General features: G+C 45.6%; 1 protein-coding gene across 1 annotated transcript; it reads right to left on the bottom strand.

Annotated features, from left to right (window-relative positions):
* Window positions 1-23,372: 23,372 nt before the first annotated feature.
* NOX5 (NADPH oxidase 5) lies at window positions 23,373-63,634 on the bottom strand. The gene is made up of 16 exons (XM_057723312.1): window positions 63,572-63,634; window positions 55,082-55,205; window positions 52,756-52,906; window positions 48,086-48,296; window positions 46,823-47,051; window positions 45,156-45,309; window positions 44,775-44,953; window positions 43,498-43,680; window positions 41,735-41,867; window positions 38,200-38,360; window positions 33,159-33,203; window positions 32,640-32,764; window positions 32,276-32,360; window positions 31,525-31,624; window positions 24,502-24,668; window positions 23,373-23,504 (listed from the first exon to the last, which is right to left on the bottom strand). The coding sequence occupies exons 1-16, from the start codon at window positions 63,619-63,621 to the stop codon at window positions 23,373-23,375; spliced, it is 2,229 nt and encodes a 742-aa protein (XP_057579295.1). The 5' UTR covers window positions 63,622-63,634.
* Window positions 63,635-72,089: the final 8,455 nt, after the last annotated feature.

Raw genomic sequence — 72,089 nt, 5'->3', positions numbered from 1 at the left:
TAAACTTTAAACACTTTGCAGATCTAATCCTGCTGGCATTGCCTGCTAGTGATATTTCTATGGCTATGATGAACATGCTGAGTTCAATCAGACTCCCAGGGAGACGGCAGGATAATTGGTTTCCTTTAGGGTTCCAGCAAAGTTAGGTGGACACCACTTCCATTTTATCATGAAGGAAACTAATATATATTGAGCATTATCTGCCTAGTACATGGGAGGAGTTCAATAAACACTGACAAGCTGAATACTGTGAAGGAATAAATGAATTAATTGCACAGACCAGAATGAACTATGCATTTTCACTTTGTACTGATTGTTTTGCTGGCTACGAATGGCCAGTTTCAAATGTTTATGTATTTATTTGGGCACGGTGGCATGTCAGGCCCTGTGCTAGGTTCTGGGGACATAACTATAAGCAAAACCAAGTCTCTCTGCCTCCTGAGACTTCTCAGTGCAAAGGGGGTGACAGAGAAGAAATGGGGAGTATTACGTACATTAGTCTTCTGGGGCTGCCATAACAAAATACCATAGACTGGGCAACTTAAACAACAGACATTTATTTTCCCACAGTTATGGAAGCTGGAAGTCCAAGATCAAGATTCAGCCAATTTGATTTCTAGTGAGCACTCTTCCTGGATTGCAGATGGCTGCCTTGTCACTATGTCCTCATATAATCTTTCCTCAGTGTGTGCAAGAGTGAGTTCTCTGATGTCTCAGCATCAATCTTCAAACGCTTACGAAAAATTGAAGAGAAGGGGATGCTTCCAAACTCACTTTATGAGGCCAGCATTACCCTGAAACCAAAGCCAGACAAGGACACCACGAGAAATGAAAACGATAGATCAATATCCCTGATGAACATAGGTACAAAAAGTCTCAACAAAGTATCAGCAAACTGAGTTCAAGAACACTTAAGAAGGATTGTACACTATGACCAAGTGGGATTTATGCCTTGTATGCAAGGATGGTTCAACACATACAAATCAATAAATGTAATACATATTCATAAAATGAAAGATAAAAATCACATGATCATCTCAATAGATGCAGAAAAATCATTTGATGAAATACATCTTTTCATGATAAAAACCCTTAGCAGACTGGGTATAGAAGGAACATACCTAAACATGATAAAGTTCACATATAACAAATGCACACCTAACATTATACTCAATGGAGAAAGACTGAAAGCTTTTCTTCTAAGATCAGGAATAAGACAAGGATGTCCACTCTCACCATTCTTATAGTATTGGGAGCCCTAGCTAGAGTAATTAGGCAAGACAAAGAAATAAAAGACATCCAAGTTGGGGAAGAATAAGTAAAACTTATTTTTCCTGTATATAGAAATGCAGGTGATATGATCCTATATATAGAATATCCCAAAAACTCTTTCAAAAAACTGTTAGAACTAATCAATGATGTCAGTAAAGTTGCAGGATATGCCATCAGCATACAGAAATTAGTTGTGTTTTGATACACTAAGAAGAAAACATATGAAAAAGAAATAAAACTATCCCATTCAAAACAGCATCAAAACAATAAAATACTTAGGAAAAAAATTTAACCAAGGAAATGAAAGATCTGTACAACAAAAACTATAATACTGCTGAAAGAAATCAAAGAAGACACAACAAATGGAAAAATATCTGTGCTCACAAATCAGAAGAATTAATATAGCTAAAATGTCTATAATACTCAAAACCATCTATAGAGTCAATATAATTCCTATCAAAATATCAATAGTATTCTTCACAGAAAAGAAAAAAAATCCTAAAATTTATATGGAACCACAAAGGGCCCCAGTAGCCAAAGTAATCCTGAGGAAAAAGAACAAAGCTGGAGGTACCACACACTTCCTGATTTCAAACTGTACTGCAAAGCTACAATAATAAAAACAGTACAGTCCTGGAAGAAAAATAGACACATAGACCAAGAACAGAGTAAAGAGCCCGGAAATAAGCCCAGCCTATACAGTCAACTAATGTTCAACAAGGGAGCCAAGGACACCCAAAGTGGAAAAGATAGTTTCTTCAACAAATGATGTTGGGAAACTGGATAAACACATGTAGAGCAATGAAATTAAACCCCCATCTTACACCACTCACAAAAAATTAACTCAAAATGGATTAAAGACCTAAATATAAGACCTGATACTATAAAACTCTTAGAGGAAAACATAGACAACACTCTGCATAAATCCCAGCAATACCTTTTTCCATCCCTCTCCTAGAGCAGTGGAAGTAACAATAAACAAATGAGACCTAATTAAACTGAAAAGCTTCTGCATATCAAAGAAAACCATAAACAAAATGAAAAGACAACCCACAGAATGGGAGAAAATACTTGCAAATGATGCAACCGACAAGGGATTAATCTCCAAAATTTACAAACAGCTCATGTAGCTCAATATGAAAAGAACAAATAATCCAATCAAAAAACGGGCAGAAGACATAAATAGACATTTCTCCAAAGAAGATATACAGATGACCAAGAGGCACATGAAAAGATGCTCAACATCGCTAGTTATTAGAGAAATGTAAATCGAAAGTACAATGAAGTATCACCTCACGCCAGTCAGAAAGGCCATCATCAAACAGTCTACGAACAATAAATGCTGGAGAGGGTGTGGAGAAAAGGGAACCCTCCTACACTGTTGGTGGTAATGTAAATTGGTACAGCCACTATGGAGAACATTATGGAGGTTCCTTAAAAAACTAAAAATAGAGCTACCATAGGATGCAGCAATCCCAAGCCTGAGCATGTATCTGGAGAAAACCATGGTTCAAAAGGATACACGCACCCAATGTTCATTGCAGCCCTATTTACAATAGCCAGGACATGGAAGCAACCTAAATGTTCATCAGCAGGTGAATGGATAAAGAAGATGTGGCATATATATACATATAATGGAATATTACTCAGCCATTGAAAAGAATGGAATAATACCATTTGCAGCAACATGGATGGACATGGAAATTAGCATGTTGCAGAAATCGATCCCATGAGAAACCAAGCACCACACTCTGGAGGGTTGGAGAACTCAGGTTTATTGAGCCAGTGGATCCAGATGAGCTAACGCTCCAAAATTCTGGGCCCTGTTCCAGGTGAGTTCTCTCCTTATACAGGTTAGGACACATAGCTACAGTTGGCATTAATTGATTGGCTACAGTTGGCATTAATTGATTGGCTACAGTTGGCATTAATTGATTGGATTAATTGATTAGCTACTCAGTTTCAATAGGTTACAGGTGATTACAGAGCGCAGGCGTTGCTAGGGGTTACGCGCAAAGGGTTTTCAAACAAAGGGGAGAACATTCCATACTTATCTGATCATCTTTTAGGTTCCAGTTGATTGTTAAAGTATTTTATCCTCACTCTAGTGCAGCAAGCAGGTTTTACAGAAGCAGAGCAGGCGTAAAGCTATGAACTCCAGATTCTTCCTCATCAAGCATACTAAGTGAAGTAAGTCAGACAGAGACAGACAAATATCATATTATACCACTTACACGGGGAATCTTAAAAAAATGATAGAAATGAACCTATTTACAAAACAGAAACAGACTCACAGACTTAGAAAACATACTCATGGTTACTAAAGGGTAACCAAAGGGGAAAGATAAATTGAGAGTTTGGGATTGACGCATACATACTACAATATTTAAAATAGATAACCAACAAGGACCTACTGTACAGCACAGGGAACACTGCTCAATATTCTGTAATAACCTAAATGGGAAAAGAATTTGAAAAAGAATAGATACATGTATATGTATCACTGAATCATTTTGCTGTGCACCTGCAACTAACACCGCATTGTGAATCAACTCTACTCCACCCAGGCACCCCCGACGGGGGGACAGCAGCCTGAGGGCTGTGCCCCTCCCCACAGGGAACCCAAGCACATACCCCACCCTCCCACGGAGAGCACCCCTCCTGGGCTGATTTAAGGGGCCCGATGGAATCAAAGGCAATCACGTGATGTAAGGGGGCTTATTGTTTTAAGGGTGGTCAGGAGATTAAGAAGGCAGAACAATTTAATGGGTTTCTGGAGAGTTAAAAAGGGCAGAGTTGGGGCCTTCCCTGATGGTCCAGTGGTTAAGATTCCGTGCTTCCATTGAAGGGGATACAGGTTCAATCCCTGCTTGGGGAACTAAGATCCCACATGCTGTGCCGTGCGGCCAAAAACAGAAACAAATAAAAAAAAGACGGCAAATTGATTTAATGGGGGGGGGGTCAGGACACCTAAGGGGTTTGATTGGTATAATGGGCGTCAGGAGATTTAAGAAGGATGATTGATTTAATGGAGGTCAGGATATTTAATGAGGGCCGATTTAATCAACGGGAGTTACGTGATTTAGGGGGCTGGTTCCGTATATTGGTGTCATGTGATACAAGCATGATGATTGAATCAATGGGAGTCACCTGATTTATGGGGACTGATTTAACAACAGGAGTCACGTGATCCAAGGGGCTGACGGACTCAGCCCAAGCACCCCACAATGGGGATAGCACCTATGTACACAACTGTGTATATAATATGTGTCCACAAAGGAACTTTGGATACACAATGCATACACGCAACTGTGTACCACAGCACCCTCCCTGACCTCTCATCTTTGACATTTCTGGTATTTCTAACTTTTTTTTTGCTATTACAAGCAAGGAAGAAATGACTATTGTATTGAATATTAGTTATTTATTACTGCCCAACACATTACCCCAAAATTTTGTGGCTTATTAAATATAATAAATATTTAATATAGCTCAGTTTCTGCCAGACAGGAATTTGGGACCTGCTTAGCTGTATGGCTTCTGATTCAGTGTTTTTCATTCGGTTGTAGTCACAATGTTGGCTGGGGCTACAGTCACTGAGGTCTGACTAGGCTGGAGGGTGGGCTCACTCCAGGGCCGATGTATGGGTGATGACAGGTGGTGGGAAGCCCTAGTTCTTCCTCACGTGCCCCTCTCCACGAGACTGATTGAGTGTCCTCACAACATGGTGGCAGGTTTCCCCCAGAGTGAGTTATTCAAGAGAAAGCAAGCAGAAGCAGCAATGCATTTTAGGACCTAGAGTCAGACGTCACACACTGTCACCTCTGCCACGTTCTGTTCGTTAGAAGTCACCAAGTCCAGCCCTTTCGAAGGGAGGAATGTCAGAGTTTGCAAACATTTGAAAGCCATCAGTACGACACTTACATATAATCTTTGTGTGTTCATGTGAATATTTCCTTAGATTTTTCAAACTAGAATTGCTAGATCAAGTGATATGAACCCGTTTCATTTTGATAATTCCTGTATGTGTCAAAAACTGCTAATTCTCCCCCAATAAATACTTTCTCTCTTCTTCTTTTTAGCAAAGAATCTCCTGAGTTTTAGCTGGGCCCAGCTTGAGAATGTATTTCCCAGGCTCCCTTGCTGTATGGGGACAGGTAACTAAGTTCTTGGCCAATGGGAAGTATTGTGTGAAATTTCTGGGTCATGCTCTTCAGGGAAGCTGTTGGCCTATTTCCTCTTTCCCCATGGAGAATGACCTCTAGAGAACAGATGTGGTGGTAGGAACCGGCTTCCACCAAGTGATGAAGACAGTACATTTGGGGATGGTGGAGTGATGTATAGAAAGAACCTGGGTCTCCGGATAACCTCATGGAGCCAAGCCACCCTTCTTTGCAGCAGTTCCTAACAGCTTAGATTTTTAAAAAAATGAATATTTATTTATTTGGCTGTGTTGGGTCTTGGTTGCGGCATGCAGGATCTAGTTCCCTGACCAGGAATCCAACCCAGGCCTCCTGCATTGGGAGCATGCAGTCTTAGTCACTGGACCACTGGAGAAGTCCGCCAGCTTAGATTTTTGTAGGAGAGAAAAATAAAACTTTGGTCTTGTTTAAGCCACTGTTGTTTACTGATGATTTGCCTTCTAAAAAGGCCTCGCCAACAGTGAATGAGTATCCATTCCCCCATCCTTGCCCACCTACATTACCGATCTTTAAAAATTTACCAGCCTGATGGACTCCCCCTTCACTTATGACTTTATCATCTCCCTCCTTTGCTGCTGGACCAAATGCTAAGAACAAGAGAAGGGATATTGATCAGAAAGCCCACCACAATCTGGGTTAATAGAAAACACAAAGATACAATATGGCTGTCAAAAAAGATCCTCCGACAACTCTAAAAGTACATATCCATCACCAAAAAGGCTCTGCGGAGGTGCTGTGCCTGCCCTCAAAGGCATTACAGCCAAACTGGGGAGAGGAAGCATCTGGAAAGAGACAACTAGCAGGGCAAAGTGGAAGGGTCTGGCTGTGCAATTATCGGGGCTGACCTAGGGACCTCGGTGAGGGAGCTCTGATGGAGGACGTTGGCCTCCCCAAGGCAGTGGTTCACGAATTTCTTATGCTACTCTGGCCAGAAGTGGGAGGAGGGAATGGATTACCTGGGAGAAGGTTATGGCAGGTGCAGAAGAGCACGGGCTCTGGAGTTAGAGCGCCTGCACTACGTCCCATCTCCACCACTTCGCTCTGTGGACGCGGCCACACTGAGTGCCTCCCGAGAACCAGGCGCTGTTGGCAGTGCTGAGGGTCCCACGAGAAATTCTGCTGGATCCAGAGCTCACCTTTAGAGCTCTGAGGTGGACAAGCCAGGCTGGGCCGCGGTTCCCTCACCTGCAGAGTGGGAGGGCTGCTGGGAAGACTGAATGAAGTAACACGTGTATGGGATTGTGCCCACGGTACCTGCGTAGCAAAGGCACCGTACAGGCAGCTGCTATAATTAAGAAAAGCCATGAAATGTCATATGATATCACTTATACGTGGAATCTAAAAAATGATACAAATGAACTTATTTGCAAAACAGAAATAGACTCACAGACATAGAAAACAAACTCATGATTACCAAAGGGGAGAGCAGGGGGAGGGATAAATTAGGAGGTTGGGATTAATATATACATACTACTATATATAAAATAGAACACCAACAAGAACCTACTGGATAGCACAGGGAACGATACTCAATATTTTGTAATAATCTATAAGGGAAAGGAATCTGGAAAAGAATATATACACATATACATACATATAACACAACATTGTAAATCAACTATACTTCAATGTTTTAAAAAACAGCCACGAAGGAAAGAAAATCTCCAGAACCCCCAGATTTCCTCCCTGTGCCCTTTGTTCCCTCTCTGGTGACTCCCACTAACTTTGCATTAATGCCCATCCCTGCCTAGGGAAAAATGAAAACAAACACAAAAACCTGCTTTCTTAAAACATCTTTCTCGCTGAGAAATAGTTGGTGTAGTTTTACGTGCTGATCCTGTTACATTTACACTTTAGTGGGGGACAAATTGTGTTTGATTAAACCAGAGAAATGAAAGTCTAATTGCAAAATTTTAGGCATCAGTCAAGCTAAATGGGGACACCTGGCCCAATTGGAGCTGCTTCGCTGACGCTGTTGAAATTCTAACTTTCAGGACTTGGCCCCAACCTCTTCTCCTCCTCTCCTCTCCCCTCCTCTCTCTTCTGCTCCCCTCTCTCCTTCTCTCCTCTGTCTCCTGTCTTCTTGCCTAAACGGCCATCCAAGTCCCTGATGATTCAGTGTGATTGCGTTTCCATAGGCAGGTGTATGTCTTGTTTAGTCACATTAAAAATAAATCACTTGGCCACACACAGTCAATGCATCAATCTGTTACTTTTCTGTGCTTTCCAGGAACAGACTGCTCAAAAGCACAGGACCGTTGGGTGAAATGCGAGCTGGGAAAGGAGTGATGTGGAGCGGGCAGAGCCCTTCCAAGCTGGCCATCCGACTTCACATCTAATCAGAGAGTGAATCAGTTACACCTGCAGTTATGCCAACAACTCAGCGTGGTGGTTGCTCCTGGGGACCCATGGTGGCAAGCTGTGGAAGAAATAGGTTTGGGGTGGAGAGGTGGTGCTCATGTTTACTGAAAACCTACCAAGTGCCAGGCCCTGTGTTTACTGAACACCTACTATGTGCCAGGCCCTGTGCTTGCTTTTGTATCTGTTCTCTTCCAATGAGGGATCGGGATCCTGGTTGAAGGACCCTGGCCAATTTCACCTTTCAGGGTCTTGTTTCTGCAGACTAGAAATGTTACATTACTCCCTAATGATTCTGTTTGGTATGATGGAAGGGTCTTGGGGTTATACAGACCTAGCTCCACTGCTGTGGGGCAGATGACCTAATACCTCTGAGTTTCAGGTTCACCATCTGTAAAATGGGCATGAAGACCAGGATCAAATGAAATAATATATTTAAGACACCTCATAAATAGGCAGCTAAAAAGGATGGTGTTTAATCTCTCCTTCCTAACATGCAACTTCACCCTCTTAGAGATTTTTATTTTTACAGGTTAGGGTGGCGATGTTCCCAGAGCTCTGCGTGTGCATGTGTTTCTTATTCTTGATAAAAAAAGCCTGAGGGAGAGAGAGCTGAGTCTTTTGTAGAAACCTTGGTGCTTTAGAAAACCAGACCCCTGCCTTGATGAAATGCCGTTGGGCATTCCATCAGCGGGCAGAGTGTCAGAGATAACTCCCCAGTGAACCAGGCCTCCCATGGTCACGGCCTGCATGGAGTCCTTCCACATTGGATCTGGGCCGGCCTGTGACTTGCTTTGAACAATAAAATATGGCAGATGTGACACTGGGCCTAAGCCTTAAGAAGCACTGGAAGCATCCACCTTTGTGCTTTGGGGAGGCATTGAGCCAATATGTGAGAAATCTGGTCTCTCTGTACTGTAGAGATGTTAGTGCAAGTTTGTGTGCCCAACACAGAGTGAAGCCAAACAAACCAAAACGTCGGAGTCTGGAGCAGAGAAAGGTTTATTGCAGGGCCAAGCAAGGAGATGGGTGGCTCAGGCCCCCAAAACCCCGAAGAGGCTCCCCGAAGGCACTCTGGCAAAGCATTTTTAAAAGCCAGATGAGGGAGGGGGGTTGCAAGGTATGTGATCAGCTCACACACAACTCTCTGATTGGTTGATGGTGAGGTACCAGGGCAGTGTCACAGGGGTTAACATTATCAGTCCTTCAGCTCCAGGAGGCCTGGGCCTGTGTGCTCATGGTCCTCAAAGAGTTAATATCGTCCACTTAATGGGGGTTTTTCACATCGGTGAAACAACTCAGGAAATGTGCATCACATAGTGTTATCTAGGTACTTCAGAGAGGAGCTAAAGCAGAGGATATGGGGGAAGGCCTGTCCCCAGAAGTCCCATAGGGTCCTGCCCAGTTACGGAGACAGAAATAGAGAAAGCTCATGGAAAAGGAGAGACCCTGAGAATCTATGCAGGGAGAGAGAGGCGCAGCTGTCCCAGTTGAGGCCAGCCCTCCAGCCACCCCTCTGTGGACTTAAAAAGCACGCACAACCTAAAAGTTGAGAGTTATGTTTTACTCAGAGGAAATTTTTAGGACTTAAAGTCCCGGAGGCAGCATCTCAAGTAATTCTAAGAGAACCACTCTGGGGAGGCAAGAGGGGAGCCAGGATATATAGGAGTTTTGCCACAAAGGGCAGGTACTCTGAACAGCAAAAAATTATTGTTAATTAAAGAAAACCAGATATCTCAAGTTAAGAAATTTAGCACTTTTCTATGTATGGGAAGGTGCAAGAGTCTGGGCTCACTGAAATCATTCCTTTGATGTGCATCTCAGCTATCTGGGGCCAATGTCCCCTGTTTTCATATCCTGAGTCCTCAGGGCTCACCCTGGGGAGTGCCTGCCGTCTGATGCCTGCTAGATGGCAGGTATTCTTTGTTTCCTTCCTGAGTTCCCTCAGGACTCACAAACTCATGCAATCGTTGATGACTGCGACATCCTTTGTTTACTGATATGCAGGCAATATTCCATATCTCACCTCCAAGACACCAGCCACGTGAGTGACCCATCTTGGATGCCCCAGCCCAGCCCAGCCCCCAGACGGCTGTGGCCCCAGGTGATATCGTATGCAACAGAAGAACAGCCCTGCTGATCCCAATCAACCCACAGATTCATAAGAGACAATAAAGTGGTTGCCTAAGCCATTAATGTTTGGAGCAGTGAATTACACAGCAATAGACAATTGAAGCAACAGCAATATTTTTGAACTTTCACCCAAACCATAGTCTCTCACTAATGAGAGATGCAGAGAAACCACCCTCAGGAACTCAGCTTGGGCAAGAAGATGGCACACAGGCGAGCATAAAGATTCAAAGCATGTACTAATCCACACTCAAATGTGTGCTTAGAAGCACGATGCAAACAGACTACTTGGCGGTGGGGTTGGGAGGGTGAGGCAAAGAACACTTTCAAGAGAAAAAAATTTTGAGTTGGATTTTGAAGGAAAGGGCAGATGACATTAGACGACATTGCAGAGAATGAGGGGAGAGCAGGGCATTGATAGCAACATGGCAAGAAATTTAGGATCCCTGGGAGGGGGGTTGAGAAACTTAAAGTTTGATATTAGCTGTGAAACCGCACAACTCAGATTGGGACTTGAACCCACAATCTTTTAACTGAGATCACATACCTGATCTCAGGACTTAATGAAGTTCAGGTTCTTTATGTCTCGTCACAGAAAGAATTCAGTGAGAGACAAAGTGATAGGTAAGAGATGGATTTATTTAGAGAGAAATACACTCCATAGACAGAGTGTGGGCATCTCAGAAGGCGAGAGAGGCTTGAAATATCCCATGGTTGGTTTTTAGGGGCTGGGTAATTACTTAGGCTAATGAGTGGGAGGATTATTCCAACTATTTTGGGAAAGGGGCAGGGATTTCCAGGAACTGAGCCACCACCCACCCACTTTTTGACCTTTTATGGTCAGCCTCAGAACTGTCATGGTGCTGGTGCATGTGTCATTAGCACACGGATGTATTATAATGAGCGTGTAACAAGGCTCAAGGTCTACTGGAAGTTGAATATTCCGCCATCGTGGACCTAGTTGGTTCTAACCAGTTTCTGTCATATCCTATGGCCCTGTCATTCTTTTAAAGGTTGTGCCCTGCCCTCTGGTCTCCTGTTTCAGCTGGATATAAAAATAATGGGGCTATTATAAGGTTGGTTTTAGGTCTGCAGTGGGGACCTCTGAAAAACCGATCATCTCATGATCTTTACTTTCTTCATCCCATTTGGTAGAAACGCAACTCGCCTCCCTCCTGACTTATAAATGCTCATGATTGTGGACTCTCTTGGGAGAAGTTCTCTTCAGCACCCATTGCAGGGGGCACAGGAGGATGTGCAGAACCTGTCTGCAGAGGGCCTTCTGAGGTCCCCCACCAAGGACATCGTTAGGGGGGTGGGCATTGAGGTTGTCAGGGCCCTTCGTGTACTGAGGAGGAGCAATGCTTAAAAGACTGTGGAAGCAGTAGCCTCATCAGAGCTAACTGGTTGGTAATTAGCAGGTTAATGGCTCCCATCAGGGATAATGCAAAGCTGGAGCCAGGGGGCAGGAAGTGACTTTCAAGTCTCCCCCTCTTTGCTCTCCTCCCCACTAGTGTTTGGTGGGGCTTTGACCTCTCCTACCTGGGAAGGGCTGGGTCCTGTCGGCCTCCTCTGCTCTGGAGGTCAGGACAAGGCCAGAAGGTGAAAAAGGCAGCACAAAGAAACACTGACTCACAAGAAAATGAGTGACAGGAGGGGAAGGGGCAGGGCACAACATTTAAAAAAGTGACACAGCCTGAGGACATGACAAAAACTGGTTAGAACCAATAGGTCCAAGATGGCAGACAAGTCGACTTCCACTAGACCTTGAGCCTCAGTGTACGCTCACTGTAACACATCAGCTAAATGACATACCCACAGGTGCCCTAATATTGCAGAAAACCGATCCCACGAGAAACCAAGCACCACACTCAGAGAGTTGGAGAACTCAGGTTTATTACGCCGGCGGACCCAGACGAGCTAACGCTCCAAAATTCTGGGCCCTGTTTCAGGGGAGTCTTCTCCTTATATAGGTTAAAACATACAGCTATAATTGGTACAAACTGATTGGCTACAAATTACTATAGGTCACGGCAGTTACAGAGCACGGGAGTTGCCATGGGTTACACACATAGTATGGGGTCCTAACAGGAACTTGTAGGAGCCGGACATTCCATTCCTATCAGGGCTAAGGTCACAATTGGCATTCTCATATTGGTTGCAGGTTGAAGTTAATGGTCACTTAACAAGTCTATGTGCAAAGGGTCTCAAACAAAGGCTTGGGGTGGGTGCCTGAGAGCGAGACAGTCTTCCCTTATCTGATCACTCTTAGTAATTCATTTTACTGTTTAACTGAGAGTGGCGAGCAGGCCTTTGCAAGGTAAAGGAGAGTAAGCAATTACAAGTGTGCAAGTTTCAACTTCCTCATCACTTAACAGTTCTAAGGCCGACCCCGAAGGTCAAAAAGCGGGTGGTGGCCCAATTCCTGGAAATCCCCACCCCTTCCCCAAAATAGCTGGAATACTCCTCCCACTCATTAGCCTATGAAATTACCCACCCCTACAAAATCTGACAACCCCCTACCCTGGTACCACTCTCACCTTCTGAGATGCCCACACTCTGTCAGTGGAGTGTGTTTCTCTCTAAATAATCCACCTCTTACCTTTCACTTTGTCTCTCACTGAGATCTTTCTACGATGCGACACCAAGAACCTGAGCTTCATTAAGTCCTGAGATCAGGTGTGTAATCTCAGTTAAAAGACCATGGGTTCAAGTCCCAGTCTGAGTTACACACTTTCAACTCTGCCCTTCCCTTGAGGAAAAGGAGGGCTATAGTGCAGGTTGGAGTGGGGAGAGGGGCAAGTGGTCCCCACTCTAGGCAGAGAAAGTTTGAGGGCCGGGGCGGGCCATCACAGCATCGTTTTTCCAAATCGTAGGGTGCCACCTGAGTCTGTGGGTTCACCCAGCCTACTCCATGTATAATCTTAGCATACACAGATTTTTACAGATACAGAATCAGTTAGGAATATGTTTAGGTGTAAGGAACACAGCTCCTAACAGTGACCTTACCAATAAAGACATTCCCTCAATCCACAGGGAACTATTGAGAGATGACCTCGTGCCCGGCACTATTCTAGGAGCTGGGGACACAGCAGAGAAAAACAAACGTCCTGTCCTAGAGCAAGAAGGCAACCCGGGTGAGGGTAGAGGCTCGACACTGCCTCCATTCACCCTGCGTATCGGTTTCTGCCTCCATTCGGGATGCCCAGGAATCTCGGCCAAGACAGAAAGCAGGAGACGGAGAGGGCACCAGCCTCTCCTGTTCCTTTTATCAGGAAAATGAAAACTTTCCCAGAACCCCCAGCGGATTCTCACCATCACTGGGGAGAAGGGGCACGTGGCTACATCAGTGATCTCAGGACTAATTAATCTGGTCATCATCTATTACATGGGGTTGCCCAGCACAAAGTCAGGGGTCAGTTTGCAGAGAAGAGGGAAGGGTGTTGGGGTCAGGTTATCTTTTTCCTCACTGTTCACGGGGTGAGGCCTTGACAAAGCGGCAAATATCCTATTGTAAATCTTAAGTAAATAGTAAAACAATTAAAAATGGCATTGGAAGCAATCCAAGATCAGGGAAACAGTCTTTATTCACAGCTGTTTACTAAGCTCTTTTCCAAGTGCTCTGTAGGAAACGTGAAGGACTGGGGAGAAAGGATCCAGCCTCAGGGAGCTTTCAGACTAGCTGGAGATGACAGACACAGAGATGAAACAACCTGGGACCACGAGAGAGTGAAAAGGCGTTGGTAGGGTCTGAATGCACAGTATCAAGTAGAGGCACAAGGCCATCATGGTGTGAGGCGTGCCTGCCCTGTCCACACCCCTTCTCGGGAACATGTCACAGCTCCTAACCATGTGGTCCTATGAGGTCCAGACCCCTCCCCTACCCCAGCTGTGGCTGATCGGATCAGACTTGGACCCCAAGCCCAAGGCAGCCAATCCACTGCCTGGCCGAAGGATGAGAGCTGAGCCACTTGGATGCTCTCTCTTGAGAATCTGAAGTAAGAGACACAGAGACTACTGCCCAGGGTGAGAGGTCCTGATACCTGGCGGGACATATCAAGAGATCACACAGGTCCTCAAGAAGGAAGGGCAGAGACTTCCCTGGTGGTCCTGTGGTTAAGAGGTCCCCTTCCAATGCAGGCGGTATGGGTTCCATCCCTGGTTGGGGAGCTAAGATCCCACACGCCCAGACCAAAACATAAAACAGAAGCAATATTGTAACAAATTGAATAAAGACTTTAACAAAACACTCCACATCAAAAAGATTTTAAAAAAAGAAAGGAAAGGGCAGCCTCACTCCTGATTTGGGTCCATCCTGAACTGGGGTTGGGGTTGTCCATTGCATCCTGACCATCAATGTTCCTTTTACTAGGGCTGGTTTGAACAGGTTTTGTGTCTTGGCTTGAATGGTACGGTGTGGGAAGGCTTCATCTTCACCCCTCACCGCTCACCCCTGCATCCACCTCTTACCCACTCCTCAGTCCATCCCCCGCCTCTGCCTTAGTCCAGGTCTTCCACCAGATGTTCCCCCTGCATTTGCTTCCCCCCTCATTTCATTGTCCACGCTGTGGACAGTGGTCTTTCCAACATGACCCCACCACGCCCTTCTTTTACATCTTTGAGGGCTCCTCACAGCTTGGCCCCCAGGCCCGTCTCCACCGCTGCATTCCTCCCCTGGCTAGGCTCCTGACCCGCCCTTCAGCCACCCTGCGATTAAACAGTCACACCTCTGTGCCTCCCCACATGCCCGGACTTGTGTGTACAAATACACCCTCCACCCTGCTTCCCAAGCCTCCTCCAAGATCAAGGTCAGGGGACATGTCACCCCCACCCTGACCTGGATTCCCCTCTCCTTGGCCACCGCAGCGGTTCATGAGGCCCTGTGCTGGCATCTACTTCATTGTGTTGGTACCACACTTGGTGTCCTTGTCACATGGCACTGTACTTGTGGGTGAATGAATGAGTGATTCCCTAATAATAAGCCTCAGCTGACTTGACGGGGTTTTGTGAGTGGGGTGTGAGGAGACGGGCTTTCCTTTCTGGGAGATTAGCCTCAGTCCAGCCTGGATGGGGAGTCAGGTGCCTTTTGAGGCCCTCCTTCCTCCTGCCCTCAAAGCCCACCCCATCTGCCTGCTCCCCTGGTAATGCAGGGACAGCCTCATTGAAACTGGCCTTCTTGTCCTCAACACTGAACAGAAGTTCCCTAGGAGCATTTCTCTGTTTTCCTCTTCTGAAGAAGAGGCACACAGGCAGAGCCAAAGAGCAGAGGGTGATGAAGCACTCAGATCTGATAAACAGGCAGGAGATTTCAAAAGCAATCAGGGGAGAAAAGAGCATCCATTATCGCCCAAATTCACAAGGCAGCACTAACAAGCTGGAGGGGCTGTGATTTGATCTTCCCATCTTCCTGTGCCTCCTGCAGCCCAGGATTAGCCGGTTTGGGAAAGGATGCAGTGATGTCCACACAGTTGGCCAGGGCTACCCCGGGGACATTGAGGCGGGCCATATCTGGGGACTCCTGGGAGCCTGGTGGTCCTCCGTGGGAGGGGAGTGTGTTTATCAGGCTTGCAAATGTGTCTAGTCACAATGGACCTGGGCTGCAGACTAAGGGCTGCAGAGCCCTCCTGATGGCAGAGGGGCAACTTGGAAGAGGGCCCTCACCAGAACCCGAGCACGCTGGCACCCTGATCTCAGACTCCAGCCTCCCGAGCTGTGAGAAGTAAATTCTCTTGTTTATAAGCCCCCCTGTTTATGATATCATGCTATATAGCAGTCCAAGCAGACTAAGACAGAAATAACCAGCACTTATTAAAATTTACTACCTGCCAAGCACTCTTAAGCACCTCATGCACATTAATTTATTTAATCATTTTATCATTACTCTATGTAATAGGTAACATTATTATTGTCCCCATTTTAGAGATGAGGAAACTGAGAACAGGGACTTTGACTCTTCTACCAGCTGTTCAACTCCAGCACCCAGAACGGCAGGAATGCAACAAACTCACCTAGTAAACAGCACCAAACTGTGCTCTAACGTGGAGCCTGGGGGCCAATAATCTCCCGATGGTGGCATAGTGGGACTTTGGAGATGCACAGAGGCTCTGATGCCATTCAAGAGGCTCTGTCCCTCCCTCCTGCCCTCTTTCCTTCCGTACTTATTTTTCAAGGGCTTCCTATATGTAGAACTTGTGTACAGAGAGGAGTCAGATTTCCCTTCTGCCCTCAAGTGGGTTATAATTACAATGTAATAAGCAGCGATAACCTATGCAGAAAAAGTATGGTAAAGTAATAAAAAACATAAAGAGAAGCAAACAATATACCGTAACAAGTTTGTTCATCCATCCACCCATTCATTCCCTCATCCAAGGAGCATGCATTGAGCCAAGCCCTGGGATGCAGGGATGAAGGTGACATAGGCCCCCCTTCTGGTAGGATGAGGCTGTGGCTGCATCCCTCATGGTAGCAAAGGCTTGGGGAGAGCAGCTGAGGAGAGCAGGCTCCAGGCTTGAGGCCTGCCCCCCCATATCCCTTGCTGCTCTGCTCCGAGGGGTGCTTTCCCCAGAGCTGACCCAGCCCAGAGTGCAGGATCCAGGGCCTGACCTGTCGAGAAAAGCAGGGCAGTAAGCCTTGTCCCCGGGCTTCGGACTGACGGTCCCCTTTCATTGTCTCTCTGGCCTCCCTCCCTCCCTCTGTGGTGCCTGGCAGAGGGCCCCAGGCTCCCAGCCGGGCCTCTCACTCACAGAGCCATCCACAGACAGCAGCGGCCACCTCCCCCGCCGGCCACCAGAGCTCTGCAGGGTGATTGATGGGGCTGCTTTGCTCCTGGTCCCAGAGCACTCCTTTGAATAATAACGTGGCAAAATTACTCTCTCTCTCTCTCTCTCTCTTTTTTTTTGCCTTCCCTATTTCTGATTCACTGGCTCTTTCTAAGTCATTCATCTCTTTTGAGTTAGAGGAAGAAAGAAGAAGAAGAATGAGGAAGAGGAGGAGGATGTGTCCCAGAGGTACAAGGCACCCTGAGCCCCACCTCCTCATTCTACAGGGAGCCAGAGGCAGAGCGCACCTCTGCCATTAGGATGTCTATATTAATCCTGACCTCCGCTCTCAGAAGAGAAGTAGGTGTGGGAGGGATGGGAGGTGGGGGAGGCAGGGATCTTTCCAGGGCCCCTGATGTTGCACCTTGAAGGCAGCTGCCTACTCTAGCCACGTGTAAGCCACAGTCTGCCTGCAGGGATGTTGGCGTGTCCTCATCCTTATAGGGGCACAGCAGAGCAGGTCAGGAAAGGAAGGAGAGACTGGGGGTTGCTGGGGGGGGTGGGGTTCGTTCAAGTGAGTCATGTCAGCTCACCAGCACCAACACTTGATCACCTACTACGTGCCAGGCATGGGGTCAGGGGAGACAAAGACGCATAGACACTGTTCCTGCCCTCAAGGTGTTCACAGACAAGCATAGGTAAAGCCAATACCTGCAACAGATGCTCCAGTGGAAGTAGGTCCCATGCAGTCACACAGAGGAGGCTGTTCTTTTGCGCCAAGAGGTACCAGCAAGGAATTCTTCACAGATGAGCTAATAAAGTGTTCTGAGATCTCAATCTGAAGGTGGGGAAGCATGATCCAAATATCAGGCACCGCAGAAGCAAAGGCTCGAAGGTGTGAAATTGCATGGTGTTCAGGGAAACTCTGAGTTATACGCGTTTTTAGAGCATAAGGTGAGACGGATGTTGGCAAGACACAGGAGGAAGGGCCAGTGATGATACCGGCTGCAGATCTTAATCGAGTGCTCAGGCAGAGAGGCCTGTGTCCCAGTCTCAGGAGTTTGAAGACTGTGATAGGACAGTTATCCAACAGGAAGGGATGTAATCAGATCTGCAACAGTGCGGAGATTGGATCAGACCCGGAGAGGCTGGAGAAAGGAAGACCCGTCAGGAGGTGGATGTAATAGTCCAGGCAAGAGGTGATTGAAGGACTGAACCAAGGTAGGGCCGATGCAGGAGGGAATGGATTTAAGAAACATGTTGACAGTGCTTGGTGGTTGGCTGAAGGATGAGGAAGGGGAAGGGGAGGAGCCAAGGGTACCTCCTGGTGCCACCAGCTTAAACAGGGATCATAGCATAGAGACATTCACGAACCAGTGCCAAGCACCTACTAGATGGTAGCGCTATTCTAGGCACAGAGACACGGAGACAAATAATTCATTTCTGTTAGATGTACTTCATGGCTTTTTCAAGATAAGCTTAATCTGTATATACATACATCCAACCAAGTTTGGAAGAATCTCAGAATTTTTTTCTTTTACCAAAAAAAATAATGCACCCTTTCTGTTCCCTCCAACCCCGCCAGCACACTGGAACTCCCTCCCTGCTTTATTTTGTTTTCTCCAGGAGCTGACACTCACACGACTGGGATGATTCCAGGTGGCCCCGTTTATCCTGGGGTAGGGTCAGGGCAGCTCATTTGGCCACTGCTGTGTGGCTGAGGTTGGGAGCGGCAAGCTTCCTTGAGGATCGAGGCTTTCTCCAGCCATCTCTGCCTTTCAGCTGGAGTCTTCTTCCCCCCTGGGATGGATTTCTCCATAAAATAAATGTCTTGTCTGAATTAATCTTATTTTTAAAAGGAGAGAGTCATCATATTGTAAAGACAGATCATAAAAAGACGCATCAATCTGTCAGGAAGGCTGGTTAATATGAGTATTTGTTTAGCAGAGACAGTACACCCGATGCAGGCTTTCTGGACCAGCCCTGGGCCTGGAAGGGACCTTTTATTTGAATACTTAGCACATCTAGGGCCGGCAGCTTTGCATTCTGAATACGGGCACTGTAGCAGCTGTGCTCTGCAGAAGGGGCTGGGAGCAGAACCCCAGCTGGCAGGGCCGATCTCCCAGTCCCAGCCTTGCCCCAAACACTTCTATTCGAGAACTAATCAATACGAGGGATCTTTAGAAGACACCTCAGACAATCTCTCCATTTTGTTTTATTCTTTAAAAAATAACATAGGCCATCACATGAGTATACAGATAAAAAACAAGTGATATATAAAGTGCAGGGTATGAAAATTCTATGCTGTGACACATTACTTGGGTAATACATAAACACACGAAACAGAACAGGGAAAACCACTGAAGTGCTCTTTGACCTCCTCACAGTTGACCACTGCAAACTACTTCCTGTGCAGCCTTCTCAGCCTCTTCTAATACATTTCTATTTATCTCCTGCATGATACACACACACTGTTTGTCTTTTGTTAGATGGAATAGAAACGTATCAAAATTTGGTACTTGAATTTTTTTTTAATTAACATTCTACTTTGGGTTTCTTTTTAAAAATAAAGTTATAAAACTAATACATGTTTATCATAGAAACTTCAAAATTGATAGAGGGGTAGAAAATAAAAAGTTAAAAAAAAAACACCCTAAATCCCAAAAAGGAAAATCCTTTCCTTCCTTCCTCCTCGTTCCCACTTCCCAGAGCAAACAGATAAGATATATTTTTGGTATATCTCTTGGGAAATGACTATGCACGTACAAGCGTTTAAACACACCCATCCTGCATCTGTTCATTGAGGAAGTGAGAGCTCTGAGAGGTCACAGGGCAGATCCAAGGTCACACAGCTGACAGGGGCAGAAGCAAATGCAGAGCCCGGTGCCCTGACTTCAGAGGGCAAACGCCCCTCCACTGCACATCTCCCAGGAGTTTGCCCAGAGCCAGTCTTGGCTGATGTGGCTAATCCCTCCCTAACCTTCACCTTGTCTGCCAGGCGGTGACACGTCTCAATACCGCCCACGTCACCCCTGTCCCCGGAACGCCGCTGGCTCTCGGTATATTAATAGACTGCACTTGTGCTGCTTGTCTGGGGTGGGGGCCTGTCTAGCGGTTTGTTTCACTAACGCTGCTGTCTCTGCCAGAGCTGTCGTCACAGCAGAGCAGCGTCGTGGAGCCTGGCAAAGAGACTGGTTCAGTGAGCTTGTTTGTGCTTTTGTTCCCCATATTACAAATGACCGTTACAGGCAGTGGACCCTTCCCAAGGACGATTCCATTTAAGTAACCCCTTGCCGTGCTGGGAGCTGATATCCAGGTTAGGGCTCTTGCCCCTCCCTCTACGGGAGGCTATGGGGCCACAGGCCTGACCTCCTCCAGGAGCTCACAGCCTGATGGAGGAGGGCGGCACACGCCCTGCTAACTGGCCCGGGCTCCGCAGTTCGCCTGTGTTCCCTCTCTGTTTTGTGTGTGTGTGTGTCGGCCTTGGCCATCTTGGGCCCAGACGTGCCTACATCATTGCCATCATCTGGGTGGAAGGGGAAAAGTCAGCCAGGCATCGGGATGCATTCGTTTCTGGTTGATGGCAGGATGGCCCCCATCTGGGCATCTAGGACACATCCAGATGGACAGTCCGAGTTATCTGTACACACACACATTTCATCTTGCTGCCTACAATGATGTGAGGTGGCAGAGCCTGGACCAACGAACTCTCCACTCAGCCAGGACTGCTGTGACCTTGCAGATGAAAAAGAGGGAAGCCTAGAGCCTGGACACGGGGTACAGGGATGGGAGAGGGGGGTGTGTGTGTGTAGGCGGCAGGGGGTGGGGACAGGTGAGGGTTGTACGTGCATTTGTGCGCTGGCGTGAGGGGCTGGCAGCTAGAGAAACTCTGATCTTGAAAATGAAGTCTCTTGACTTCACGGTTCTGCTCGAGTCGGGGCCGGGAGGTGTTGCCTGGAGCTGGGAGCTCTGGGGTGGGGCACCATCTTCCCTGGACCTTCCTGATTCACTACCCTTCAGGAACCAGTCTCCCTCCCAGCAAAACAAAACCTCTCGAGATCGCTGGTTCCACAGTGCCCTCCAGTGGGTAAGCAGAATATGTCTGGAGAGAAAGCCTTCACTACACAAGGTCACAAGTCACACATGTGGATCCTTCATGGATTTTGAAGTTCCTCCATGTGCTCCCATGCCCTTTGGAAGATAAAGTTCTAAATGAACAGTTGGCTGTTTGTATAGAGGAGTGGGAGACCGGTAGAAATCTGTAAAGAGAGTGCAAGGGACTGAGGACTGGGATACCAGTGTTTTAGGGCAGTGTGGACAGAGGCTGGGCAAAATGTAAAATAATGGTGACTCTAGGTGTTTGTGTATGTGTGTGAAGTCCTGTGCTAAACAGGCTCCCTACGTGACTTTGCTATATCCTCTTTAGAAACCCCAGCCCCACATCAGGACCTCTTGGTTTACCTCTCTACTCCACAGAGTGACAGTTATTTTGTTTGTTTGGTTTTGGTTTTTTCCCAGAGACTTCCCAAATCTGATGATAAGGGGAAAACACAGATTTAACAGGAGGAAATGAGTTCCAAGAACGTGACCTCAGGCTGGTAACTTAACTTTTTTTGGTCTGAGTTTCTCCATGTGAGTTGGGTGCCTATCCCAGGCTTGTTGGAAATTAAACACAACCACGCTCAAATGCCCCAGCACAAGGCCTCCCAGATATGCTGGCTCCCAGCCCCTTGAGCCCAGCTCCCCCTCTTCCTGCTCTCCATATGGCTTGCAGTTGCCTCCTTCACCACAGGGCTGACAGCTAGGTCCCACTCTTCCTCTTGTATTCTTCCTCCTGCTCCTCCTGCATCTCGAATACGACGTCCTGTGTCCTGTCGTCTCTCTATCCCAGTCCTCACTCTGTGTCCCGCCCTCTGCCCCAAGGTGCACTTCAACATCCTCATCCACCATCCCCTTTTCTTGCTGCTTCTTTTTAAAAAGAACTTCTACCAACTCTGTTTCACTGTCATCTACAAGATGACTCCAGGGGTCCTCTCCGCTCATCCTCTGTACCCCCACGTTGAGGCCCACACTATACATGGGGTGCCACCATCACAGTTGTCACCAGCATCTTTACCTGTTCTGTGCCAAGGACGTCCAACCCACAGAAAAGAAAGGTACAATCTACAATTCCATCGAAAAGTGCCTGACTCCAACCTCCTGAAGGCAGCTTTGGGGAGGAGAGTTCAGACTGTCACAGAAGAGACAGAATCCAGCAAGACCAGCTGCAAGGTGGAGGATGCCTGGGAACTGTGGGGCCTCCAGGGGCTTGCAGTGTGGGGCAGAGTGAAAATGCCCAGCTCAGATCCGAGGGGTGAGGCCAGCCCTCCTGCCCTTGACTGCCACCTAGGACATCTCCTCCCCAAAGGGTCTCCTAGGGGAGCTTTCGTATTTGCTGTCCTTCCCATCCACTCCTGTTCGGACAGTGACAGATGCAAACAGAGGCTGGAACACAGACACAGAGGGAGCTAGGGAGTAGAGAGACGATGCAGAGACTCAGATGTCTGGAGCAATAAAGAGCCGCCCAGGGATGGAGGCTGAACGTCCTGAGCACTAATGGTGATAACTCATTTCACCCTCGGCCACTGTGATTGGGGCAGGGCATCGGGCCCATACTTCAGATGAAGAAACAGGCTCAGAGAGGTTGCCAGGGCCACACCACATGGCTGAACTGAACGTCAAGTCACAACCTGCTAGATTCCCGGGCACAAGGCTTTTCTGTGACCCCCGTGGATAGACACACACAAAGACGCTGTCTCCACTCTATTTCTCTAATGACTCAGTGTGTACAGAGAAGGGAAAACCGTCATGCAGAGCAAGGGAGGGACTCACATAGGGGAGAGACACAGGGAGAAAGGCAGGCAGAGATAAATAGGGAGATGAGAAGACAATGACATAAACAGAAGGGGAAATTAGCTGCTTCTCTCTCCCTATGGGAATGGATTTTGGGTAAAATACACTTTCCAGGTCTCATCCCCAGATCTTCAGAATCAGAATTTCTGGGAGTGGGACTCAGGAATCTGCATTTAAAGAAATCTCCTCTGAATAGCAAAATGTGCTTTGAAATGCATCAGAAAAATAGGATAGATTGATGGATGGATAGAGGGAGGGATAGATGGAAAATAGGCAGTAAAGCAAATACAGCAAAATGTTAACTGAGGAATCTAGACAGTGGGTAACACTGTCCATTGCACAGTTCTTTTAACTTTCTGTATGTGTGAAAATTTCATAATAAAATGCGGAGTGTGTGGAAGTTCCTGAATGATCGTGACAATCAGGCAGGTCTGGGACCACTGAAATAGGAGGGAAGGGCCCTCAGAGGACTTCTGGAGAAGCGGTTGCCCTGAGAAGGCGCCCTGTGCTCCCTAAGCACCTCCCTCCCCCACCCCCAATCTCACCAGTCCCACGGCCACCTCAGAACTCACAGCACTGCCCAAGGCCCTGCCCTTCTCCCTGGGCTCTGAAAGAAGTCCATCTATTCCCTAGGGCCTCCTATTCTGCACGTGGAGCAGGATTTGCTGGGTCATCTGAGGCTGGTCTCTGCAGGGCACTGGTAGCAATCCAATCAGGCTGGCAGGCAGTGCGGGTTTGGGCAGAGCTTGGGGAGGCAGGGCTAGAAATTTTCTTGGAAAAATTTGAAGCCAAACTGCTCACAATGGCCCTTGAGCACCTTGGCCAGAGCTGGGGAGCCACAGAAGAAGACCTGCACCTTGCCCTTCTTCTCGGCAGCCACCTTCTGGAACACCTGGAGTTGGGGGAGAGCAGAGGGAAGAGAGAGGGGACTGTGGACCCACCCAGTCCACAGGACTTAACAGGTCACTGTGGCTGTCCTCCCCATGAGGACCTCCAGGGCACAGCTGCTTGGCTTCAGCCAGTAGTTTAGGGGCCATTTGCTCAAGGCATAACCTGACTCCAGCCCCGGGGAGGGGCTGGACCAGAAAGAAATCAGACCCAGGCCCTCTGCTCGAGGAGCTGCATCCCTGGGAGAGACATGCACTAAAGCAGCTGCAGTGCCGGAGGGCAATGGCACAGTCCCAACCTCACGCCAGCCCACGGGCCTCCATCGAAATGCCTCTTTTCTGAAGTCAGGCTTTCTCCCCCAGGGAGGACCCTTTTCCACCCCAAGTTCTGCTTAAGAATTGCCTTTGCCTAAAGTTCTCTTGGTGCCCAAGCCCCGCTAGCATCCCGTCCCCCACCCCCACCCCAGCTCTCACTAGCTAAACAGGGATCATCTACAGCAGTTTGAAAAGCAATACCTTCTGGTCACTTCAGGCAAACCCTACACCCAAGTTGGTAAGTGCTCAGGGAGGAAAAATAATGATAAAACCAAGCTAAGGAATAAAATAATAAAACCAAGCAAACGTTTGTGTCTCTGGGCTTCAGTTTCCCCATTTGTACCAGGAAGGGATAAGACTTGATGCCTCCCCAGGACTCTGTCCATCGGGGCCTTCGGACTCTGGTTTGTAGGGGCTCAGGGCTGGGAGAGGCCTTGAAGGTCACAAGGGCCAACTTCCTCTGTGATCAGAAAGGGAAATGGAGGCTAGTGGTGGAACAAAGGGAGCCAGTGATGGCGCCAGAACGCAGGTGCCCTGCCTCCCATTCTAGCCCTGAGATCCTGGTTGGACTTGGATGCTGGCCTAAAGCTTTGCCCCTGGTTGCTTGGCCCTAATCTCCCCAGTCACTGCCTCAGGCTCTCAGCCCCACTAGTCCCTGCAGGCTTTGGGGCTCCAGGTGGCCTTTACCTTGTTCCAATCCGGCCGCCCAGGCTGAGTGCGTGTCTGGAGGCCTGTGATGGAATCCTTCTTCTCCTTCTTGGCCAGGAGGTCGAGGGCCATCTGCAGACCAATGGCCTTCATGTCATTCTTGCCCAGCGCAGAGGTCATGTACATGTGCAGCTCCAGGAGACGGCCTATGTGGGGGGAGGCGATGGCAGGGCTGAGGGGCCAGTGCCTGTGAGGGGGAAAGGGCAGGATGCCAGCCACCTTGTCCCGGGGCTTAGAAGGGGACTCACACCAACAGCCAACTGTGTTCACCCAGTACCTCCATCTGACCAGTGCTGTAGAGAGGAAAGATGGCGAGCTTGAGCCGCCCTTCACATGGCATACACAAGTCACCTTACAGCCATGGTCTACTGTGAGCCTCACAACCACCCCAGGAGCTAAACCTCATATTTACAGCAGGAAAGTGAATCCCAGGGCAGCGTGCCCGTCCTTGGTCTCTGAACTCATGCCCTTCCAGGCCACATGGTGTCTGCTCAGCCTAGTTGGGGACATGAGCCATGCACACATAAAAAGGCCACTGACACCAAAGGGTCAAGGGTTGAGTGAATGGATCAGATGGCAAATACTACTGATACACAGGGAAGGCCGGAACAGATGGAGCTGCTTCCTGGGAAGGTGGGGATTGGGTGAGGTCTTGGAAGAGGGGCGAGACTCAAAGGGGAGGTGAAAGGAAGGCACCCTAAGAAGGGAGTAGAATGAGCTGAGGTTGGGAGCCTGGTGTTTGTGGGCTGTGATGTGACTGCCCGGCTGACGCAGAGCATCCGTGAGTGGGGGCAGCAGGAGACAGGACTGGATACACACTGAGGCCAGGGTGTGAAGGGTCTGGAGTGCCCAGCTAGGGGATGGGAGCAGGGAGAGGGTCCTGGAGCAGAGCAGGAGGAGATGGAAACAGCGTTTCAGGGAGGGGAGTCAGAGGACTGAAGGGACAGGGCAGAGACTGGCATCTAGGAGGCCCGTTAGGCCTGAGCGTCCATAGCTCTGTGTCTGCAATGGGATAGGTTCGTGAGATGTTGATCCCGCCAGCTCTAGGGCAATTGGTGCATCCAGGTGGGCACCTCTGTGCTCAAGCAGTTTCCTCCATTTCCCCAGAGGTGGCAAACAAATGTTATCATTTTCTCTGTGTGCCATGACTGGCAGAAGACTGGCCCGTGCTGCCCCACAGCCCTGCCATGGTGCAAGCAGAAACAGCGGGGCCTGATCTACCATGTTGGATTTACAAGCTGATGATCTTTTATCCTTTTCCTCTCCCTAAAGGATTCAGGCCATCCCAGCTTGTTCTCTATTGTCTCATATGCCACCATTAGCCCACTTTTCCTTTGGCTTAAGATCTCAGCCACTGTTAAAATGCAAATGGCCCTAGGAGGGACACCACATTTCATTTCCCACATCCCTGAACTTGAGTAGTGCTGGCGGTGTGAGAGGGAAGGAGAGGCACCATGAGGGATGCCCATCTGAGAGAGCCCTGGCCCTTTGCCCCCTTCCTCAGAGTCCCCCCCCCCCCCACACAGGGGTAAGAAAGGAGAGAATGGGATATCAGAGTGGGAGGGAGAGGGAGGTGCTGTGGAGGTTTCCGGTCTCTCCAAGGCAGCGTGTTCGAGCGGTCCTCCCATTTCTGGGACACTCTCTTAAGGAAATCATCCAAAGGAAAGGGGAAAAAAAAACCCACAACTGTGTGCTCATGCATATTAATTGTAGTTTTCCTTACGATGGTGGAGAATTAGGAATAAACAAAATGCCCAGCAGCAGGGGCATGGTTAAATAATTTACGGGAAGCCACTAACTCTATCATTCATTATATAGCCACTAAATACTACTAGTACTTGTACTACTACTATGAAGTTTATAGAGCAATTATTACTACTACTATTGCTACTTCAGTTACTACTATTAAATTTATTGAGCAGTTACTATTACTACTACTGCTACTACTACTGCTAGTACCGCCTCTACTACTGCTAAATTTACTGAGCCGTCATTAAGCTCCAGCCCCTGTTCTAAGTGCTGTATAGATGACCTCTCATCCAATCCTCACGACAATCCTATGAGGTGGGTACTTAGTAGTATCCATATTTTTTGGATGAGGAAATAGAGGCAAAGCAATGTGCCAAGGTTCTATAGCTATTATGGGATAGAGTAAAAGATTCAAATCAAACAGAATGCTTGAAGCTTAAGCTGTAGAAATTAAAAATTATAAACCACAAATTTAACTCAAACCTTGGTATATAATTAAAGTTGAAATCAGAGGCCATGTACTTCAGCTGCAATGAGAAAGCTTGGAAGAAACTGGAGGTAACAAAGTTGTTGACTCAAGTGGCTTTGAGAATGCAAAGCACTGGGTTAGCTGTTACCCGTTGCTTACACAGATTAGGGAGAAGCAAATAGCAAATATTTATATACCAGTAACTAGAAAATTTAAATTAAGTCTAAACTTTTCCCTTAGGCTGTCATCATAAAAGCAAGCTTCTTATGAATTAATATACTTAAAAACATTTAGAACAAAGTCGATGCTATATAAATATTTGCTTTAATTGTTATTTACAAGAAAGGGCAAGAAGCTTTACTGCAACATTCTGGGGTTTAATCGTTCTCTTCCGAAGACTGCTGACTTGTGCTTTAAGGCTTTGGATGTTTGTTATAATAAACTACACATGTTTGAATGTTTTTTTGTAGAAAACTGTGTTTAATTACTTGAACTTATAAACTATGTTTATCATAGGAATTTGAATTTACTCATGGCAAACAGCCAAATAAGATCTAGTTCCAGTGAACTTAACAGTATAAAAACCTCACTAATTCCTCTTAAATTCAGAAATGTATCTAAAGAGATTCCTCCTTATATAAGATCTTCTGTAAGTAAAACATAACAAAACAAAATAATGACTAACAGATTAACTTTAAACACAGTACAAAACCTCAGTATTCCACAGAGATGTCCCATGAGGGCTATTATGTAAACCAGAGAAACATGTTATCATGCAATGCTTAGTAAAAAATGTAGGATACAGCATTTGCTGGGTGGTGAGGGGAGACTGTAGGGACTCGGGGGAGGATGTTTAAATATTCCAGTTTAATGAACAAATAAAAGAAGGGACCATCGGCAAAAGAATTCGGACACGCCAAGCTGTATAATTTTTATCACAGACCACTTTCTAAACTTTTGATTGCCACCTCATTGGGAAAAATACTGAGCACACACCACCAATAAATATATGTCTGTTCACATGTTCGTCTCTACTTACAAATTACTTTTATTAAAAATCTATGTTTGAGAACAAGGATGCAGATGCAGAGAATGGACTGGAGAACTCGAGGTTTGGGAGGGGGTGGGGGGTTAAGGGGAAGCTGAGACGAAGTGAGAGAGTAGCACAGACATATATATACTACCAACTGTAAAACAGATAGCCAGTGGGAAGTTGTTGTATAACAAAGGGAGTCCAACTCGAGGATGGAAGATGCCTTAGAGGACTGGGACGGGGAGGGTGCGGGGGGGAGTCAAGGGAGGGAGGGAATAGGGGGATATGTGTATAAAAACAGATGATTGAACTTGGTGTACCCCCCAAAAAATAATAAATAAATAAATAATAAATAAAATAAATAGATAAAAAAAAAGACAAGGGGAATATCATCAAAGCCTATAAAATCAAGAAGGCAATTATAAACCTTATAACAGTCTTTTCTCTAAAAAAAAAAAAAATCTATGTTTGACTGATGCCTTCATAAAACTGCTGAAAAAAAAGATCAAGATCAAGAATTAAATACATGGGAGTGAATGAATTGCTGAGGATGATTATAACTTGCGCAACTTTTGGTTTAAACATTGCCAATTCTTTTATGGTTTGCTCCTCCAGGTTAAAGGAAACCTCTTCTTTCAAAAAAAAAAATCTATGTTTGAGTAAAAGGAACCATATTACTCTCTCACCTTGAACAACTAGGAAAATAAGCATGATATATAAAACAGTAGTTTCCAGACATTGGTCAACAGGTCGTGCAGGACTGTCATTGCTGAGGGAGGAAACAATGAAATGAGCCTTACAATTGCCTGGTGTCAGCCTCACTGAGCTGAGGAGACAGAAACTGGAGTTCAGGGAGGCCAAGACAGCTAGAACGTGCCAGGCACAAAACTAGAAAAAAGGCAACTGCAGAGAGGAAGAGGGAGAGAGAAGGAAGAAAAGAAAGAGGAAGGGAGGACAAGGGTTCACTAGCTCTGGAAATCTGTATAACATTCCCCCTCAGTCTTTGGTTGCTTGTTAATCTGTATACATGTGGAAGAAGAAATTACCAGAAAACATGGAGGCATCACAGTACCCAGAACTCTAACAGAGCTGGCAATAGTTTGTGTTCCACCATCAAGTGTGCAGAGACCTTGTAATATATAAGGCAGTACGATGAGTTCTCACAGGTACAGCATCTTAGCCCTGGGGCTGAATTAGCCCCACAATAAAGGCCATTCTGGACTCACCTTAACAAAAGTTAAAAGCAAGTCTTGAAAGTATCCGAATCATCCTAAATACTGTCACTGTGCACCGGAACAAAGTACAGTACTATTTAGGGAAATATCACAAAATCCAGAACATAACATGCCTGCCATCCAGTAAAAAATTATCAAGCATGCAAAGAAACAGGAGAATATGATTCATAACTAGGAGAAAATCAGTAATTAGAAACAGACCCAGGAATGACAGAGATGATGGACTTAGACAAAGATGTTACAGCAAATATTATAAATGTGCTTGAGAATGTAAAAACAGCTGTGATGAGAAGAGGAATGGAAAACATAAAAGATACCCAAATGGAACTTCTAGAGAATAACAACACAATAAGAAAAATGAAAAATACAATGGAGAGGATTAATAGCTATTTTAGGTCCTTTGGTTTTTCCATATAAATTTTAGAATCAGCTTCTCGATATCTATTTTTAAAAACCTGCTGGGACTTTTATTAGGATAGGAAGGATAGATAAGGTACTTCAGAAGAAAAGATGAGTGAACTTGAAGACATGGCAATAGAAACTATCTAAAATGAGGTACAGATTGAGAGGAAAAAACAACAAGACTCTCAATAACCTGTGAGATATCAAACAGTGTAAGATCTGTGTAATTGAAGTGACAGGAAGGAGAAGGGGAGACAGAAAAAAAAATATGTAAAGAAAGAATGGCTGAAATTTATCCAAATTTGATGAAACTACAAGCTCATATGTCCAAGAAATTCAATGAACTTCAAGTACAAGAAATTAAAAAAACTTTATTTCTTAGAAATGTTTCATAGTTTTTATTATACAAATCTTGCATATATTTTGCTAAATTTATCCTTAAGTATTTCTTGGTTCTTAAAATTCTATTTAAAGATTTTCAAATACTAATTATTTGTTGTTTGTAAATAGAAATAAAATTGACTTTTGCATATTGACCTTATAACCTGAACCTTGTTGAACTCATTATGAGACTGATCTAAATAAAGAACTAAAATTATAAATCTTCTGGGAGAAGACATAAGAGTAAATACTCATGATCTTGGATAAGGCAAAGATTTTAGTTAGGACACAAAAAGCATGAAGAATAAAAAAAATCTGATAAATTGGACATCATTAAAATTTCAAAATTTTGTTTTATGAAAGACAGTTTAAGAAAGTGAAAAGACAAACCACAGACTGGGAGAATATATTTATAAAATGTACACCTGGTAATGGACCTGTTCCCAGAATATATGAAGAACTCTTACAACTTAATAAAAAGAAGAAAAACATCTGGATTTAAAGAGTGGACAAAATATTTGAACACTTTACAAAGAAAGCATACAAACAGCAAAAAAGACCATGAAAATATCTTCAACATCATAATTAATTAGGGAAATGCAAATTAAGAGCATACTGAGATATCCCTATACACCCACTAGAATGGCTAAAATTTAAAAGACTGCCAACATCAAATGCTGATGAGGTTGTGGAGCAACTGTAACTCTATTGCTGATGGAAATACAAAGTGGTACAGTCACTCGGGAAAAACAATTTGACAGTTTATAAAATTTAGCACATACCATACTACCCAACAATCCCAATTCTAAGTATTTACCCAAGAGAAATGGAAACGTATGTCCACACAGAGACTGTCATAGTCAAAAATGGCTAAAAAGTGGAAATAACTCTAATATCCATCAGCAACTGCGTGGAAAAACAGATTGTGGTATATCCATAAAATGGAACACTTCTCAGCAACAAAAAGGAATTAACTACTTACTGAAACATGCAACAGCATGGATACATCTCAAAGGTATTACGTTTAGTGAAAGAAGTTAGAAAAGACTACACACATGTTATATGATTCCATTTTTTTAAAATTCTAGAAAAGGCAAAACTGTAGTGATCGAAAGCTGATCAGTGGTTGCCAGGGGCTACCAGTGGAGAGAGGGTGTTGATGCAAAATGAGATGAGAGAGCTCTTGGGGGTAATAGAAATGTCCCACGTTTTGATTATGGTGATGGTTATATAACCGGACACATTTGTCAAAATGCCATTGTTTTATTGAACACTTAAATTGATGAATTTTATTGTATGTAAATTATCCCTCAAAAAAACTTAAAAAAAAAAGTGTGAATACGAATCATCTGAGAAGCGTGTTAGAATGTACCTTCCCGGGCCCTACTCCCAGAGAATGTGACTTGAAAGGTCTGGAAGGAGGCCCGGGGATCTAATGTTTTAATAAGTGCTCATTTCAAATAAAAAGAAATGTCATTAAAAAGAGAAATGGGGGGGGCGGGGAGGCTATACATTTTTATAAAATGTGAATAAGAAAAAACATCAGAAGGAAATCCTTTAAAATGCCTGGATAGCTAGATGGGATTATGATTTTTTTCTCTTCTCTCTTTTAAGTTTCACAAAATATTACATTTTATTGGGGGGAAAATCAGCTCCCTCTCCCCCACATTTGTGATAGAAATAGAAAAATCTAACTTTCTTAAAGAGACCCTGAACCCCGCTGCCCCTCCTACCCTCCTGAGTCTCCTCGGCCTGGTCCATCTCCAGTTTGGTCAGCAGGCTCACAAACCACTCGAAAGACCGCTGGTCTCGGTTGATCCAGATGAAGTCCACCTTTAGAGAAGGGCCCAGTTCACAGGGGGGCTTACCTCATTCACTCATATCTGTGATCCCCAGGGCCCTGGCGTTACCACCCTACTGTTAGCAGGCCACACATTATCACCCCCATTTAAGGGAGGGGGAGACCAAGGCTCCCAGAGGTGAGGAACCTTGTCCAGGCCACACAGCAGCATGGGACCAGAACTCAGGTTCCTGACTGCCAGGTCGGGATTTTCTCTAATAATCTATTGTTTACAGCAAGCTGTGTTCTGAGATCTTAAGCTTAGGATGGCCAGAAAAAAAAATTACTTCATTTTTTTTTTTTTTTTTTAGAAACTTTTTGAAGTGGCCTACACAGAATAATAACTTCTCAAATGGCAAACAGTTTCATTTTTAAAACCACCATCAGGTCATGGCTAGCAAGTATCATGGCTGTAACTGAATCCCGGCTGCCTGACTTTCAGCCTCTGTGTTCTTTAATGAGATGGCCGCCTTCAGGGCCCAGAATGTCTTTCCGGGGGAGCCCTGGACACAGAGAGCAGCAGATCGAGCAGGGGAGAGGTCATCTGTCCTTCCCTTGCCTGTGCACAGGGGTTGGGGGATGCTAGCTCTGGTATCTGGGGAGAGGCTCTGGAGTCCTGCCTGTAGGAGGCGGTGCTCATTCACCTTGTGGAGTTTCATGTCATCATCCTGGATGCCCTCCATCCAGGAGTGCTGGCAGCTGGGGCAGATGTGCTTTCTCTTCTGGTGCCTAAGGGGAGATGAGAGGAGGGGATTTTGGGTTTGGGGTGAGTACAAGATTTCTCAGGACCCCAGAGACCAGTGCAGGGGACAGGGAAGGAGGGTGGAGTGGCAGGGCCCACCCCATGAGGAGGGAGAGGGATAAGACCCGAAAAAGAGCAGGAGCAGGAGATGAAAGAGAGAAAAGGGGAGCGGGAGAGAGGTGAAAGGAGGGAGAAGTGGGGGAGGGGAGGGCACCTCTCAGGACTCTGCCCCGGGATGCAGGCAGGGCCACAGCCTGTCCACCCACCTGTACAAGATGCTCTGCAGGATGGAAGCAAAGGGGGTGATGCCAATGCCCGCCCCAATGAGCACGGCGTGCTCAGAGGCAAAGATCCTGCGGGTGGGGGTCCCATAAGGGCCATCGATGTAGCACTACACACGGGAGGGGTTAGAGGAAAGAGAGGGGTGGGTGGGTGCGGGAGAACTGGACCCCAAGCTTCAGGACCCCCCTTTATATGCAGGCAGTCGTCTCCTGGGCTGGAACCCAGGAGTAAGTGGCTCCCCCTCAGAGCACTTTCTACACGCTGTGCTCTGAGCCCGAGACTGGGAGAGCCCTAGAATGTTCGCATGCGGAGCTGGTGAGGGCAGGGCCCAGCCATCATGCCCCGTGTGCCCTGTGAGGGCACGGTTTTGATTCCATTATCTGGAGACCTGGGAGTCAGGCCATGGGGACTGTGGAACCCGGGTATCGAGAGCCGCAGGGAGCCGTCCCTGTGGGCAGAGGCTTTGCTTCCTCTGCTTGGGGCCACCCCCTGGAGCCTCTCACCTTGATGTTACAGAACTGGTGGTTCTCAGAGGACACCACGGAGACCTGCAGGGAGAACAGCAGAGAAGGTGGGTCTCTGGGAGTGGGCGGGCCAGGCATTTCTCAGAGGCTTCCTCACCCTTCCCAGTGTGAGCAACCCTACAAAAAAGGGAATTGCCTTTTCTGCCCAAACCATTCCAGGGAGCATGGGGCGCTTTTGAGGGAGAACATCAGTGGTGTGCTGGTAAACTGCATCTTTGGCGAAAGAATGCACCACCACCAGCAACAACAACCTCCTGACGGTTAGTGTCTAGATTCCTGGAGTAAACACTGCCATCGTGGCTCCCACCAATGACTGTGTTTAATAACTGTCTCTCAAAATTCCTGAACATTTAGCAATCGCTCTAGTGGTCCAATACAAGTCAGCTTCAGGGTGTGACAGGAGAACACTCACCCCAGCCACCTCTTGGGCTCAGCCACTCCCGATAGCTATCGTGTTTCTAGACACAGCCCTGGCCTTGAGCATTCCTTCCCTGTGCCTGGAGCCTGCTCTTCTCTTCTCCAGCTGGCAAATTCCTGTGCATCCTTCAGTGTGCAGCTCACTTGGAGTGGCTGCTTCTCCTGGAAGCTCTGCCCAGCTGCTCCAGGCAGAAAAGCCAGGCGCTGCCCTGGCACACAGCTCATCCCTGCCCTCGGGACCCTGCTCTGGGCTCGCTGATGGGGAGCCACCTGAGGGCAGGGAGCAGACCTCCTCTGTCTGCTCTGCCTGTCTCCTCCAGCCCTGGGCACAGTCAGACCAGATTCCTTGAGGTCAATGTGCTTCCTTCCTGAAGATGAAGGAAGCAGACTGCCTGCCCCCCCCCCCCCCCCAAAAGGGCTGCAGGGGCCTGTGATAGTTTCTCTCTGGTTAGGAGTGACCTTCATGGTCATCCAGGCAAATCCCTTATTTCACAGAGAGAAGTTGAATCTGAGAGTGTGGAAATGACTCGCCCAAGTTCCCATAGAGCTCAGGGTGGAGCCTGGGTCTCCGGCTGCCCATCCTGTGCTCACCACATCACACCATGTTGCTTCTTTGGCGGCAACTGAATTCTGTGTCCTCCACAGTGCTGGACGTGAACTAGTTGTGATGATTATTTAGGAAGTACACTGTGAGAGGAATACTCCTCTTACAATTTTTTAAAATCCTTCTGATTTCAAGGAGAAAGCCTTACATCATGGTTATTATGTCTTTAACATCTCTCTTACACTCACTAATCCCTCCTCCTTTTTTTTTTTTTTCTTTAACAAGCTGAGAAAGAAAGAGATGGAGAACATGACACAGAGAGAGAGGGGAACAAGCAGTGGGGTGCAGCTCAGGCTCAGAGCCTCACATAGCAGGCAGAAGCACCTGGCAAGAATTTCATAACATTGTTTTTGCTTTTCGAGTTATCTTCTCTTTATGGCAGATGGTACTGGTTTTTCATTAAACATAGCAATCTAAAGAGTCCTTTTAAATGCAAGCAACCTAAATGTCCATCGACAGATGAATGGATAAAGAAGATGTGGCACATTTATATAATAGAATAATACTCAGCCATAAAAAGGGATGAAGTTGAGCTATTCATAGTGAGGTGGATGGACCTAGAGTCTGTCACACAGAGTGAAGTAAGTCAGAAAGAGAAAAACAAATACCGCATGCTAACATATTTACGGAATCTAGAAAAATGGTACTGATGAACCTAGTGGCAGGGTAGGAATAGAGATGCAGATGTAGAGAATGAACTTGAGGACACCGGGGGGGAGGGGAAGCTGGGACGTAGTGAGAGAGCAGCATCGACATATACACACTACCAAATGTAAAATAGGTGGCTAATGGGAAGCTACTACAGAGCACAGGGAGACGAGCTTGATGCTTTGTGAAGACTTAAAGGGGTGGATAGGGAGGTTGGGAGGGAGGCTCAAGAGGGACGGGATATGGGGATATATGTATACAGTGGCTCTTTCACTTTGTTGTACAGCAGAAACTGACACAATACTGTAAAGCAATTATACTCCAATAAAGATTGAAAAAAAAAGAGTCCTTTTAAAATACGATTAAGGGGACTTCCCTGGTGGTGCAGTGGTTAAGAATCCACCTGCCAATGCAAGGGACATGGGTTCTATCCCTGGTCCAGGAAGATCCCACGTGCCTCAGAGCAACTAAGCCCGTGAGCTACAACTACTGAGCCCACGTGCCACAACTACTGAAGCCCATGAGCATGGAGCCCGTGCTCCACAACAAGAGAAGCCACCAGATTGAGAAGGCTGTGCACCACAATGAAGAGTAGCCCCCCTCGCCACAACTAGAGAAAGCATGCGTGCAGCAACGAAGCCCTAATGCAGCCAAAAATGGATAAGACAACACGTGAGAAAAATTCATTAAAAAAAAGAAACATGTAGCAAGAATTTGATAACACTGTTTTTGCTTTTAGAGTTATCTTTTCTTTGTGGCACAGGTTACTGGTTTTTCATTACACATAGCAATCTAAAGGGGGACTCGAGGGAGGGTGGGGGGGAGTCAAGGGAGGGAGGGAATACGGGGATATGTGTATAAAAACAGGTGATTGAACTTGGTGTACCCCCCCCCAAAATAATAAATAAATAAATAAAATTAATTAAAAAAAAACCATAGCAATCTAAAGAGTCCTTTTAAAATATGATTAAGTTTAAAGTAATGTTGGAACGTAAGGAGAAAGATTCAGTAGGAAATATTATCTACAGGAAGTAAATATGGCAAAATTTATGAAGATGCCATGCAGGTGACTGGATGCAGAAACACCATGAGGTGTGTGGTCCTTCCTGAATGTGGCCTGCCCTTGAGGCCCTCTCTTCCAAGTTCCAAGGACCCACCCATCACGCCTGGGAAGAAAAATCACTGGTTCTGCAGCCTCCAGCCCCAGCTTCCTCAGCCTTACCAGGCCCCGGTCCTCGGCTGCAACTTCCCACTGTGCCTGAGTCCCTTCTTTTGTCCCCATGTGCACCAGGTCCCCCTGCTGTGGAGTTCCCTTGAGTCTGTAGGACATCAGCTCCACAGTGACATCCTTGTCGGAGGCTACCACGCCCTGTGCTGAGGCTCCAAAATGGATGGCCTGGGGCTGCAAACCCTGTTTGGTTTCAAAAAAAATATTGCTTTATTATTTAAATCACAAAATCAATACGTTAGGTTTTTTAAAGATTCAAAAACTACAGAACTTTAAAGAAAAACGTAAAAAAGTACCCTGAATCAGAAGACACAACTTCTCTAAACATTTTCTCTGTCCTTTCAGACTTTTTTCACACACACACACCCACACACACATTTCTACATAAATGGAACATACTGCTTTGCAACTTGGCTTTTCCACTTACTATATCTTGACTAGCTTTACGTGCTAACGCATATACTCTTACATAGTCCTTTTTAGGTAACTTACTATTCTATTAGAAGGTTGATCAGTAATTTATTTAACTGCTTCCCTATTGCTGGGCATTTTGATTATCCTCATTTTCTCATTATTGTTAAAAACCACGGTATATTATATAAAATAGCTCTTTCCCTTTACCCAACTTATTTTCTTCATAGCATTTATCACCACATGACACATTATATACCTATTTGTGTATTTACTATCTCCCCATCCAGAAGGGAAGCAATACCAATGGCTACTTTGCTTGTTGACGTATCTCCAGCAGCCAGAATAGTAACTGGAAAACAGTGCTTAATAAATATTTGCTAATTGAATGAATGAACAAGGTGATTAATGCACTTCTTGTGTACATGTCCCATTAGCTTTTAGCCAATCCCTAAAAATGGCATTGCTGGGCCATTGGGTATAGATATTTAAAATTGCTGACTGCCCACCAGAAAGACTGTGCCAATTTATTCTTTGGCAGTAGTGCTTAAGACCCAAAGGAAACACAGCTTTTAGTGTATCTACCCACCAATTCCCAGTGTGCCAAGACTCACCCGGTTTTGAAAGTCAGCTTTCTCCTTCGGGAGCTTTCCGCTGATTAGCAGGAGAGAACACTTTGCTTGTTACCTCTCCATTTCCCAAAGCTTTGCTCTTGTCACTGTTCTAGAAGGTCCCTCTGGTCTGACCAGGGAGGATCCACCTGGTTTTCTCCCCTGGACTTTAAATTCCACAAGGGCAAGGCAGGGCTGGGCCAGGCCTGGGGGCTTTCTTCCTTTAACCTTCAACAGGGTTTCCACATATTAACCTGTCTTCCAGCTTAGTGTTACAGCCTACTAAGTGTTCAGGCACCCTCAGCCTCCTACATCTATTCCTGTTTCCTCAGTGCTACTCTGATCTCTCTGTATTCCTCCCAAACCTTCCAGAACCTGTATTCACTCTAGGAACTGGCAGACTGTCAATTCTGTGGGTTTCATCAGGGCTCAAAAGATAACAGTGGTGATGGTGGTGGTGATGATGATGTGATGGTGATGGCGGTGGTGGTGGTGACGGTGGTGCTGGTGACGGTGGTGGTGGTGGTGGTGACAGTGGTGGTGGTGACAGTGGTGGTGGTGGTGGTGATAGTGATGGTAGTGGTGCTGGTGGTGACGGTGGTGGTGGTGGTGATGGTGGTGATAGTGATGGTAGTGGTGCTGGTGATGGTGATAACGAATGGTCCATGAGGACCCCGTTGCCCAGTTCACTGAATACTTAACATGCATTCATTCCATTGGCCCTTAAAAGAATCATGTGCAAAAGGAAAGCCAAGGGTGGAAACCACCTCCAGTTCATACATGAACAACTTGAGGCTCAGCAAGGCTAAAAGAGGTGCCCAAGGCCATACAGTTAGAAAGCGTTAAAGCAAAGAGGGGGAGGTGGGTTTTTCTCATCTCATTTTCCCCCTCTTTGCATTGTCCCCTGCCTTCTAATGGAGCACACTGGACCGGGGAGGACCTGGGGTGGTTAGGCGTCAAGGAGGCTCTTGGACCACACAGTCTGTAGTTGCCTCACCTTGTGTGCCGCTGCCCAGCCAGTGTACACAACAGCTGCTCAGTGGTTGCCAACTAAGAAGGAAACTTGGTCCCCATGGGTTTGTCACCACGATGGACACTTACTCCTCTGTAATCACTTAGCTGGGGCTTCCTCTGACTTCTTCTCATCTTCAGACTCCTTGAGAGCCTCTTGGAACCACAGCCCACTGGGTCTGATTTCTTGAAGGACTCATACAATCTGTTTGTCCACTGGCCCTGGGACCGGATGTGTAGCCAGATGATGTCTGAGCAAGAGACAGGGCAGGAGGTAAGGGGTCAGTGCTGGTCTCCAGCAGGGATAAGCCTGTCTCACTTGGAGGGACTGGGACTGGGTGTCAGCCCCTTAAGTCCTCCTTTGAATGTCCTTCCTCAGGCCCAAACTAGCAGCCACAGCCATGGGACTTGGAGAGCCGAGCTCTCTGGTACAGACCTTGCAATCTTTCTCAGTGAAGTCCACCTAAGGCTTCAGTCTCCTCTGCCAAGGCAGGGGTCAGAGTGGCCCTGAGCACACTGGGAGCTCCCTAGGGGTGGGGGCCATGCCTCCTCCATCAAGCCAGGGTCTCACCAAGGTGGGGACCATCTCCCTCCCACATTCAACCATGTGTCTGTCAACAGCTCTGCACACAGTAGGTGCTCAATCAATGTTGGAAACAACAGCTTTCATTGCCCGCAGTGTCTGGGATGCAGTGGGTGCTTACTAAGGTTCCCTGTTGAGTGGATGACTGATGGAAAAGCATGGGGGGCTACCCCTCTGCTAAGGGGTACCAGAAAGAACCCACATGAGAGCAAGGAGGCCCCTAAGAGATCTCCTGGTCTGGCGTTCTCATCCTTTTTCTTTTATTTTAAACCATGGACTCTTTTGGCAGTCCTATGAAGGCAGTGGCTAGACTCCTTCTCAGAATAAGGTTTCTAAATACATTGAATAACATATGTAGAAATTACAAATGAAGCCAATTATAATGAGACAGTAATCAAAATATATTTTTTAAAATTGTGATTTAAGAAAACAAAATTTTGATTTTGTTTTTGTTAACACATGAAATAACGAGATGCGGCAGGAGTCACATGGCCACTGCAAACGTGAATTAGCGACGAGCGTGAATGACATCCTGAGATATGGACAACAACTGTAACGTGATACGAAGAAGAATCCATGGTTTTCATTCTGGAAAAATCACAGGAATTGGTAATGCCACTGTGGTTTGTTACCGGCCTTCATAACTGAAGACAATGCTCAATTTTAGTCAGAGGTTAGTGGAAACAAAGATGTTACATTTTTTGTCCACCTGAGTTCCTGAATGAACTGGTTCAACCCTGAGTTTACAGAGAGATGAGGCGCACTCTCACCGCTTTGTGAGGTGGGGACTGAAAAGTCAGGTCCTCGGACCCCTCCTCCCATGCATCTCCCTGGCGCCTCCTCCCCCTTCAGGGTGCAAAGTGGCAGGAGGGCTGCGCTAGGCCCTGTCTGCACAGACGCACCCTGAACTGCCTCACACAGGGACTCATACGGAAGAGGCCTCTTAAATGTCAGTGGAATTCAATCAGCCATAGCTGCCAGCCCGAGTGCCGCTCCCGATTCTGTAAACCAGCTCTGCAAACAAAGTTGGAGGATTTACCAGCACCCATGTGGACTCACTCAGCTCACTGCAGGGGACTCGAGCCCAAGAGATGGGCAGATTCCAAGCTGAGACCCTGAAGAAACCCCTTCAAGGACTGGTCAAATAAATGATGCATCATAAAATAAACAGGGTCATTATAATCATATTAGTACTGATGCACCGGAATAGTGTGCAGCCGCAAAAAAGGAAAAGTTCTTCTTTTAAGAGAACTGACATGCAAAGATTTTCATGACATACTATTCACGGAGAAAAAGTGGGCTTCAAAACAGTGTGAACAGTGATCCCTTGTAGGCAGAATTATCTCTACATCTGATTATCCACGGAGACATATTGAGATCTGGAAGATAACGGTTTTCTTTTTTTTTTCATTTTTACTGGAGTATAGTTGCTTTACAATGTTGTGTTAGTTTCTACTGTACAGCCAAGTGAATCACTATACATATATACATATCCTTTCTTTTTTGGATTTCCTTCCCATTTAGGTCACCACAGAGCACAGAGTAGAGTTCCCTGTGCTATATGGTAGGTTCTCACTAGTTATCTATTTTATTTTTTTTAATTTATTTTTAATTTTTTTAGTTTTTAGTTATCTATTTTATACATAGTATCAAGAGTGTCTATATGTCAATCCTAATCTCCCAATTCATCCCATCCCCTTCTTTCCCTCTTAGGACAATGGTTTTCTTTGGGTGGAATTATTTGAGGGATTTTAATTTTCTTCAGGACATATTTCTATACTGTCCGAATTTTCAGGGAGCGTAATTGCTCTTTACAAAACAGCAAATAAAAGGCAAGAAAATAGGAAGAAAATAACCCACCGTCTCTACCCCCCCCCCCCCACCCCGTTGTACACCCAGGCCACCACTCAGGTGGTTCCGGGCAGGTGCTGTGCAGCTTCGCACGGGGAGCCCTGGACTTGGGTCTGTGCCCTGAGCTGTGGGAGCTGGGCCAGGGGGTGGGGCCTGGACTGGGGTAGGAGGCGTCCTGAGTGGAGCTACTGCTCTTAATGGGGGAGGGTCAGAGAACCCTGGCAACCAGAGGCCTTTACCCCTCATGAAGCCGGGCAAGGATCTTGCTGTAACATAACAGGCCACGCAAAGCCTCCTTTGTCAGAAGCACCACTTGAGGTGGGAAGGCCAATGCCTGGCCAGGAGGTCAGAGGTCCAGGCTGTAGCCCCACCAACAGCCCACGACCAGAAGGCAGGCACTCGCGTGGGTGGGAGTCAGAGGACAGCTGGGCAAAGGGAGGGTCAGCTGAGCAGTTCTATGGGTGCTGGGGACCCAAAGAGAATGGGAGTGGTCCAGGGACAGGGGAGAAGGGCGCGAGGGATTCTGCTGCCTTGGAGCCCCACAGGGCTCATGCCCGCATGGAGTGGGGAAGCCTGGCTTCCTGTCACAGCTCCCTTGGAAATGTCCTGGTCCCCCCCTCCTCTGAGCCGCTACTCCTCTGCTTAAGACCCCTGCTTACTCCCAACTGCCTGCACCATCCCGCTTTCCACTCTGCATTCGAAGCCCTTCCCAGCCCCACCCTGGCTCTCATCGACTTTGCCAGCCACTGTCATCTGCCTCTGGTCCCTTCTCTGAGCCTCTCTCCCATCCCCCAACCCCCACTTCCTTCTTCCACCTGACCCTCAGCTCGAACTACATCAGGCTCTTCTACGTTTCCATGTTTTTATGCTTCTCCCTCCACCTCCACCCCCATGTCCTTTCCTACTTAGTAAACGCATATGAACCCTTCAAAGTTCAGCTGAAATGCCACTTCGCTCACTTCCCCCACCAGGCCAGGTCCTCCCCGTGACCCTCACGGCAGCTGGTACAGCCGCGATCCCCTCATTCAGTGTCTGCACATCTGCCTCCGTGTTCCAGAGAGAGTTTTGGGAGGTTGACTTTGTGTGTCTGGGCTTGTTCACCTCTGTGCTCCTGGCTCCTAGCCTTGCTTGGCACACGACAAGGACTCAGTAATACCTGCTGAGTGACTGGTGGGGCTGGAATGGACCTACCTTTCTGCTCGGGAGCACTGCTGATGGTGAAGGGGTGCCACTCGTAACGCGCGATGCTAGGGATGTTCAGATACAAGTAGTCGCCAGGCCTGTAGTGGAAAAGAGAGGGCCTCTTGATGAGCAGATGAGTGACCTGGGGAGAGAAGAAAGAGACCAGGGTCATCTGTGCAAGTCCAGAGCTGCCAGGGGCCCCAAGGCCAGAGGATGGAGGCTGGGCCATCTTTCTCCACCATAAGCTGTACCAGCCCCAGACATAAGACCCTTCTGCCTGCGAGTAGGGTCTCACCCCTGCAGCACATCTGCCAATCAGGGGGTGGGCAGTGATCAGAGAAGGGGAGTCAGGCTGCGTCTAAAGGGGGGCTTATGGTGTGATCCCACCTCTTGTGGTGTAAATACTGCTTCTTAGTAGCCCTCCTCCTCTGTGAAGCCCCTGACTGCTCCAGCCCCTTTCTTGGAACTTCTATGGCACGTGCGTGGTATTCCAACCATGAATGGGCATCTCCCCCAGGATACAACAGCCTCATGGATAGTAGCTTCGGTTTATTGAGCACTTACTGAGGGCCAGAGCTGTGTGGAGCTCCTTAAGTGCTATCTCTAGTCCTCACAGCAACTCTCTGAGACGAACATCATTTTTTCTCTACAGAGGAGAGGCTGAAGCTCAGATAGGTTAAATGACTTGCTCCAGGCCACCAGCTAAGAAACCATGGGATTTGATGCCAGGGCCTAGACACAAACCTCAGCCTCTTATTTGGCTTCCATGTCCTCACTCTGAAGTTGTCCAGAGTCAAACCCACCCAGAACAGCCTTCCTTTTCTCCAAAAATGGCCCCAGTTACTCAGACACCTGCAAGACAGCCTAGACTCCTTCCCCCCCTCAACCGCAAATGCAGCCAGTTACCTCTTGAGTCTTTCTGTGATATGCCCCTTCCCCATCCAGTTCAGGGTCAAGTATCTCATGAGCTCTTGTCTGCATATGTGCAACAGCTCCCCCAGTGATCCCCTCCAAGCCATCTTCCACAGAGCAACTAAAGAAATCCAGCTGGAGTAGAAACCAGCTCAATACCACTGCCCCTCCCCTCCCCTGCTCAGGGGTTCCCAGTGGCCTGCAGAGTGAGGCCACTCACCATTAGGCCCTGCCCATCCCTCCAGCTTCTCCCTGGCACCTTGGCTTCAGCTGTGCCACATTACCTATAGTCCCCTAAGTACAGTATGCCCTTTCATAACTTTGTGCCTTTGTCCATGCTGTTCCTTATCCCAGCAATACCCTTCCCTGTCTTGTCTACCCAACAAACTCCTATTCATCTTTCAAAACCCTGATATGGCAGCTCCCATCTCATTCTGAAGCCTCTCTGATCTCTCAAAGACAAAGAGTTTAACATCTCTTGAGATTCTTCTTCTCTTACCAGCACAGCCCTACACTGTAACGAAAGAGTTGACTCTCCTATTAGCCTGTGTGCCTATGGAGAGTGGGACAGTGCCTGAGGCTTCTCTGCACCTAGCGCAGGGCCTGCCACCTTGTAGACACGAATAAATACTTACTGAAGGTGTTCTGTGCACACCTGGCCTGTAGTGGTACCCTGCCCACCTGTCATTACCTTTCCAGAAGTGTCACTCCTGGAGGGCTGGACCAAGTCTTGCACTTTGCTTGTCTCCTCCACTATGATGGGGCTCCCTATTTCCTTGGGGGTGGAGGTCTAACAGGGTACCCAGCTGCTGCACCCCACCACCCGTGACTCCCCTTGGCTCCTCAGGCCCCCTTTGCACCTTGGAAGGGAGGAGATTGACTTCCATGATGCACAAGGCCTCCATGCGGGATGCTGCTAGGCTGACAGCCTTCTCCAGGAAGAACAAGGTGCCAGGGATCAGCAGCCACTTCCAGAAGTTGGGCCCATGCAGGATGAGCAAGAGCCACATGGGGAGGTAGGACACGTGGGTCCAATAGAACACCTGTGGGCGTGGGGAGTAAGTTGCCAGAGTCAAGGCCTGGGAGTGGAACAGAGCCAAGGTTCACAGCCATCCTTAAAGTCAGGACGGTGCCTAGAGCCTTAGCCATACACACCCTCTCCTGGGAACAGGCTTGGGCAGGAGGGTGGGGGTGTGAAGCTTCATTGCCTCTCTGTTCTGGGGGCTTGGCCCAGAGAGTCTGTGAGGGAAGATTCTTGGTGCTAGTGGCAAACATCTGGAACATCTGCCTGGAGGTGTTCTGGTCAGAGCGGATTGCCCCCTCTGATGGGCTCATGAGCACAGATGTTCCTCCTCACTGACCCTTTCTCAGGGGGAAGGAAGGAAAGACAGCAATGATGTCCTGCGAGTGGAGAAGAGAGAACAAAGCCCTGAGTTTTAGCACCTGCTCTGCTACTAGCTGTGGGACCTTGGTCTGGTAAGTTACTTTTCTGAGTCAGATTCTTCATGGGTCAAATGAGGATTCTGATTCTGACTTCAAAGGATCATTGCTGGCCCAGAGTAGGTGACTTGTATATATATATGTCTATTTCTGATGTGAGCAGATCAGTCCAGGGGACAGTTCTGGTCTCCAAACCAAACCCTCTGTGACCTCCTGTTTCTCAAGGAAGCTAGAGAGAGGAAAGCAAAGCTAGACCTAACACTTTTGGAGTGACCATGCACCAGGAGTATGTAGTTATGGGCTTCACATGTATTATCTCATTTAATTCCTAAAATATTAATAACTTCAAAGGTAGAAAATTATAGCTCCATTTTACAGATAAGGACAATGAATGACCCGTAAGTGGTGGGGTGGGGATTAGAACCCTGAAGAGCCTGTGTTCCTTCCCCTCCCTGTACCCAGTTTAATCCAATTAGAGCAAGGGGATAAGCCAGCAAAAAAGGTAGAATCTTCTAGAGCAGAACATTTTCACTCAGCAGACATATCCTACAGCCCGATGGCAAAACCAAAATCACATGTCCATAGTACACAGACTGCCTGGAGCTTCCTGGGCTCTGGAGTAGGTTAGAGGGGACACAGCATGAAATGAAGTTGGGAGCGCAGGAAGGGATAGGCAAAGGGACAAGGGCTGGTGCACCTCAAAGTGGCCGCTCCTGCGGACACAGGAGCTGGAGCAGGCGGACATGAGGAGCAGCAGCAGCAGCAGGGCCACACCGGTCGGGGAGGCCAAGCCACAGACCCAGCCAATGCCAGGCCTTGTGGTGAGCAGCAGTTCCCAGAACTGGAAGGGGCTGGCCTCAGTCTGAGCCCGGAGTGCTGGAGACGAGCACAAGACAAGCTCTGCCCACCGCACCTTCCCTTTGGGGTTCCCACCCCTCCCCATTCAGAGGGCTGGCTTATCCAGGGCCCCCCTTCCCCACCCATCGTCCGGTAGGACACACAGGGGTGGGATAACTGAGTGGTTTGTGGAAAGGCCAGGTCCCATCCCACCCCTCGCCCCCAGCCCTGGGCTACTCACCGAAGTTCACCACGTGGGCCACGCTATGGACAAGGGAGAGCCCGACCACCACGTAGCCCATAAGCTGGTGGAACTGGATGTTGTGGTCCAGGGGCAGGACCTGAGCCAGCCACGTGCCCCGCAGCCACGTGAGGCAGCGCCTGAGCATCAGCACCTGGCCAGGCAAAGCGGCAGACAGCCCCGCCTGGCTCAGTCTCCGCCCCATCCTCCATGCCCCAGGAATTGTCTCCCTGCCCTGAGCTGACCGTGCTTCCTGAACCAGGCCCTGTCACCACCGCCCCCCAGCCTTCACTGCTCCCCTAGGTCCACAGCTGGGGTCTCCAAAGTAGGATCTCCAGAATTAGGGAGGGAAGAGGAAATGTTACACAGAATGTCTGCCGATATTTTATCTCAACACGTGGGAAGCACATAAGCTTTTACTAATATTTAGCATCTGTGCAGATATGGTGCCCTCGTTTAGTCATATGTCAGACAGGCACCATGCCACATGTGGTTCTCGAGATGTCCTGGGGGCAGATGGGGCTTTTCAAGGGCTTATGATGAGGCCCCCTCACTTGCTCATTTGCTTTAATGTGTTTACGCTTGCCCTGATACGTGGATTTGCAGATTACATTAACTGCTTTTGCTTAAATAAGCTAACTACCCCTCAGAAAGGACAAGTAGCTTAAAAGATTCCCTACAGAGAAAATGCAGATTGAAAATAGTGTTAATAAGACAAGAGCAAGTGACCATGAAAATAAGTCACGTCTCCCACTCCTGGTGTGAATTCTTTGTAGCTGGTTATGAGGTTAAAAATAAAACCCACTCTAATAAGAAGCTGATATTGTCAAGAGGAGTGTTTGAACTAAAGATGTACATCTCTGATCATTCAGGATGAACCTTGGGACTTGGCTGGCGGTCCAGTGGTTAAGACTTTGCTTTCCAACGCAGCGGGTGTGGGTTCCATCCCTGGTCGGGGAGCTAAGATCCCACATGCCTCGCAGCCAAAAAAACCAAAACATAAAACAGAAGCAATATTATAACAAATTCAATAAAAACTTTAAATGGCCCACATCAAAAAAATCTTAAAAAAAAAGGGGGGGGGGATGAGCCTTGCCTTATAGTTATATTGTGCCATAAACCTACTGGCTGATGATAATAAGGCATGCATATAATTATAAGTAAGTAGCATATATTGGGTAATTGGGAGGGGTTTTTGTTTTCTGTTTATTTTTGTTGTGTTTTATTTCATTCCAGCTGTAGAAGTGTGTTATCAAATACACTTGGAGACCTCAGTCTCTGGTCCCCAGAATCACACTCTGGCATTTGAGGCCCCTTGGAGCATTCACTTTCTGGCTAGAGCCCTGTACAGGAGCCAGCCCCACCTCCTCTGGGTCCCCCATAGGGTTATTGTGAGGATCAAAGGGAAAGTGCTTAGCACTGTGACTGGTACATAGTAAGCACACAAAAATGCCAGCTATGTTATTTACCTGCTGTGGGACTATGGACAGACAACTCACTGCCCATCTCTGAACCTTAGTCCCCATCACTGAGTGTTGGCCCAGCTGGTTTCTAAGGTGCCATCCTACCCTGATACTGCAGGTGTCCATGTATCCGTCATTTTGTCTAAGAAGAGCCTATCTCAGTCCCCCTACCCGCTTCCCTGCGTTGTGCCCGCAGAGCCCTACCGCGATGAAGCTGCAATCAAAGTTGAGGCACTGGCCGCAGCCCTTGGCCACCATGACGCTGGCGCCGAGGGCCCGGTGCGCACTGGCTGCCAGGGCGAAGAGCAGCACGTGGAGGCCCACGTAGACGGCCAGACAGAGCAGGTGGCTGCGGTGGTTGTGCCAGTAGGCGGCGGTCAGCGGGCGGGGACGGCGTGGGTGGGCGGCGGGAGGCGTCAGCCAGTGGGCAGCACTGTGAGAGAGGGCTCCACTCAGAGGGACCACCAGAGTCTGAACCTAGAGACCCACTCCCTCCGCAGCCCACGAACTCTCGGGAGCCTCGTGGCAAACAGGCCGCTTTCTTTTACACCAGGAAACAGAGAGGTCAAGTGACTTGCTTACAGTCACACAGCTAGTTGAAACTGGGATGAATCTCTGGTCTGTCTGATGCCACACCCACGACTTTCTTTCTCTCTCTCTCTCTCTTTCTTTCTCTTTCTTTCCTTCCTTCCTTCTTTCTTTCTTTCATTCCTTTCTTTCTTTCCTACGTCTCCTTCCCCATTAGGGGCAAGGGAGGGGAGGCAATAGAAAAGGATGGAAGAATCTGAGAGGTTTTGTGAAAACCCACAAGAAAATTAATACACAAAAAGAATGAACTACAAAACTGGCACTATTCAGAGCTTGGAGTCAAACTTGGGTCTACTGTTACATCCCTTTTATAGTATTTTCTGCACAGCGCTTATCAAATTTCTATTTATCTAGTTTATGTACTTGTTTATTGGTATAAGTTACCTGTCTCGCAGGGTGGAACGTAGCCCCAGCAGAACTCTGCTATTACTGTGAGAACAAGTTTTGATACATGTAGCTTCTCGACCAAGCTGAATACATAACTGTCTTTGCTAATTATCTGCGTGATCCTAGGCGTGTTACTTCAGGTGAAGTAACTATAATGTCCTTTTGTAACTTCATTCTTTTTGTAACTTTAATTTCCTTGTCCATGCCATGCCCTGGTATATTTGTGAAAACGCCCAGTACTTAATATCGTGAGCTGATTCTAAAGAAACACTGTAGAAAACTGACGCATGACAACAGCTGCCCTGTAGGACAGACCTTTGTTCCCAAGAGAAAGCAGGCAAAAGGCGGCTAAACGGGGCCAGGGCGGGGCGGGGTCGGCAGGGGCGGGGCGGGGCCGGCAGGGGCGGGGCGGGGCGGGGCTGAGGGATCCTCTGTGCGTTCAGGCCCCACTTCGCACCTGGTGTCTAATCCCGGCACGAGACAGGGCGGTACCTGATGGTCAGGTTCTCCATGACCCCGGGGAGGCGCTGCAACTCGTCTTGGAGCTCCTCGAAGGTGATGGCGCCGCTGCAGTCCTTGTCCGCTGACTCGAAGAGCGCCAGCGTCAGCTGGTCCAGCTTCTCCTCGGGCAGCGAGATGGCGCTCTCGCGCAGGCACGACCGCAGCACGATGCGCAGCTCGTCCACGTCGATGGAGCCGCTGCCTGTCCCAAGCGAGGATAAAGCAGAGTGGGGGCCTGCCCACTGCCTTGCACAACTCCCCCGTACTTGGGGGCTCCCCCTGCCTTGCACAACCATTGCAACGAGGGGTGAACTTTTCTTGTTCGTTCATCTTCAGCTTTCTGCCAACCAACTCTCTTTAGGAGTATAGACCAGGCATCTGGTCTATCGAAAGACATATGGCATCTTCCACTCACAAACCTTCCATGGCTCCCTACTGCCGAACTTAACAGAGGCAAACATCTCCCGAAGCATGGAGAATCTTTGGCCTCAGGGCATGCCTTCCTCCAGAATCTGCAGCCTCCTCTTTAAGTACCACTCAGCTTCCAAGATCATGTGCCCAGAAGATACACTCGATTACTTAATCTATAAGGAGCTTTGTGCCCAGAGCCCCAGTTATCCAGAGGCAAATTGTATATGAGGTGATGGTGAGGAGGTTCTCTGTTTTTCCCCAACTTGTAGCGGAAGCTGCACATCCATGTTGTCCTGAGAGGCCACAGCTGGGTCCTCAAGTTCAGCCCTGTGGCCTTATGTGAACATGAATGGCTAAGAATGAAGTGAAAAGGAAGCCAAAACTATTGTTGACCCTCTGTCCAGTCGGGTTCATCCGCGGATTCCACTTGCGGTTGGTTGAATCCGCGAATATGGAACCCATCTATACCGAGGGCCGACTGTATTACTCCATTTTATATGAGACTTGGGCGTACACAGATTTTGGTGTCCACGGGGGTCCTGCAACCAACTGGAGAAACTACTGTACCAACCGAGATGGGATCTGGGGCTTTTTTTTTCCTGTATATATTTTCATTCCTCATGAGCAGTAGAACCCGTGGCTAGTGATTTCTTGGGCTGTTTTGGATACAGACACAAGATTGCTGTGTGATGGAGGCTATAAGTCCTTTAGCGCATTGCCCCTTACTTTGCTCATCTCTAAAATGGGGCTAATTATTCCTCTCGTTCAGAATTGGTGCAAGGATAATAGATAATTAATAACAAAGCTCTTAATGCAGTATTTGGAAGATGGTAGTTGCATATAAATGGAAAGTCTTACTGGTATTGTGATCATCACTTGGGCCAAAGTCAAAGTCTGTAATCGCAGTACACTGCGGAGTCTAATATGCTACTCTCCAGCCACACCTCCTGTCCTTCAGCTTTCCTAGTCAAGAGCCATCATGAACCATATGTTAAAAGAAACCTTAGCAAAGCTCTGCCAAGAAACTCATGAACCCGGGACCGACTTGCTTCCTATTGCACTCCTCAGGGTCTGTGTAGCCCCCAGGAGTGGTCTGAGACTTAGCCCATTTGAAATGACCTATGGGAGGCCTTTTCTTACTACTGACTGGATGAGGATGTGAACTAGGCCCTGAGATATATTATAAATCTAGGACAAGTTCAGAAGGCAATCCAGGACCATGCCCACGAGGCACTGCAGGCTCCCACTAAAACTACAGAGAAAGAAGCGGTTCCTTCACCAAGCTCTTAAAACCTGGAAAGAGAGGTGCCCCCCCCCCCCCAAGACTGACTATTGCACGGGATGGGTTGAAGCCTTCTCCATCCCATCTGAAAAGGCTGTGGAAGTCCATAAGTCCCTTTTAAAAGAAATAATTCCTGGCTTGGACTTCCAAAGTCCCTCCAGAGTGATAACAGGCCCTCTTTTATGGTCAAAATCACACAGGGGTTCACAATGGCCTGTGGGCGCTCTGACCACATCCAGAGCACCAGTCCCTCCCCGCCCCTTCACACGCTCTCATCCATTCAGCTTTATTCTCTCCTTTGCCAATTTCAAGTCCAGGGTCCTCCTTCACAATTATCCTTGTGCACATTTTTATTCCTTGTCTCTCTGTCCTTCTACTGCACTGACCCTAAAAATATCTCATCCCTAGGCAAATCCAACCACCTGTTTTCTCCTTTGCTGCACCAGGGCAGCTAAGTGAGTATTGCTGAAGGAAAGCACCCAAGAGAGCAGGAAGTGTCTGATCCCAGCCACAATAAGGCCTTCAACTTGCCCGCGGTCCTCTTGTGCTTCTCTAGCAAGGTCATGGTTCTGCTGTCTGCCAAGACACTTCTCACCTCCATGACCATCTAGTCCCTGCCTGACTCTTGGAGAAAACTAGAGCGCCCAGAAATGAATGCCCTCTAGTTCCTGCTGTGAAACTACAAACCTCCTCTTACCTGCCCTGCCCTGTCTTCTTCCCCACCTCTGTCTGCAAGGAGGAGGTGTGTGTGCTGCTTCCTCCTGTCACAGGCCAACCTCTCCATCTGAGGTTGTTGCTAAGCTCCAGGGGTGGGCAATGCTTAGTGGTTAGAAAGCAGTCAGTGAAGAGGGTCCCATGAAGATTGGGGTGGAGTCTGAGGAAGATGTTCTGGAAGCAGGTAGAGTCAGCTGCCCACGTAGTGGCAGTGGTGTGGGTCAACTTGGGACGTGGGCTCCAGGAATGAGGTCTGGCTAGACTGAATCAGGTGGGAATGGGAGCTAGAGAAACCCAATTGGCCAGAGGGCCTTGCCCAGCAGCTAGGTTGAGCTTTTCAGGATGCAAATCCAGCCCTGTGACTCCCCTGCTCAGTGCTCCTCAGTGGCTCCCCATTACTCATTGTACTGAGATTCCAAACCATGGCCTCTGGGGTCTGCCCAGTCTGGCCTCGCCAATCACCTCAGTCTCACTGGGTGCCTTTTTCCCACTTCAGCCTTCCTTCCTTTGATGATTCTGGGCCTTCAGAGACCCTTTAAGCCACAAAGTTGCCAAAACGTCAAAACCAGGATGGTCATTGCAGTGTCATTGATAATGCCACAAAGGAGGAGGGAACAATGGAATCCTCCCTTTTGGAAATGGGGTCTGAGCAAATAGTAATAAATAACAGCTGACACCTGTAAAGGTGGTATCACGAACTAAGCACTGTCCTGAGTTTCCATTAAGTTAACTAATTTAATCCTCCTATCAACCTCACAAGTATGTACTATTACAACTGACTGTTATTTTTATGTGATAGGTGAAGAAATTAAAGCACAGAGAAGTTAAGTGACTTGCCCAGGGTCACATGATTAATAGCTAGTGGAGCTGAGATATGAACCTGAGGGACCTGGCCTCAGAATCAGAGATCATAACTATTGGGTTAGCCAAAAAGTTCGAGTTTCTTGGCCAACCCAATACTAGGCTGTGCTGCATGGAACATGGGATCACAGACATACAGTGGAATAGGATGCAGCCACTATAGATGAAGCTATACCTACACTGAGTTACCATTTCACACCCATTAGGGTGGCTATTATCAAACAACCAGAAAATAACAAGTGTTGGAGAAACTGGAACTTTTATGCATTGCTGGTGTGAATGTAAAATGGTGCAACCGCTGTGGAAAAGAGTATAGCAGTTCCTCAAAAAAAAAAAGAATTGCTGTATGATCCAGTAATTCCACTTCTGGGCATATGCCCAAAAGAATTGAAAGTAGCGTCTTGAAGAGATATTTGTACACCCATATCTATAGCAGCATTACTCACAATAGTCGAGAGGTGGAAGCAGTCCAAGTGTCCATTGACAAATGAATGGATAAACAAAATGTGTCATATACATACGATGGATATTATTCAGTCTTAAAAAAGAATGAAACCTCTCATATGGTATAACACGGGTGAACCTTGAGAACATTATGCTAAGTGAAATAAGCCAGTTACAAAAGGATAACTATTATATAATTTCACTCATATAAGGTACCTGGAATAGTCAAATTCTTAGAGGAGGGGGGAATAGGGAGTTATGTTTAATGGATGCAGTGTCAGTTTGGAAAAATGAAAAAGTTCTGGAGATGGATGGTGGTAACGATTGCACTACAACGTGAATTTACTTAATGCTTCTGAACTATACACTTAAAAATAGTTAAAGGGGTAAATTTAATATTATGTATATTTTACTACAATAAAAATGATGTTATGAAGCAATACAGCCTCACATGAACAATCCTGTATATGGTTTAGTGAAAAAAGGCAGTGCGTAGAGTATAATCCCATTTTGTTTTAAAAAAAAGCGTGTGTGAGTCGTGTATGCGATCAGTTAGAAGACAGTACAGAAAAATGTTCTGGGTGATTTTTGTTTTCTTCTTTAAACCATTCAGTATTGTCTAAAATGTTAATAGTGGGCTATTACGATTATTATTAAAAAGCAAAAAAAAAAACAATTTCTTTTTTCGAACATAGAAAAGAACAAAGGAAAGCTCTAACTTCTGGTAAGTTAAATCAAGGGCATTTGCCTCCCTGCCACAGTCCCACTTCTCCCTCAACAAAAGGGAAACAGAGACCAGAGACAGGGCGGGGAACCCACAGAGAGAGAGAGAGAGACGGCAGGGTCAGCCTCACCTGGAGAAAGCAGCCCCATGCTGGGTAGTCACTGAGATGGGTAGATTCCCTTTGTCCCCCCAGTGAGCCCTCCCCCGCCTCACAAGGGCCCTTACCGTTGACGTCATACACCTGGAAGAGGAATCGGAGTTTGTCTGTGGGGCTGCCGTGGATGAGCATGGTCAGCGCCTCCCGCAGCTCCTGAAGCGTGATGGTGCCACTTCCATCCGAGTCAAACAGAGTGAAGAATCTCTCCGCAAAGAAGGACTGTGACCAGAGGAGGGCAGGAGATGGGCACAAGGGTGCCTACAGGGTCCGGGCTTTGAATTCATTCACTGCATCTGTGTGTGTGTGTGTGTGTGTGTGTGTGTGTGTGTGTGTACATGCCGTGGAGTGGTGGGATTCAGGGAGGACTCAGGTTCCTGAACACAGTGTGTGATCTGCCCACAAGGCCACACCAGGGGGCAGTGTCCATGGCTCAGATCCCTACAGCAAGCATGGGCTTGTGTCTGGCCTTGGGCCCCCTTCTGGCCCCCAGGCCTGGTAATTTACATAGGCTCTTTGTCCCCACAGTCCATTGCCCCCATCAGCCTTATAGTCCAGACCTCTGGTACCCCCTTACTCAACATGCGAAAAGGGTCAGATCAAGGGTCTCCCTGAAGGCTCCTCCCAAGTCCTGTCTTATTCCCCTTGGGGTGACCCCGAGGGATAGTGAAGCCAGGAAGGACTTATGAAATAGATGCCACTTGAGTACCTCCGTCTTTGCCTTTACTTGTTTTTTGTTTTGTTTTGTTTTGTTTTTCTGACATACAATAAACTGCATGTGTTTAAAGTGTACAATTTGATTTTTTTCTTAATAGTAATGTATATATGGCACTCCCAATCTCCCTGCCTTTACTTGTTGTTTGAGCTGCCTATAGCCTACATTAAATGTTCTTAATGTAGACCTTTTTTTTAAATTGGAGTATAATTGCTCTACAATGTTGTGTTAGTTTCTGCTGTGCAATGAAGTCAATCAGCTATATATGTATACATATATCGCCTCCCTCATACCCCTCAATCCCACCCATCTAGGTCGTCACATCACCCTGATACCAAGACCAGACAAAGATATCACACAAAAAAAGAAAATTACAGACCAATATCACTGAAGAACATAGACACAAAATTCCTCAACAAAATATAAGCGAACAGAATCCAACAACACATTAGAAGGATCATACACCATGAACAAGTAGGATTTATCCCAGGGATGCAAGGATTCTTCAATATACACAAATCAATCGGTGTGATACACCATATTCACAAATTAAGGAATAAGAACCATATGATTATCTCAGTAGATGCATAAAAACTTTAGGCTTGTTCTTAACAGCACTTGTTCTCAGTTGCTGATTCACTCATCCCATTCATCATTCATCCATTCATTCATCCAACAATCACGTCCATGCAGCCCCTCCTTGCCCAGCCTGGTGTTAGGCCCTGGAAACACAGAAATTAAGAAAACAGGCTGGGTCAGTGTTACAGATATGCCAGGCCCAGATGTTCCCCTTGAGGCAGGGAGAGGAGTCTAAAGGCTTTAGGGTCTAACCTAAATTCACAAGCATGAAGTCCACTGTGGGCAGTCCAACTCTGCCTTGGCTTAACCCTTTTTCCTGTGGGTCCCTTGAGTAAGGCCTTTGTCACTCTCTACCATCCCAAATGGCCTTTATCTTTTTTACAGCCCCTGTTAGGCAGAAGGTCTTTTTTTCCTTCCCCAGATTGACTATGAAAGGAGGAAGAGCTTTTAGGGTTCTAAGCAGTATCTCTGGTACCAGCAAGTGAGGGTCTCTCCCATCCAGACAGGGGCATTCAAGTGCTCACTGGCTCATGCCCATCAAGGACACAGGCCACTAAGAGATGCCAGCCCAGGGGACACCTGGGGAGAGGTTGGCATTTGCAGGCTCAATCCTCCCACCTTTCTGCTAATGTATCTGCTGTTTGTTGGGCATGCAGGCTGCTACGGGGATGGGCAGAGGACCTATGAAACCAAGAGAGAGGAATGGGCATGGTGTGGCAGTGCAAATGGGCCTTTAATAGATACAAATCATGGAAAAGCTTATTTTGTGGCAGGAAGCTTAAGTCATAACATCGCCTTTGCCCATGAGGCTAGCAGTAATTGTGAGGGCAATAATATTTCTTAAGATTTGACAAGCTACTGATTTCCAACTTCACGTGTTGTTTGGAAGACCCCAGGAGGCCATAGCTACCATGAGGGGTGGAAGGACCCCAGTAGCAGAGACAGCAACATCCTCTGGCCCTGCTTAGAAGTGGAGCCTCAAGCCCGGGGGAAGCCAGGGAGCAACATTTCCCTCCTTGTGAGGTACTGTGTCCTGCAAACCAGATTGCTCTCCCTCTACAAAATATGAGCGCAGGGACCCCACTTCTGGAGTGGACACTTGCCTCTTTCACATTCAGGGCTCTTTTGAAGTCTTGCAGGTTGATTTCCCCATCTTCTCCTGCAATGGTCTCAAACTGGCGTGTCACCCACTGAAGCCACTTGGTGTCCTCCTCGGCACTCATGGTGCTGGCAGACAAAGGAGAGAGGTTGGTGGGTATGGGGTGGCCAAGGGTTCAGGAGGTCTCACAGTGGCCCCAGGACCTCTGTCTTTCTCCTATTAGGGCCTTGGGTCTCCCATGGTGTTGAACCAACTTCAGAGTGGGAGCTACTTCTTTATGTCTCTAAGTCCCCATCTCTTCCTCCCATCTGACATTGGCTGCCCCAGGCTTAAGCCTCTTTAGGTTCTGGAATGACAGGACCCCAGTGAGATGGACCCCAGACTGTGGGCATATGGTCAGAGAATGGCCCGCTTCAGGGACGCCATTAACACGATGACAGTGACTGTCGCACTGCACATTTACATAGCTCTTTACTGTTTTCAAAATCCTTCCCAGTCACTATTTCCTTTGGTCTCTGTTACCAAATGTAAAATACTCAATTGCTCTGAGCCTATTTCCTCCTTATGACATTTTACAGGGAGGAAACAGGCTCGGAGCATTCGAGTTTTTTAGCAGAATTTGTTCAACAGGTTAGAGACAGAGAGAAAGACAGAGCTCAACTCCGAGGCCAGTGCTTTTTTCATCACGCCCCAGAGCCTCTGCCCTCTTCCTGAACACTTCAAGTACAAGCCATGCCAGGACTAGGACCTCAGGGCTTGAATCTCCAGGTCCAGGGCGTATTCTACAGTGTCACAAGGACATCAGCCATCTAAAACCCTCACAGATGAGCTAGCGATACTGTGATCAGAACAGAGGTGAGTGATGAAATGAGAACAGCACTTTCTGTGGCATCAGGACCCAGCAATCCAAAATTGAGTCAATGAGTGAGAATTCACAACATCTTATTCTATAAATTTCCTCTGCAAGAATGGCTTTTGTCTGTATCCGATGAGTTTCATATTACCTTAAATGATTTAGCTACAATCGATCCTCATTATTTGCAGATTCCACATCCGCAAATTCACCTACTTGCTAAAATTTATTTGTAACCCTCAAGTCAATACTTGCAGCATTTTTGAGGTCATCATGGACGTGGGTAAAGTGGGAATACATTTGAGTTACCTGATGTGCATGTTCCCAGCTGAGGTCAAACAAGGCCATGATCTGCTTACTTGTCTCAGCTCTCAGACTGTAAACAAATGACCTTCCCACGATCTATTTACTGCTGTGTTTCACATTTTTGCACTCTTTGTTGGTGATTTTACTCTTTAAAATGGCCCCCAGGAGTAATGCTGAAGCACTGTCTAGTGTTCCTAAGCACAAAAATGCTGTGATCTGCCTTATGGAGAAATTACATGTGTTAGATAAGCTTTGTTCGAACATGAGTTCTAGTGCAGTTGACTATAAAGTCTATGTTAACAAATCAACAATTTCTGCTTTTAAAGGAGCCTTTAAACAGTAACACACATAAAAAGAAATTATGTATTGATCATTTTATGAAAAATTTAGTGCCCATAGGCTGGCAGGAACCAAACCCTGTATTTATTTTCCCTAAGAGAAAACATTCAGAATTTCCTCCTTCAGGGTTTGTAGTAACTTTATAGAATACAACTACCATGAAAAGTGAGAATTAACTGTATTTATAAATAAAGGTTAAAAATAAATGAGCTAAAGTGAAATCAGTCAGAGAAAGCAAATACTTTACGATATCACTTATATGTGGAATCTAAAAAATAAAACAAAAATATCTAGAAACAAATGACAATGAAAACACAACCCAAAACCTATGGGACACAGCAAAAGCAGTTCTAAGAGGGAAGTTTACAGCAATACAGTTCCACCTTAAGAAACAAGAAAAATATCAAATAAACAACCTAACCTTCCACCTAAAACAATTAGAGAAAGAAGAACAAAGAAACCCCAAAGTGAGCAGAAGGAAAGAAATCATAAGATCAGAGCAGAAATGAATGAAAAAGAAAGGAAGGAAATAATAGCAAAGATCAATGAAACTAAAAGCTGGTTCTTTGAGAAGATAAACAAAATTGATAAACCATTAGCCACACTCATCAGGAAAGAAAGGGAGAAAAGCAAATCAACAGAATTAGAAATGAAAAAGTAACAACGGACACCTCAGAAATACAAAAGATCATGAGAGACTACTACAAGCAACTATATGCCAATAAATGGGATAACCTGGAAGAAATGGATACATTCTTAGAAAAATATAATCTTCCAAGACTGAACCAGGAAGAAATAGAACATATGAACAGACCAATCACAAGTATGGAAGTTGAGACTGTGATTAAAAATCTCCCAACAAACAAAATCCCAGGGCCAGTTGGCTTCACAGGCGAATTCTATCAAACACTTAGAGAAGAGCTAACATCTAACCTTCTCAAACTCTTCCAAATTATAGCAGAAGGAGGAACACTCCCAAACTCATTCTACGGGGCCACAATCACCCTGAGAGCAAAACCAGGCAAAGATATCACAAAAAAAGAAAATTACAGACCAATATCACTGATGACTATAGATGCAAAAATCCTCAACAAAATACTAGCAAACAGAATCCAACAGCACATTAAAAAAATCATACACCATGATCAAGTGGGGTTTATCCCTGGGATGCAAGGATTCTTCAATATATGCAAATCAATCAACATCATATCAGCAAATTGAAGGATAAAAACCATAAGATCATCTCAATAGATGCAGAAAAAGCTTTTGACAAAATTCAGCATCAATTTATGATAAAAACTCTCCAGAAAATGGGCAGAGAAGGAAATTACCTCAACATAATAAAAGCCATATATGAGAAACCAAAAGCCAACATCGTTCTCAATGGGGAAAAACTGAAAGAATTCCCTCTAAGAACAGGAACAAGACAAGGGTGTCCACTCTCACCATTATTATTCAACATAGTTTTGGAAGTTTTAGCCACAGCAATCAGAGAAGAAAATGAAATAAAAGGAATACAAATTGGAAAAGAAGAAGTAAAATTGTCACTTTTTGCAGATGACATGATATTATACATAGAAAACCCCAAAGACTCTACCAGAAAGCTGCTAGCACTAATTGATGAATTTAGTAAAGTAGCAGGATACAAGATTAATGCGCAGAAATCTCTTGCATTCCTATACACTAACAACAAAAGAGCAGAAAGAGAAATTAAGGAAACTCTCCATTCACCACTGCAACAAAAAGAATAAAATACCTAGGAATAAATCTGCCTAAGGAGGCAAAAGACCTGTATGCAGAAAACTATAAGACACTGATGAAAGACATCAAAGATGACACAAACAGATGGAGGGACATACCATGTTCTTGGATTGGAAGAATCAATATTGTGAAAATTACTATACTACCCAAAGCAATTTACAGATTCAACGCAATCCCTATCAAATTACCAATAGCATTTTTTACAGAACTAGAACAAGAAATCTCACAATTTGTATGGAAACGCAAAAGACCCCGAATAGCCAAAGGAATCTTGAGAAGGAAAGATGGAGTTGGTGGAATCAGGCTTCCTGACTTCAAACTATACTACAAGGCCATAGTGATCAAGACAGTATGGTACTGACACAAAAATAGAAAGGAAGATCAATGGAACAGAATAGAGAACCCAGAGGTAAACCCAAGCACACATGGGCACCTTATCTTTGACAAAGGAGGCAAGAATATACAATGGAGAAAAGACAGCCTCTTCAATAAGTGGTGCTGGGAAAATTGGACAGCTACATGTAAAAGAATGAAATTAGAACACTTCCTAACACCATACACAAAAAGAAACTCCAAATGGATTAAAGACCTACATGTAAGGCCAGACACTATCAAACTCCTAGAGGAAAACATAGGCAGAACACTCTAGGACATACATCAAAGCAAGATCCTTTTTGACCCACCTCCTAGAATCATGGAAATAAAATCAAGAATAAACAAATGGGACCTAATGAAACTTAAAAGCTTTTGCACAGCGAAAGAATCCATAAACAAGACAAGAAGGCAACCCTCAGAATGGGAGAAAATACTTGCCAACGAAGCAATGGACGAAGGATTAATCTCCAAAATATACAAGCAGCTCATGCAGCTTAATACCAAAAAGCAAATAACCCAATCAAACAGGCGGAAGACCTAAATAGACACTTCTCCAAAGAAGACATACAGATGGCCAGCAAACACATGAAAAGATGCTCAACATCACTAATCATTAGAGAAATGCAAGTCAAAGCCACAATGAGGTATCACCTCACACTGGTTAGAATGGCCATCATTAAAAAAATCTAGAAACAACAAATGTTGGAGAGGGTGTGGAGAAAAGGGAACTCTCCTGCACTGTTGGTGGGAATGTAAGTTGGTACAGCCACTATGGAAAACAGTTTGGAGGTTCCTTAAAAAAATAAAAATAGAACTACCATATGATCCAGTAATGCCACTACTGGGCATATACCCAAAGAAAACCATCATCCAAAAAGAAACATGTACTGTAATGTTCATTGCAGCACTATTTACAATAGCCAGGCCATGGAAGCAACCTAAATGCCCATCAACAAATGAATGGATAAAGAAGATGTGGCATATATATACAATGGAATATTACTCAGCTATAAAAAGGAATGAAATGGAGCTATATGTAATGAGGTGGATAGATCTAGAGTCTGTCATACAAAGTGAAGTAAGCCAGAAAGAGAAAAACAAATAAGGTACGCTAACTCATATATACGGAATCCAAAAAAAAAAAAAAGTGGTACTGTTGAACCCAGTGACAAGACAAGAATAAGTATGCAGATGCAGAGAATGGACTGGAGGACATGGAGTTGGGGGGGCAGGGGGCGAAGGGGAAGCTGGGACGAAGTGAGAGAGTAGCATAGACGTATATATACTACCAACTGTAAAATAGATAGCTAGTGGGAAGTTGCTATATATCAAAGGGAGATCAACTCGATGATGGGTGATGCCTTAGAGGGCCGGGACAGGGAGGGTGGGGGGGAGTCACGGGAGGGAGGGGATATGGGGATATGTGTATAAATACAGCTGATTGTCTTTGGTGTGCCTCATAAGCTGGTACAAGAGTGTAAAGCAATTATATTCCAATAAAGAACTTAAATAAATAAATAAATAAATAAAATAAAACGTCCTAGTGAACATAACAGAAAAGAAACAGACTGACAGATATAGAGAACAAACTAGTGGTTACCAGTAGGGAGAGGACGGGGGAGAGGAAAGACAGAGGTAAGGGAGTAAGAGGTATAAAATATTTTGTATAAAATAAGCTACAAGGAGATAGTGTACAACACGGGGAATGTAGCCAACATTTTATAATAACTATAAGTGGAGTATGCTGCAATGCAAATAGAAGTGATTGTTCTTTTTCCTCTTGAGAGCAAGGAAAACGAGAATGTCAAACAGGCTAGAGGAGAAAGATAACCTGGCCTGAAAGAGTAATCATTCCTTGTTTTACTTTAGTTGTCACTAATCTGTAGTTACTAGATTTTTACTTCACAAAGCTAACTCCCTGATACTTAACTCTGAGAGTTACATCCTGTCTCTCACTCCCTAGCCCTATTACTTCCCAGTAATAAAATCATTCCTATAGTTTGTTTTGCATTTCAGAAAGGAGGTCCCCAGTCGACAAACCATAGACAGACAATCAACAAGTTGCCAGACCCCAGTCACCGGGTGGCCTAACGCCAGCTATGACTGTTTTGAAATATTGCAAAGGAAAAAAGAATAATGCAAAGGAAAAAGAATGCAAGACCTCCACCAACTTGATCCTTGTCACATACCCCAGACTGCGAGCCCCCACGTATAAAATCTTCCCTGACTCCCAAGGATGGGGGCGTGGGGGAGGGGTGCACAGTTCTTGAGGCACCAGCCTGCTGTGTCTTCCCTTTGCCTGGCAAAGAAAAATAATCACTCTCTTCTTCCAAAATCGCAGTCTCTGTATTTCTATTAGGCCTCAGTGCACAGAGGAGCCGTTATTACAGCAACAAGTATAATCTTTAAAAAATAAAATAAATGAGCTGGCTTCCACTTAAAGAACTAGAAAAAAAAAAATACACATGTACATGAATAGAAGGATAGACTCTTAAATATAAAATCTGAAATTAAGGAACTAGAAAACTAAAAAAGGTCAAAATGGTAAATTGATTTTGGTTATGGCAATGGTTTTACAGATGCAAGTATGTCAATACTCATCAAATTGTTCATTTTATTTATTGTACATCAATTATGCCTCAATATAGTGAAAAAACAAGTTGGCTCTTTGAAAATACTAAATAATAAATCACGATTAAAGGAAAAAAAGTAAAAAAATATAACATTAATATTGAGAAAGGCAATAGAACCCAGAAAAGGGAAGGGCTACAGAAATATAAGTATTGTGTGCAAATGCTTGGTGAACTTAGACACATGAATTAATTTCAAGAAGCAACAACCCAAACAGACCAATAATTATTTAAGAAATTAGAAAGAGGGTTAAATGTCAACCATTTAAAATAATGTCAGGCCCACCTTGTTTTTATAGCTGAGTTTTATCTAATTTTCAAAAAATAAGTCCAATGTCAAACTATCTCAGATTGTAGAAAATGATGGTAAGATTCCCAGTTTATTTTACAAAGCTAGCATTATCCAATCCCAATGACAAAAAAATAAAATTCTAGACAAGTTTAACTTACAGAGATGCAAAACTATAACTAAAATATAACCAAGTTAAATCCTAAAGTTTACTTTAAAAAATAATAATCCATCTTTATTAGGAAGGATTTATTCTTGTAATATAAGGATAGTTCCCTACCACTGATGGGGGAAAATTGGAACTGCAATACTTGTGATCGCTTACTCTCCCCTATCTTGCAGAAGCCTGCTTGCCACCCTCAGTTAAACAGTAAAATGAGTTACTAGAGTGATCAGATAATGGAGGAATGCCTCGTTTTTTAGGCACCTACCCCAAGCCTTTGTTTGAGACCCTTTACACATAGACTTGTTATGCAATCATTAACTTCAACCTGTAACCAATAAGAGAATGCCAATTGTGACCTTAGTCCTGATATGTATGGAATGTCCTGCTCCTACAGGTTTCTGTTTGGAAACCGCCCCCCTTGTGTGTGTGTAACCCATAGCAACTCCCCCACTCTGTTACTGCCTGTAACATATAGTAATTTTCTAACCTCTGTTTATGTAAAAACTCAACTAGAGCCTTGTTTAAACCAACCAATCAGTCTGTACCAATTATAGTTATATGCTTTAACCTATATAAGGAAAAGACCCCCCTGAAACGGGGCCCCAGAATTTTGGAGCGTTAGCTGGGTCCGCTGGCTCAATAAACCTGAGTTCTCCAACCCTCTGAGTGTGATGCTTGGTCTCTCGTGGGATGGGTTTTCCGCAATACTATCAACAGCCCTCTGCAGCCCGACAGTGCAGTCTCCTAAAGAGTAGTGGTTCCCAAATCCTGATATGTGCCCGCCAGAAACAGCAGGAGCTTGCTAAAATGCACATTCTAAGTCACCAACTTTGGGGTGGGGCCCAGGAATCTGCATATTTAACCAGCCCCCCGGGTGTTTGTGACCCACACTGGGTGGTCCAGGTTCACATCTGGAGAGGCACTGCCCTGAGGGTTAAACAGCCCCACTTACTCCCTCTCTCAAAACCCCACAGGAAGGTATTCCACAAAGCAGAGAGAACTCTGGAAAACAGGTTGCATGCAAGTGCTAACCCAGGTAGCGTGGGGACAGGATATCACATGCTCATCTCTCTCTTCTCAGAAATATTAGTGTGCCTGGCCTACGGGATCAGAAAGGTGGGAAGAAGGTGGAGAAGAGACTAGGCAGCTGGTGGGAAGTAAGGGGTGAGGGCAGGAGGGGAAAAGGAGGTAGCACGGAAGGAGACTGACATCCTCGACAAGAAACTGGGAAACTTCAGATTTCAGAGCTCAAAGGGAACATGGTGCTGATGAGAGGCCAGAATTGTCCCCAGGAGACCAGGATCTTAGGTCCAGCCTTGTTTTGTACCAACTAAATAACAGGCCCCAGTGAACAATAGTTTCTTCATCTGTAAATATGACAATCAACCTTCCAATGAAGGGTTCATTTACATACAATCAATCCTCATTATTTGCAGATTCCACATTTGCGAATTCACCAAATGTGAATTTGGGTTGCTACAGGGACCCAGTGAGATGCTATTTGTGAAAGTGCAACAGTTAAGCACTGCATATATGCTAGGTATGGTTATTAGTCTGACTTAGTCAATTCCTTATTTTACAGATGAGAAAACAGGCCCAGAGAGGGCAGGTGACTTGCTCAAGCTTGCACAGCTTGCTACTAACCAGGCAAGAGCATCCTCAGGTCTCCTTACTCCTGCCCCCGGCAGTCACCCTTTTGTGGATCTCCCAAAGGCAAAGAACCCCTGCCTTTCCCTTGTCTGTGGCATGGAAAGCTAGACAAATGAGCCACTCACCCTCTGCAGCCTTCAGGTTCTGGCAGGGCTGTGTTTCCCAGCAGGCTCATCCTCTCTGCTGTCTTCTAGACCACAGGTCCCAGAAAGGCTGCTGTCCATACAGCAGCCTGCGTGCTGAAGCCCACAGTTCACCTCTCCCCAACTCCTCTTCCTGACTTTCCTCAAAAGCTGTTTACACCCACAGCTGCTCAGTGAGCCATGTGCTGGCTGGTGGCCCACTTGCTCCAGAGAAATTCCAACAATGAGAACTGATGCTGGGGCGGGGAAGCCTTTCCCTTGGGAGAATGTTGACTGCAATCCATCTGGCCCAGTACCTTCCACTTTCCCGCCCTCAAGGAGACTGGGCAGGTAGGAGATCTAGAAATGCACGGTGAAAAAAAATGCTCCGTGAGACTTCATTGACCACAATAACATCAGTTACCCACAAAAATGTTAAGGCATGCACTGTTCTCAGGACTTTACACACAGTGCTTGATTTAGTACGTAACACAGCCCTGCTTGGTGGGTGTTAGCATCATGCTGCAGATGAGGAAAGTAAAGCTCAGAGAGGTGAAGCAACACATCCAGGTGGCTTGGCAGGAATTCACGCTATGTTGCGCTGACTCTGGAGACTGTGCATTTAACCACAGAGGGAGTGTAACTCAGCCCCAATGTCCTATGTAAAAATAAGTTGGAACAGTCACGTGTAGGGATTTTCTGTCCAGGGGACCTGTAGAAAAACGGAGGTCTGCAAGCTCTATTTGTTAAAATGCTAAGAGAAATTATGCAATTATGTAGATAACGCCACCCTGCAATTAAAATTCCAAGTGCTTTTTACTTTTATGTCCTATCTGGTAAGAGACCAACTTGGGCTGATACGCCTAGACATCTGTTGTTAATTAGGACTTCCTTCTGGTTGTTTTAGATGTCTCTGGTTCATTTCCAAAATGAGGGAAATAACTATTGTTTTGTTTTAAAGAAGATCTTCCAATTCTGTGGCCTCTGGTGGGGTACTTAAAGGGCCCCTTGGGTGAGAGTCATGTCAGCCCTTGAATCAGCAGGGCTCCCCCAAATCCCTTTGATGTCACCCACATGTTCCTCTGCCCACAGACGTGGCAGTATTCATTTGAGTAAGTCCCAAGGGAAGATGAGTTCTGCAGAACTCATCTGGTGGCCTTTCTAAATGCTCCCATTCTGATGTGGCAAGAGGTCAAATCTATTGAGCCCAAATGGTTTAAGACAGAGTATCAGAGAGGATGAAGAGCATCTGTTTTTCTTTCAGGGGGGACTGTCTCAGGTTTTACGCTGTGATGACAACATTTTAGGAGTTCAGTCGCAAGGTTTTAGTTTAGGCTTGACTTGTTTCTCTTAGACTTAGGACTGGAAAGACCTCAGGGTCATAGAGTTCAACCAATTTTTAAAAATTATTTTTATTGAAATATAGTTGATTTACAATATTGTAAATCAAGTGTACAGCAAAGTGATTCAGTTATCTATCTACCTATTTACATATTTTTTCAGATTGTTTTCCATTATAGGTTATTACAAAATATTGAATACAGTTCCCTGTGCTATACAGCAAATCTTTGTTGCTTATCAACTTTATACATATAGTAGTTTGTATTTGTTAATCCCATACTCCTAATTTATCCCTCCTACCCTCTTTTTCCCCTTTGGTAACCATAATTGTGTTTTCTATGTCTGCAAGTTTGTTTCTGTTTTGTATATAGATTCATTTGTATTATTTTTTAGATTCCACATATAAGTGATATCATATAATATTTGCCTTTCTCTATCTGAGTTACTCTGCTTAGTATGATATTCTCAAGGTCCATCTATGTTGCTGCAAATGGCAGAATTTCATTTTTTTAATAAATTTTATTTATTTATTTATTGGCTTTTTGGCTGTGTTGGGTCTTCATTGCTGCACGCAGGCTTTCTCTAGTTGAGGCCAGTGGGGGCTACTCTTCGTTGCGGTCCGTGGGCTTCTCATTGCAGTGGCTTCTCTTGTTGCGGAGCACAGGCTCTAGGCACACAGGCTTCAGTAGTTGTGGCATATGGGCTCAATAGCTGTGGCTCGTGGGCTCTAGAGTGCAGGCTCAGTAGTTGTGGTGCACGGGCTTAGTTGCTCCGTGGCATGTGGGATCTTCCTGGCCCACGAATCGAACCCATGTCACCTGCATTGGCAGGTGGATTCTTAACCACTGCGCCACCAGGGAAGCCCAGAATTTCATTTTTTTAATGACTGAGTAATACTCCATTGTGTATTTCTATACCACACCTTTTTAAACCAAATCTGTTGATAGGCACTTGGGTTGCCTCCAAGTCTTGATTGTTGTGAACAGTGCTGCTATGAATACTGGGTGCATGTATCTTTTTTAAATTGGAGTTTTCATCTTTTCAGAATACATGCCCAGGAGTGGGACTGCTGGGTCATATCGTAGCTGGAATTTTAGTTTTTTTAAGGAACCTCCATACTATTCTCCATAGTGGCGGCACCAATTTACATTCCCAGCAACAGTGTAGGAATCAATCATTTTTTTCAGCTCAGCACCCCATCCACCCTTCCTCAACAACACTGGTGGTCACCAGCCCTGACTTACCCACCTCTGGTCATGGGGTGCTCACTTACTGGGGAAGCAGCAGTTGGGCGGGGGGGGCTACTTTGACTGTTCAAATAGTCTTCCTCATACTAGAGAGGAGAGAGAAATCGAAAAGAATTCCATTAAATGATTTCAGAAAATAAATTTAGGAAATAGAAAATTCTTTTGAAGAAATAAGCCAGGCAGTAAATATGAATTCTGCTTTCACGTTATGGCCAGTTAAGGGAGAAAAGGAAGAATGAGAAGAGGTGAGGCAGAGCTGCCTGTATCCCACCGTCACTGTGTTATCTGTGGTTGTCTTTCTGTCTGCCCCACTGGACTAGGAGCTCCTAAAGGCAAGGTCCATGGCTCATTATTTTTGAATTCTAGGAAACTAGCATAGTATTCAACATAGAGTGGGCACTCCGTGTACATTTGTGGAATGAATAAACCTGCCTTAATTCAACAAATATTTATGAAATACTCACCATGTGCCACTGTCTGGGTATATAGTAAAACTATCCAGCAGAATAAAGACAGATATAGAAGCATGTACAGGTTGGAGAGTGTCAAGAAGAGAGCGCACAGAGGACTTCCCAGGGGAAGCAACTAATCTGAGATGGGTTTTAGAGTGTGAATAGGAGTTTCCCAGGTGAAAAAGAAAAAGGACATCTGGGCAGCTGGAAGATCAAATACAAAGGCATGACAATGGGAATGCATTCTGCGTTCAGGGTATGATGAGCAGGTTATTGTTTACTGAACAATGACATGGGTAGGGACAGCTTGAGAGCAGAACTGGAGTAGGGGGTGGGATTCATATCATAAAGGGTGTGGGAGGAAGCACGCTAAAGGGGGAGGGCTCCGTCTTGGGAGCTGGGGAGCCAGTAAAAAATGTTCAGCAATGGAGTAGCATGATCAGATGCTTGCCAAAGTTCTGACAGATGAAAAACTAGTTCAGATCCTAGCATCTGGACAAAACGTAAGCTAAGGAAGATGATGGGGGATTCCCTGGCAGTCCAGTAGTTATGACAGCATGCATCTACTGCAGGGGGCATGGGTTCGATCCCTGGCCAGGGAACTAAGATCTCATGTTGTTCAGCATGGCCGAAAAATAGAAAAAAATTAAAAAATTTAAGAATGAAATTTTAAAAAATAAAAGGAAGATGATGAACATTGTGAAAATTTCTTTTTAAAGATGTCTTCCGTCTAGCAAACATTTTGGAGGGACAGACTTTTTCCCCAATAATTTTGTTGCATGATTACAAAATTATAAACATCAATTGTAGAGAATTAGAAAAATACCTAAAAGCACATGCATAGAAAAAGACCTGTTTAAAAAATCACTATAATCTACCTACCCAAATAAAATCACTGCTACTATTGAGCATTTTTCTTTTTTTTCACATCAATCTTAGTAATTTTTTCTTAATCTTTCTCCTCAGGCAAGGGTAATAAAAGCAAAAATAAACAAATGGGACTATATGAAACTAAAAAGCTTTTTTACCCAGGAAGGCAACTATCAACAAAATTAAAAAGCACTGTACTGAATGGGAGAAGATATTTGCAAGTGATATATCTGATAAGGGCTTAATATCCAAAATAACAAAAAACTCATACAACTCAACATCAAAAGAGAAACAACCCAATAAAATAATGGGCAGAGTATCTACAGACATTTTTCCAACGAAGACATACAGATCACCAACATGTACATGAAAAATATTCAACATCAAATCATCAGGGAAATGTAAATCACAACTACAATGAGATATCACCTCATCCCCGTCAGAATGCTTATTATCAAAACTACAGTAAATCATGTGTATTGGTGAGGATGTGGAGTAAAGGGAACCCTCATGCACTGTTTGTGGAAATGTAAACTGGTGCAGACACTGTAGAATACAATATGGAGATTCTTTAAAAAATTAAAAATATAACTACCATATGATCCAGCAATTCCACGCCTGGATATTTATCTGAAAAAAACACCAATTAGAAAAGATACATGCAGCCCTATGTTCACTACAACATTATTTAAAACAGGCAAGATATGGAAACAATCTGAGTGTCTATTAATAGATGAATGGATAAAGAATGTGATATATTTTATATATATGAGAATATTACTCAGCCATTAAAAAGAATGAAATCTTGCCATTTGAGACAACCTGGGTGGATCTAGAGAGTATTATTATAAGTGAAGTAAGCAGACAGAGAAAGATAAATATTGTATGGTTTCACTTATATGTGGAATCTAAGAAACAAAACAAATAAACATAATAAAACAGAAACAGAGTTATAGATACAGAGAACAAACCAGTGGCTGCCAGAGGGGAGGGAGTGAGGGAAGGAAAGAAATAGGTAAGGGAGATTATGAGGTATAAACTTCCAGTTGCAAAATTAATGAGTCACAGGTATGAAATGTATTATAGTTATTATGTATATAATATCTTTTTATGGTGCCAGATCTTAAATGAACTTACAGTGGTGATTATTTCTAAAGGTATAGAAATACGGAATCACTTTGTTGTAGTCAATCACATAGTGTTGTAGGTCAATTATACTCCCAAAACAAACAAACTCATAGAAAAAGAAATCAGTTTTGTGGTTACAGAGACAGAATGTTGGGAAAGGGGGAATTGGAGGAAGGCAGTCGAAAGCTACAAACTTTGAGTTACAAGATATATAAGTAATAGGGATATAATGTACAATATGGTGAGTATAATTATCACTGCATATGTTATATATGAAAGTTGTTAAAAGAGTAAATTCTGAGTTCTCATCACAAGGAAAACGTTTTAGTTTCTTTAATTTTGTATTTTTATGAGATGATGGATGTTCACCAAATATATTGTGATAGTCATGTCCTGATGTTTATAAGTGAAATCATTATGCTGTACACTTTAAATTTATACAGTGCTATATGTCAATTATATCTCAATGAAACTTAAGGAAAATAAATAAATAAAATACATTCTTCCAGAAAAATAAAAAAGTATTTCTTCTTGTCCCCCAGGGGATGACCTTGCTCACTCCTTGCCACATTCTTGCCCAGACTGTAGTAGTAACTTCTGAACTGGTCTCTTGTCCCTTTTTTTTTTTTCTCTCTCCCTTTTTGCCCCATCTTAACCCAACTGTCAGTGCCCTTTTAAAAGTCTAATCATACCCCTCACTTTGATTAAATTATTTGATTCCAAATTCACAAAAAGATAAAGTAGAAATTTCTTAGACTATCACATGAGGATTTTCATTTTTTACTCTGAATTTTTTCAAAATGAGCTATATTCTAGCCACAGAAACTACTCAGTTTTCTGAGAAGTTTAGTAATTTAGAAATTTAGTAACATACTCTTAACACTTCAGATTTTTATTGCAAATAGCATTTCTCTAACTGAAATATTCCTCATTTGTTTGTCTTTTTGTTGCCAAAATCTTGGCTCCCTATGCACCAATGCCAAATCAAACTATGGAGACAGAGTTATGGAGGATAACGAGACAGTGGCTTTATTTCTTTGCCAGGCAAAGGGGGGGAACACAGGAGCAAGGCAGTAACAGTCTTGTATTCTTCTTTCTTCTGCAAAGATTCAAAAGGGTGTGTGGTTGCTGACAGGATTAAGGTGTGTGCAGGGTCTTGGATGGTCAGGGTCTCCTAATCTCAATGAGCTTCTCTGGTCCCTTTAATCTTGCCTCAGATGGTTTCAAAGCTGCTCCTCCCTTGATTAGCAACTGTTTGCAAGAATCTGCCCTTTGGAACTCAGGGAAGGTCATGGAGTCTGGAGTCTTACCTAAAAGAAATGGGGGACAAACAAAAAGGAGCCCCCACACACAGTTTTTCACTTGTATTTAACCTGATTTAGTCTCCAAATTTTATCCTCTGTTATATAGTCTCTGATAACTTTTGCCAGTTAACAACTCCCCCCCAACTATTTTATTGCACTTTATTTATTGCATAAGTCTACCTCTAAGTTTAGCTGCTAGAGACAAGTGATTTGAGTTAATCATCTCAGTATTTCTTGGAATCTAATTATTGTCAACTATAGATGGGCACTTGCCATGGGCACTTGCCATCTGCCTCTACAAGGATTAAATCACACTGCTGCTGCAGCTGCTGAACTTCAACACCCCCTGAAGGAAGTTCAGGGTGGAGACCAGGAAAGAGGCACTCTGTGCTTTGGAAAATGGGCGGAACAGGTCTTCAGACAATTAGATGTTTTTCAGGAGCTCATCTATGAGCCCAACTCTTGTATCTCTTCACATCTAGAAAAGCACTAAATCCCTACATGGTGACGTCTGCTCCTCATGACTAGCAGAAATCTTCTACAAAAATATGTGTTTGATTGCATGTACTTCTTCACCATGATTACAGATATACTAATTTCCCCCCCGCCTCTCTGAAACAGTTTCTCAGAGCTATCTGGGATGCTGCCTTCCAGGCTGCAGTCCTCATTTTGCTCCAAATAAAACTTAACTCGTAACTCTCACATGTGCATTTTTTTTTAAGTCAACAGTTTTGGCCACCAAGAACAAGGGACCCAGAGTGGACTTCTTTCCTTCACCTGAACTCTACGAGGAACCAGAGCCTTGGTACCAGCAGGGGACCCTTGCGCCCATCCGCCTCCTTCGAGAGTCCGGATGAATTTGGGTAAGTCTCCTGGTTCTCAGATCTCCTGTATTGGTTAATTATCCTAAGTTTCTGGACTTCCTAGGTGGCGCAGTGGGTAAGAATCCGCCTGCTAATGCAGGGGACATGGGTTCAAGCCCTGCCCCAGGAAGATACCACATGCTGCAGAGCAACTAAGCCCGTGCACCACAACTATTGAGCCTGTGCGCTCTAGAGCCTGTGAGCCACAACTATTGAGCCCATGTGCCACAACTACTGAAGCCCATGCACCTAGAGCCCGTGCTCTGCAACAGGAAAGGCGACCGCAATGAGAAGCCCACGCACCACAACGAAGAGTAGCCCCTGCTCGCCGCAACTAGAGAAAGACCATGTGCAGCAACGAAGACCCAACACAGCCAATTAAATAAATAAATAAATAAATTTATTTTTAAAAAAATCCAAAGTTTTATTTGGCAGTGTCGCAGGTATCTGCCTCCTCCCAGTGGAAAGATACTGGGGGTGCGGGTGGGGGTGCAGCTGGTTGAAAGATACCAGGAAATACCCACCCAGTTGAAAGACACTGGGGGTGGGGCCTGGTTGAAAGATACCAAGGAATACCTAGGAGAAAGATCCTGGGGGGGCCTGATTGAAAGATACCAGGGTTTGCTTAGTTGTAGGAGACTGAGTAATCTTGGCTGAGTGGTTAGGTGAGAGGCTGATCTGATGCTTTTCCTCAATTCGGCTGCCTTAACTGAATTTATCAGGATAAAAGTGAAGATATCGAGGCAGGTTAATAACAAAAGCAGGAAAGGACAAGGCAAACATAAGAGAATGCAAGCCTCAGGGAATAAGTAACTTATGGCCTCTTTCACAAGATCCTGCCCTGGGCAGCCCAGACATCGGAGTCAAGGAGATAAGGGAAAACCTAACGTCTGCACTCTGGCTTCTGTACCTTGCTCCTGCATAGATAAGCATAGCTATAGGCTCCCAAAAAGCGGGAACTGGTTTATAAAAGGAGAAACTTTCCTTTGGTTCCGGGCTCAGTGTTTGGATGTGAATCCACTGGGCCCGTACTGGTATAAGAAACATTGCTTCCTGTATCGCAAGTCTCAGTGTCCTGCCTACCTCTACCGATCCCTCCAACAATATTACATAAGAGCTTTGCTCCAAAGACAAGGGACAAGAACTCATTCCGACCAGTACGGCTCTCTCAGGTGACTGAGAGATTTCACGGGAGTTGTGGAGGCACAGTTCTCATACTGTGCAGTGGTCCCATAGGGAAACCCACTCATTCATTAAAACACTTGCTCGCTGGGGGTCACAATAAGAATTGGCCATTCAGCCATCCGAGCACCCAC

This window comes from Hippopotamus amphibius, chromosome 2 (genome assembly GCF_030028045.1).
Source record: "Hippopotamus amphibius kiboko isolate mHipAmp2 chromosome 2, mHipAmp2.hap2, whole genome shotgun sequence".
Classification (NCBI taxonomy): domain Eukaryota; kingdom Metazoa; phylum Chordata; class Mammalia; order Artiodactyla; family Hippopotamidae; genus Hippopotamus; species Hippopotamus amphibius.
This window is presented reverse-complemented; position numbering and strand designations above follow the sequence as displayed.

Coding starts and splice junctions, on each gene's coding strand:
- NOX5 (XM_057723312.1), bottom strand. CDS start 63,621: ATGAGCCTGCTGGGAAACACAGCCCTGCCAGAACCTGAAGGCTGCAGA. Junction 48,297..52,755: donor CCAGGTGTATGACGTCAACG/GTAAGGGCCCTT, acceptor CGCTTGGGACAG/GCAGCGGCTCCATCGACGTG. Junction 23,505..24,501: donor GGCGGCCGGATTGGAACAAG/GTAAAGGCCACC, acceptor CCCCAACTCCAG/GTGTTCCAGAAGGTGGCTGC.